This window comes from Lactuca serriola, chromosome 1 (assembly GCF_051521515.1).
Source record: "Lactuca serriola cultivar US96UC23 chromosome 1, Lser_US96UC23_V15, whole genome shotgun sequence".
Lineage (NCBI taxonomy): Eukaryota > Viridiplantae > Streptophyta > Magnoliopsida > Asterales > Asteraceae > Lactuca > Lactuca serriola.
The window spans coordinates 22,456,838-22,528,926 of record NC_136408.1 but is presented as its reverse complement, the minus strand read 5'-3'; the positions used below and the strand labels follow the sequence as shown (position 1 = coordinate 22,528,926).

Genomic DNA, 72,089 nt, shown 5'->3' with positions numbered 1-72,089 from the left:
GGTTCTTTAGTCTTGGGCAGTTTCTCTCAAAATGCTCATTTTCACCATTTTCATAACAAACTTTTCTTCCACCAATGCTTGTTCTAATTTATGTATTTCACCTCTTGGTAGCATACTCCTATGATTATCACCTATAGTGCTTCTCAAGTCATGGCATAAGTAGAGTTGATGCCCACGATCTACGTATAATAGTTCTACCCGGTAAAATTTGTGTCCTAAAAAGTGTAGGTGTAACATCCTAATAATCAAGGATATAAAGTTTATTTTTATTATAATCAAAGCATATATGTAACTTGATCCAAACATTTAAAAAAACATTTCTAATTAACACAATTATCAGAGTTGAATCCCAAAATCACATATTACGGAAAACACGGGTGTATGCGTCGCGATCAAGCCGAGCCCTTCACTTCTGAACTGGAAGTACCTGAAACCAAAACCACAAACTATAAGCACGCAACTTAGTGAGTTCCCAAAATACCATACATAATGCAAACATATTGTCAGACAAATTTGGGTGCCCGACCTACCCTACCGAGCATATCTGGGTGCTCGACCTACCCTTTTTAGGCATATATGGGTGCTCGACCTACCATTGTCAGGCATATCTGGGTGCCCGACCTACCATTTCGGTCTTAATCCAACTGATTACAGGGTTTATCCCACTCCTACCACTACCATATAAAATCATGCATATCTCACATAATCATCAAACAATACATACCACCTTAATTGTAACGTCCTGTTTAAAATAAATAAATAAATAAATATTAAGCCCTAAAATCCAGAGTTGTAGTTTATATTTTATTTTATTTTAGCCCTAAACCCTTAGTAATTTATTAATGTTGGCGATAAGGAGCTAGATGATATAAATTTTAGAATTTGGGGTTTATATTGTAACTTTAAGGCCTTAAATGTAAAGGATTTTGGGAAGCAGGGGTTGCATGGTAAATTATGGGCTTAATTCGAAAAATAAAAGGGGATGGAGGGACTGAAAGTGTTGAAAACACATTAAGTTTGATAGGTGGAGGTGGGACTAAGACCCGTCATCTCCACCCTTGACCCTCGTTTAAAAACATTAGCACCATACCCTCATTAACCCTGACCCTAATGTGACATCCCCATTTTCACGGCCAGAAAAGACCGATTTTGTTTATGCTTTGTTTGAAAATCAGAGTAACATTTTAAATAAAAGTGTTGCGGAATTTGTCCCACAACAAAATATGATAAAGATTTATCAAAAGCATTTCCATAGAAATGTATTTCATTAAAAGACTTGGGATGTCATGTTCGTACAGATCAAAAGCATAAATAGTACAATATAAGCCTTACTACATTATTTCATATCTACAGGCCTATATCCGTAATCCCTCGTCCAAACATCATATCTATGCTCAAGCGCCATTACCTGTAATACATAAAACTAAGTGGGTCAGGCTTGGGAGCCTGGTGAGCACATAGGGTTTTCAACCCACAATAAATAAGTTTATTAATTTCATCAATCAACAATAACCCGATTACCCGTTCCCGTTATCCTCACTTTACGTCCCTAAACACCTATCATAAGGGACCTAGTCTAAGGATCATCATCGGGATGGACACTACTGCTAAGGGGATTCCTTAACAATAAATGTCCTAAAGGCAACCATGTGGGGGATGGAGTACACCGGTGAACACATCGTTCACAAACACCTACAGGTTGCGAGCCTGCTAGTGTTCCACTGGACTGTCTAGAAGAGTCCGTGGTCGTCATCCATACTCCGCTAGATGACAGAATCAACAACATCAACATTGAGGCCTCTCACCATTTTATCACACATCACCTATTACATCTACCCATGTTTTACCCCAACATTTTCGTAGATATAAAATACATATACAGTTTAAATCATTGAAAACATGTATAACAACGTTCATCTAGCATAGATAGCAAGTATTCAGATAATATGCACACATAACACGTAATTTATATAAAATACTTCATATCTATGTGTAAGTTGAAAGTAACTATGCACTCACCTGGTAAGGTGGTGACTCGGCACTCGGACAGCTCTTCGTTACTTCTTAAAACAATTTTTTCCTTGACCAAAACCTAGTATTAATACCACTAGAGTTTAGTTTTAACGTTAATCGCGACTAATTAATAGTCTAGCTATTATTACTATTATATAATCGTTAAATAACGCTCAATATAACTCATAATAATAGCCCGAATAATTATTTTAAGGTCCTAATAATGTTACTATAATTAAATAAAAGCTATATTAAATATAGTATAAGCGTAACTCACTTACAGCGGGTTTTTATTAAAAACCGGGCTTCGCTGGAGCAGCGTTTCCGAGCCGAAAGCTTTTCTTCTCGGAGCCGTCGGGGTGCTCCGGGGCTTTCTTCTCGTGATAAGGAGGTTCCCTAGACTTGGGAGGGGTTTAGGGAGGTTAGAGAGAGAAAGAAAGGTTTGAAGGTGTGAGGAAATAATGAAGAGTTCATCTCTAATTTATAGGAAGTGTATAGTAAAGTAGTCTCCAAGCTTCGTCCGTAACTTTTGCATACGAGCTCCGTTTTTGTCTGTCTTTTTACCGTTGAGTTCCTATTAATGAGATCTTCAACTTTCATTTAGACCTCGTTAGCTAATTCTCATTCTATCTCGGATTTACAAAACTGTATCGAATTCGCCGCGCTCGAAAAGTAGAGACTAAGCTTCGTCCATAACTTTCGCATACGAGCTCCGTTTTTGTCTGTCTTTTTACCATTGAGTTCCTATTAATGAGAACTTCAACTCTCATTTAGACCTCGTTGGCTAATTCTCATTCTATCTCGGATTTACAAAACTGTATCGAATTCGTCGCGCTCGAAAAGTAGGGACTAAGCTTCGTCCATAACTTTCGCATACGAGCTCTATTATCGATGTTCTTTATATCCACGCGTTGGTATTTATGAGTACTACAACTTTCATTTAGATCCTGTCGGCTAAAAATCGACCGATCTAAAATTCAGATTTCGGGTTGTGCACTGCTATGCCAAATCTTAGAAAAATCATAACTTCCTCATACGAAGTCAGATTTGGGCGTTCTTTTTATCGATGCTCTTAGTTTAACATATTCTATGACTTTTGTTTAGAGCGCTAAGGCTAAATCTCGCTCTATCGTAAATTCACTATTTACGCTTCCCGGTATCGTGCCGGTTCTATCGCGAAACTTCGACGGGTCATAACTTCTTCGTTATAACTCGGATTTCGGCGTTCCTTATATGCACGGAAACCTTGAGACATATTCTACAACTTTATGTAGAGATATCGGGATTATATCACACTTTAATTTTGACTCTCATTTTTATTCTTTATTAATTATACATTTATAATTAAATAATAAACACATAAACACACATAATTCACATAATATTCAAATATTTCATCTTTATTACTTCAAAAAGAGTTACAAGAGTTGACCTAGACTATTACATTGACAAAAATTCTTAGCCCTGAAACCCGGGCGTTACACCTAATATCTATTCATCCGCCACATTATCTTCTCCACCCTCCCAGCCGCCATCTCATTGCCACCACCAAAGAATCACTGAAGCAGCCACCTCGTTCCGTCGCAGGCGAAGACGAAAAGTCACGAAGAGATCGGGAAAAGCACGGTTCGTGGGCGCTGTTGCTGTTCGCGGTTGGGTCGTACACACTCGCTTCCTGTTTCTTCTGTTGCTGCCTCAACCCACGTCCACCGTTGTCGCGTTGCTGCCGTCTCCTACTACTGTTCTACCACCACCAAGCCGCCACCTTGGGTGTTTTGTGTGTACCATATTTTCCTTGATCATGTTTTGGGTTAAAGATTATTGGCATTCACCACTAAAATGGGGGCTGCCGCCTCCTGCTGCCATGGACCGCCGTCGACCACCACTGCCCAAGGTGGCAGCGGGGGGTGTTTGATTTATACACACACACACACACACACATATATATATATATATATATATATATATAATTAACTAAATTAACTAACTTGTGAGTTGTAAACCATAATTAGGGTTTAGAAAACCCTAATGTCATGAAACCCTAATTTGGAAGTTAACGAGACCCGCATTAAAGCTATCTACTAGACTTAAAATATTAATTAATAATCCTTGCAGTTAACTTAAGGCAATTTTGGAATTAAGGGATTAAGTCCTTACACTACTAGAAAAACAGCCTTTTACGACGCTCATTGCGCGTCGTAAAGGGCTCAGACGACGCGCAAATGCGCGTCAAGGAAGGCCCTGTCATAAAGAGAGACGACGCGCATTTACGACGCTCATTTACGACGCGCAATTACGACGCACGTTTATGACACGCAATGCGTATCAAGAAAGGCCCTGTCATAAAGGAAGACGACACGCATTTGCGTATCGTAACCTTACGACGCGCGTGTTAATGACACGCAATGCGTATCAAGAAAGCCCCTGTCAGGAAAGGCCATGTCATAAATGCAAATGACACACATTTTTGCGTATCATAATTTTAACTGTTTAAAAAAAATTATTTATAGATTTACTAATTTTCAAATTAAATTTCCATTTCATGTCTCATAATAGAAAATAAAATACCATATACAAAAAATATAATACATTGCACAAAAGTTGATGTGATACAAATAATCATTCCAATAGTAGGCAAATGGATAAATCTCAAAGGGATCAAAAATATGTTTGTATTCTAATAGAACTTATACACAAGAAAGTAATGAATTTGCTATTGAACTTATACACAAGAAGAAGGTGTTTGAATTCAGAAAATGTCACAGCAACTGAATTGGCCCCGGAAGCTTGTGATTTGACTGCAACTGAGATAAGGATACCATGTTTACTCTTCTTAAGCTTACTAAACAAACTTGACAACAAGATAATATAAAACTGAATTATTATTAAGATTAAGCCATAGATGCACTCAAGCTATACAATAAGATAATTGGGTAGATTTTTCGAAGTACAGTGTTCTAATAAGAAAATATGAAATTAGGATGTTATAAACTTGTAATAAATAAATAAATCAATGAAAGTGCATTGTTACTTTATGAATCAAACCCTAAAAAAAGCTATAGAACTGAGGAGGCGAATATTACCACAACTTTATTTTGCAGCATGAATGTCCCCGTTATGATGGATACCTATTAATGACAAGAAACCAAATTATCAAGATAAAAATAATTATAACATTTCTTGCATTTTGCAGAAATATGTGCAAATATTATCTTATATTAAGTAATAAACTAATAGTAGCATGCAATTAATGAAGTAGACAGATTTAGTCCCTGAAAAACTTACATATAAAACATATTTAATAATGGATGCACAATTTAAAGTCAACGAGAGAGCAAATCCAGTCAACATGGCTATGAATGGATAACTTGTGAGTAGTGGTATAGACACAACCTACACAAAACATATTCAAGACCTCACTTATCAAACAAACATCCCATTTTTCAAGATTCATATATAAAACTTTTTTTCTCTCATGCAAAATCAATAATTACATAAAAAATGAATAATTAAATTAAACAAATGGTAAAAGAAAAACTAAATTAAAGAAAAATTGCTTACTCCTGCAAACGAGCTACTACTATGGGGCCAAATATCCTCTCCATAATTGGATACATTGTGAACTGGAAGTGTAAATCATATTCAAACCTGTTTATAACCAGGGAGCACCTATGAAACATCATTATGTAGCTCCTCGCTTCTAATTTCCTGCAAGTGTAAATCAAAATAATAAGCTAAATAGTAAATATGCATCAAGCCAAGGGCAAAAGGTGCAATTTTTAATACCTGACTTAGGAGCTTTGGTATGTCTATTGTTGGAAATGTGATCTCATGCATAGGCCTGCACTATCCCAGTTTAAAAGGTACATTTAGTTAGACGATTGTGTACAAAAGCTAATAACTGTCCTGATGTCTAGTGGCTTGGGATTAAAAGTAATAATGTCAAAAAATAAAGCATCCAAATTTATAATCCTCAGTGAACAAAAAGTAATAATAATGTCAAAAAATAAAAAAGGGTAACCAACTAACCTGGTTTTTTTTTTCTAGTAGAGGATGTAATCATCTGAGAGGCTTTGTTCTCTTGGTTGTTGACATCTTCAGGCACCTTCTTCTGAGTTTTTGAAACTTTTGGACTAGCAAGTGCTTTAGAAGAATTTCTTCCCATTGCTACTTTCTTGGCTTGCATCTCAAACTTGGGAAAGAACCAGATTCAGATGCTTAACAACTTCAATTTTTTGGTAGATATGTTTATAAGTTGTGATCTTCCACAGATTGTCTGACTGGCATAAAGTTACCTAATAGATTGGGAAATTTTATTTTAAGTTTGAACAACAACATGAATAATAACTAGATGCGTTCCCCCGCGTTGCGGGGGTTGGAAGTTGTTGCTTTTGCATTAAATGTGTCGATTGGATTTTTTATTGCTTGACATGAGGATACGTTCATATATTAATATACGTTCCTTAAAGGCAGTCGAGCCATTTGCACGGGGTTGAACGGTCACGATTTTTTGGATCCACTGAATAAAAGCTAGTACATTAGGAAAAATAAAATAGAACAAAATTATTAAAAGGATTATAAATGCAGTAAACAGCAACGTACATTCATGTATTTGTTCTAGCTACAGTGTCCTAATAGGACACAATTCAAAGTGTAATGCGAAAGATGGGTAATTGAAAGTGCAATGCGAAAATTGACTTGTTTTAGTTACATGGGTGAAAATTGGTACCCTCGAAAATGACAAAAATGACACTACTGTTACAGTCTTATTGGAGTTTGAAAATTGAAATTTGAAAGACATAATACCTCCATAAATCTGTAAAATATAATAGAAACCCCATCTTCATTTTTCTTTAAAAGCTCATGCATGCTATAAATGAAAGTCTCTTAATAACATTAACAAATTTAAAACTTTATCAGGTGGGTTGTGATGTGATCTTCTGTAAGTGAAAAAACATGATTGGACCATACCTATTTAGATCTTCCTAGATCTGTTAAAAATTATAGTAAACCATTTTCTAAATTTTTTTAATCCATTTAACTTCATTAGAGACAAAATGGTTAAGTACATAGCTATTTGTTGCGTATAACAAAAGTACATTGCTATTTCTCGGGTGTTTGTTGGGAAACAGATAAAAAAAGTATTAAAATTAGTAATTGTAAGATTAGAACTACAAAGGAAACCAAAAGTGGTTTCTCAAATATTCTATTTTTTTAACATATGTAAGTTAATCAAAAACCAACATATCACTCCTGTAGGTTTTTTAGTGGATAACTATCTTTATTTTGGTCCATGCATTTGATAATCTATATATGTGATTAGAGATTCAAAAATTTTAAATTACAGAATTGTAAAATAGTATGATACCCTTGTTGGATTTTGTTGTTTATAAGTGAACTTTAATTATAAAAAAATAATAATCGTTAATTGTATGTCTTTTTATCATCAGTGACATCATCTTAGAAGAACTTACTTTATCAAAACCTGACGTTCTCAAGTAACAGTGTCAGGAGTTTTTATTGTTTCAAAGTAATAATAGTATATAATAATTATTTAAATGTTACATTAGAGATTCGATAACAAACTTTAAGTAAATAAAAAAAATAGATAAGGGTAATATTGTCATATTACATGGAACATAGACGAAAATAGTTACAAAAATCTCAAGGACCAAGCATTGAACAGACGGTTTAGGACCGAAGTTGGCAAAAATCATCTAAATTGAAGGACCTAAAATGAAATTTTCTCAATAATTTTGAAGTTAGTTATACCTCTATCAAAAGCTTCTGCTCTTCATAAGTAAGTTTGAGAGTTCTGGCATAAAGTGGCCACAACCTGATCAAGCTTTTGCCTGCTCTCCCGTTGACATTCACCATACCAGGTACTTGTAAATTCCTTCCCTGTGTTTTCATATCTCTCTAAACACAGAACTGAAACAAAATATAATTTTTTCAAAAAACATTTTCAAATTAATCAAATTCCCAGAAAGTAAATAAATAAATAAAAAAACCTAAATTGACCCTATTTTCAGCTGTAGTGGCTGTAGCTCCATGTCTGAATAACTGCATGACTGGGGAAAATATAAAATGAGATGCTAAGTGTATTTTAGTTGTAGAATAAAGCAGACAATAGCTTTCATGGCCTTCAAAAATATATACACATGATTTTTGTTTCACCTCATAGAAATAAGAAACACATATAAAATGGTCTTATGATTGCTTTCAAGGGAAGATAATTCCTAGTTGTAATAAAACCGATACAACACAAAATTGTTATGTCGCTAGTTGATTTCTTCAACACTTAGAATATTTACAACACCAATGAATCTATCAAATAAACTAATATAAAATAAAAGTAAACCGATGATAACAATAGGGAAAAAGAGACCCGGGCATTTCATCGAATACCTGATGGGCAGCAGCCAAAACTTTATCCACAATAGTAAACATCTCATTATAATTTCCAAACCCTGCTGGATTTTCAACCAGGTCATGAAATGGAATACAAAAATACAGAACCTGAATTTAATATATAAAGCAACTATAAAAGCATATGTTTAACAACTTCTAATAAAAATTTTTGGTAGATATGTTTATAAGTTGTGATCTTCAATTTTTTGCATCTCAAACCCCAAGTCTCTACGAGAGTTCGCTGCACAGCATTCACCTGTTACGAAATCAAATTTTACCAAACCCATATAAGCAATAGATCGAACACCTTATCTGCACGACCCAAACAAACTACTAAAAAAGATGATCGAACTGAACACCTACCTCATGAGTATGAGAACCTGGGAATGCTATTGTCAAGGACTCGGCAAGAGTTGGCGAATCTAAATAAACAGAGACTGCAGCAGCGAGCCCGATCAAACAAGATGAAGCCTGAGGTTGTGTTGGTACTTTACACTTGCTATGGTAACCATTGAAATTGGAAGAAGATAATCGGTACTTACAGGAAAAAGTTGAAGAGGTTGGTGTTTGAGGGGTTTTGGTGTAAATTGATGAAATGGGTGAAGAATTACTAAGATCGAGATTAGGTCGGCGTACATCATCCATGGTAGATACTCTAACTGGGGGATTTAGGGGGTTTGTAGATCGTAATCAAGATGAAGGGATTTATGGGGAATGAATGAGTAATGGTTGGATTTAGGGGGATTTATGGTAATCCCTAAAAATTGGACCCAAAAATCTCTATATCGGGTTTACAAATACACAAACCACGCTTTTTCCTTTTCGTTAGAACCAAGTGAAGGTCAGATGACGGCGACGATAGTGGTAACTGATACACAAGGAAAACCTTTTCAACCACCATGAAACAATTAAGACAAAGTTACAATGTTTTCGTTGCTTCAGCCTTCGCTGTGTGATTCGCGGCGACGACGTGATTAGGGCAAGAGGGAAACAACCATCGAAATAGAGAAACAAAAGGGGAGATTCGATTGTGAAGATGAAGAAAAGAAGGTAGAAAAGAAAGGCGGGTTTTCAAAATTTTAGGGTTTCGTTTCCCCCCGTTATCTTCTCAAGGCGCGTTTCCTTAAAATTATAAAGCGACACCTAGAGAAGACGCACGCTTAAGATAAAGCGCCCTCCGTGTTTTTAATTTTTTTTCTTGAAACACTAATTTAAGGGCACGCAAAAATGCGCGTCCACTATCCTTCAAATTTTGGAAGTCTGACAATATTTTTAAGGACGCCCAAAAATGCGTAACGTGAATCAGCGAGTGTCATTGTTTGCGCGTCATTAAAGGCTATTTTTCTTGTAGTGTTAATGGGTTAAGTAGGAACACTTAACCCTAATCGTCATTTTATGTGAAAACCCTAATTATGTTTGGGCTTCAAGTTGGGCCTTCTTTTGGACTTTGGTGATTGGCTTATTGATGAACCAAATGAGAACATGTTGATGGACTAAGGAAATTATTGGGCTTAAGGATAAGGCCCACTGGGAAGGCTTGGGCTCAATTTGGAAAATTGGGCCATAAGTTGGCCATAATTAGGCCTTAATGTTTTTGAGATATTGGACCATCGAAATGCTAAGTGTATGGACTAGGATTTTAAATGGGCTTTAGGGTAAGGCCCATGTAAGGGGGTTTGGGCCCAATGTGGAAAATTGGGCCATAAATGGGCCTTGGTTGATTATTTGGCTTTTGGGCTCTCAAGTGTGAGTTTGGGCCTTGGTCTTGGACCAAGCTAGGTTAGGGGTAAAATGGTCCAAACCTAATTGTTAATTGGGTGTTGTTTTGATGATTGACAATTTGGGGATCTATCGGCCAGCAGCCAGGGATTTTGTCGCGGGACTTCAACAGTACGAGGTGAGTCTCCCCACTGTTTGTATGGGTCGAAGGCACCAATGCCGGTCCATTTATTTGATGCATGGTAGGAAGACCCGACGGTTAGCCCTAGGCAACATGTATGAAAGACCAGGAGGCGGCTCTTGGTACACTCTATGTTATTATGTATGGTAGGAAGACCCGGGGTTTAGCCCTAGGCATTATGTATGAAATACCAGGAGGCGACTCATGGCACAATCTATGTTATTATGTATGGTAGGAAGACTCGGGGGTTAGCTCTAGGCATTATGTATGAAAGACCAAGAGGTGGATCTTGGCACACTATATGCTAATTGGCTAAGTAGAGTAGTATGTATGCTAATTGTCTTTGTGATGCTTGCATGGAAGACCAGGAGGTGGCTCTTGACACTTGTCTGTGACACCGATGGGTGGCCCCCGGCTTGGCAAGAAAGACCACCTGACAGCCTGTGGCATAATGTCAAGACTATGTTTGACACATAGCATCTTTATTGATTATGATATATGTATGGCTCATGGTTATGTCTGACAGTATGTGATTTATGTGCTTATATGATAGACAATATTCAGTTGAAAGAGACCGAATGGGTAGGCCAACACCCAGATAGGCAGTATGTTGATATGTATGGTATGTGGTATTTGGGGAACTCTCTAAGCTTTGTGCTTACGATTTTCACTATTGGTTTCAGGTACTATGTTTTCAAAGGAAAGGAGTCGGCTCGATCGCAGTGCATCACACTATGTTTTCCGCACATGAGATCTTTGGGATTACACTCTGATATTATTTCATGAGAACATGTTTGACTATTGACACTTTGGTTTTGACATGAGATGTTATTATGGATGTTTTTATACTTATGGTTTTATAATAACTTATTTAAAAATGAAATTTTTGGCCTTGAATTTTGGGGTGTTACATTAATAATTATCACAAAGACAATCATTAAGCTATATCAATACTAGTGGGCCGGCCTTGGTGCCTTTGACCCACAAATTCTATGAAGAGAGACTCACCTCGGATGCAGAAGCTCACAGAAAGAAATCCTTAGCTACTGCCTTGACGACTTCCGAAGCTATCAATACCAAAATATCACCCAATTAGCAATTGAGTTCTAAACCATGATCCATAATCCAAACTTGGGGTAAATTGACCATTTTACCCTGATCCAACAAGAATCACAACCAAGGCCCAAGCCCCAAAACCAATCAAGCCTAAAACCCCAAGATCCACAAAAGCCCTTTAATGGCCTAATTTTCCAAATTGGGCTTAACCCCATGTGGGCCTTACCCAAAAGCCCAACATTTCATGGTCTAATAATTATTCTCTAATGGCCCAAAGGTCTTAGCCCATAGGGCCCCTAAAGTCTAAAGCTATTGGGCCCACCAAGGCCCAATAGAAAATCTTGGCCCAACTAGACATGTCCAAAAGTCCCAAAACTCTTAAATTCTTCTGACCAAAAACCCAACAAAAAAACCTAACCTAAAACTTAAGCCCAAACATGAAACAAGCCCAAAGGCCCATAGAACCACGAACGCGGGGCGTACGCTCAGTCTACGCTGGGCGTACTCGAGGAACCTGTTGTTGGGTTTTAAGCATTCTAACACTCCTAAGTGTACATGCAACCCTAAATACCTTGGATCTATGTTTTCTCTATTATACATGCAAATAAGAACTTCCAAGGTATTATCCTAATCTAGCATACAAAACAATAACTATAGCAAGATAGAATACATACCTCTTTGGTGTAGAATGTCTTCATGAAGCTTGAGTGCCTAGTGCCCCAAGTGTGACACCTCAAATGGAATCACACAACACCAAATACACTTGGAATAACTTGAGAGAAATCTACACTTCATGAAATTGGCTAGCCCTCTCTAGAATGATACTAGTTGCCAATTTTGTCAAGAATAAGATCTTTATATAGTGTTACAATTAGGGCAAACCCTAATTGTCATGACTTTCCATTTCCTTGGATCCATGGGTTCAAATACACCATGGAGCATCCATGGACCATCCTATGGGTTTTAGCCCAACTTGATTATCCATGGAGCATTAGCCCACTATACAAGTATGGATGATTTACACAATCAACCCATATATTTAATTAGTCTTCTTTTGATCACTTAATTAATCCTAGATTAATTCTTGATCAATACTAATTAAATAATCTCATTATTCTTATTATTAATATACTAGAACTTATAATATATTAATAACCATAAGTGTCTTATTTCTCTCATTATAGTCTATCCAAGTGCATGATGCCATGCAACCCAAATGGACCATGTCGGGTCGGGTCAAGTCTTACCAATTATAGTTATGGACTTAGACATTAATCCAACAGTCTCCCACTTGGATAAGTCTAAAACTATTATTGCGTATGACTTCAGGAACCAACCGGCAATCGTAGCTCTCAAAAGCTTCCGTCGAACTCTGACCTTGTCGATGAACTCTGACCTTTGTCAGTGACTTGTCCATTAGATAAGGGATCATATATTCCTCCATTCTAGATATCATATGGACTGATACATGGATTATAATCATTCTCTCTGTCCATTTGTTGTTTCCCGATTTCCGATTTATGACGACTGACTAATTGAACAAATCAAATCAGTCTTGGCCCGACCGAGCACTTCCATTTGTCATCATCAAATCATCGAGGGGCCCACAGATATCACTTTTATCCCGAAGGTAAAAGGAATGGATAAACTTCGACTCATATGGCTTGTTCTACTACTTGTTGAATCATACACAAAGGCACGTTTTATAGCACCGAGTTACCAAATGCATTTTCATGCAATCAATGTACTATCAACTCATAGTAACAACTCATATCTCTAGGTTTGAAGAATATAAGATATTATCGTCTCATGACCACTCGTGATAAAATCCATGAAGTGATTCCAATGAGCGCGGGTTGAATCCAATACTCAGAACTTATGAGCACTCATGATTGCTGTAGCCTTGTCCAACACCTTAGACCTCTACAACCCATCATGACAGTCTTAATTCATATCTACTTCCAAAATATGACCGACTGTGGATGGTTTGAATAACTTAGTCATTCCGGAAGAATAACCTAGTTTATTCGGGAAGTCAAAACATGCAAAGTGAAACACAATAATAATTGAATCCAATATGGTCTCAGAACTTATGAATATAAATAAAACACCTTTTATTTATCACCATATGATTACACATTATTCATTGTATACTATTTCAGCTATCAACTTTAATCTTGAATTTAAAACAATAGTTGTCCCATGCTCCAAGCATGTACACTATGTTTTTCTCACACACTAGTCATGCCATACACCAAGTATGCATACTATGTTTGTCTATGATCTTTACTTTGTGAACTAGATCAATTGAACATAACTTCAATGATTCTCTTTTCACACTCCCAAATCCTTACTACAAATGCAAGAATTCCAAATTCATGCCATTTACTGAAATCTGTCAGATTCTAAACTTATATGCATTGATCCTCTTGTAATGATTATGCACAAAGTCATAAAGACTTGGCAACAATCATTACAGAGTATTCCAAAGGAGATCAACTCCTTGGAAATATCCTTCCTGCATTAAGTTTCCTTAATCTTACACAGATTGAAAATTCTAACTTTGAAACATTTCCAGATTCCATTTTGACTATCACTTCTGAACAAGAGTTGCCTCCTTACAGATTATGTCAATATGGTTCTTCCAGAATTATCACTATACTTCCAACTGTCCTTGAGCAACCAATCTTTGGTAAACCTTAGATTGTCCTCGACAATTGTTTAATCTTTTTAGTCATATCAAGTTCTAAACCTTTTCCCTTCTTAATGCCCCAGGCATTTGGAAAATTTTAGAACGGATGATTATAGCACATGTAATCGATCCTATATCCGAAGCATATGGGACACGATTCATGATGTCTCACATAAAGACTAAACTAGTCTTTTGCTATAATATGTCCATTTCAATTTGCCAAGTTCTCATAATTCAGATTATGAAAAGGGATGCCGTAATCATAATCGAATTTTAGAACGCAAATAATGGACCCATATACAGAATTTCCTTATGTTGAGCCATTCCAACATGAAATTCATATATATTTCCTTGACTAAATGATTAAAACCTCACGATCTAAGCTTATAGATTTGAGATGAAGTATAATTCCTCTCCCTTAATTATAGCAAAACAACTCTTTCCCAATTGAAACTTTTGTTTTCTATAATTAACATTGCTAACTTGCAATACTTATCATAATTATCATGCTCCCACTAACATGATGATTATTAGCATAACACTTATGCTCCCACTAGCTTTGACATGCACTTAGAAAGCTCGACTTCTAGAAATCAATACTTTATTGACTTTCTTACCAAAGTTCAGATTTCTGATACTAGATTGTTTTGATAAGACTTTATCAAAATCATACACCTTCCCTTAGATAGCACACTTGTGTATCTAAACAATTATGAAGAGGGATGCCGTAATCATAATGTTTAGACATTTTTGCCGCTTCTCACAAGTCCATATTAGTGTGCCGGTTAACCACACGCGCTCCACTAACGACTTTGAGAAAGCAAATATCACAATTGCTATCTAGCTAAAATCTACTTAGTGAAAGTGTTTCCTCACCATCATTTTCATGAATCGGAGAGAAACCTTATGACACTTAGATTTACTGGTGTATGAGTTCCTACCCATATGAATTTGTCAAAACCATAATCATAAGACAAAGATAATGACAACTCCAAAACCATATGGATTGAACTCAATCTTAACTTCTTGCCACTTGGCAGCTCAAGGGCCTGCCATTGCTTCCAAGTTGTTATGCAACACATTGAGAACTCTAAGAACTCATATGCAAAGCCAACTTCAACTGGAATGGGCACAGAATATGTCAACACGATAGGTTATAAACCTCAAGTCGTGTGCTAGTGAAGAACTTCAGGTTTATTCTTGATTAGTTCTTGAGACTTTCAAGACCTTTAAGACTCCCACTATCCTCTTGACCTATAAGACTCCCTTGTCAAATATCCAAGAGATAGTGTGGATTCTAATCAAGACAAACACTTCACACAATTGGCCTTACTTGGTCTTTGTTTTATCCAAAACATCACAACTTACCAATTTCAAATGTACAAGAGTAGAAAACTTTTACTCTTACATTTGACAAGTGTTTTAAACCTTCTTTTGAGACATGTCACTCAAGTTACAATCTTGGAGTATGACTCTAAGACTTGTATTGGAACGAAGTATGACTCATCTTCTTGATTTAACCATTTCAACAATTCAAGTTCCTCTTCTTAGTCATCAGAATGCACTAAGATTTCCTTAGAGAACTAATTTTGATATGGTTTCTTAATCATTAAGATGATCACAAAACTGATACTAAAGTACTCTCCTATCTTTTCAGATTTGAGAAACTTTTTATCCTTCTGCCTAATTTGATTCTTCTTATTCGCTCTGTCATACAATGGAACCTTTTTCCAATGTCTCAGAATTACACTTAAGCATGTAAGTATAATCATATTTACTGAGCTTTAGTAAACTATGACGAATAGTCTTATCAACCTTTTGTGGTGGACTTAATCAGTGCACAAGAGTGTGTACTCGATTCCTTAGTCCTTTACTTGACTCACACATCCATGTGAACAAGTAATTAGTCTTAAATTTCCAAAACTTGAAAGTTCTCATTCATCATGCTATATAACTTGCATGATTCCAAGTTCCGGTCCAATTGAAACTTGGGTGATGAGAATCTTTCCTTATTTGGTAAATCTAGACATTACCACAAATGAAAGAATCAATTTCATATTTCCACTCTTGCTCTTAATGGAATCATATAAGCAACAATTTTTCCTCAAATGCCATTGTAAGGATATTTTAAAATAAATAAAATCAAAAATTTTCTTTTATTTTAAAACTTTGCGGAAAAAAACTTATCCTTACAATCCATATGAAAACTTGTTGTTATCTATTCCTAAGCAATATCTCATAACTCCTGAGAAGTAGCTCAAGAATCCGATCTTCAAACTATGCGATAGAAATCCATCTACGCCATCAGATTCAACATATTCTTTCTTTAAGTTTCTTCACTTTTCTTTCATTCTTAAAACATCACCATGTGACCTAGTCACATCATGTATCAAGAATCTCAGAATAGAAACTTAACAGAGTTAGATAGTGGAATTTACCTGAAGTAGAGTCAAACTTATTGACTTTAACATCCTTAGGTAAATTTTGGCAGTTTCGCAACCAATGCCCCTTTCTTTGGCAATACAAACATATGGACCCTTTGATAATGGTACACAGGACTATCACATACTTAGCTTTTCTCTTTACCATTTGGTCAACCGAGTTGACTATGGCCGATCCCTTTCCATTGGGAAGAGAATGCTTTTCTGGATTTCCTGTGTCACTATTGTCAATGTCCATAAAGTTTTTAGGAAGTTGATCTTAGCAAACAGATAAGATCATTAAGGGTCTTGTCATAGTCTGTTTCATAGGTGTCCTAAAGAAACTCACTATGTGACTTAGAAAGTGATTGAACCACCAACTTTCTCAAGACTTTGACACCCAACTCTCCCGACTTGTCAATATGTGACTACATCTCCAAGATGTGACCACACCTTGACCTTGCCTTGCCAATAGGGCTTGAGTGACCTTAAACTTTTCAAGAACTTATGGGTTAGGGAGAATAATTGGAGGAGGAGAAAGAAGTATGATATCCCTGGGACATCATCTTCATTAGGAAACCTTGTTTCAAGAGATTCGGAAGATCATAGGTGTCTAAACCAGACATCTTTTGGGAGATATTCAAGATAGTTGATTTTAAGTCCTTAATATGACACCCAATATGAAATATTAAGGCTAGGACCCAACAAACTATTTTATAACTTAGAAGAGGTATGCCGTAATCCAAGCTATAAAATATTTGAAGGTAGGTGAATGACGATTCACCAGTTTCCACCAAGATAAACGAAATGTATTATTAGGTTTTTAATTGGTTTTGAAACTCCTAGATCTTTGAGATTCATTGAACTGTTCAATGGCATGTTTCAATCTCGAGTGTGCCCTTCAGGTTTTGTGACTGGGATGCCGAGGATCACAAAACAAGGTGTGAAGTAACCATGCAAATCACTTGGTACCCTTAATAAATTACCCCTCAATCGATGTGCCAGTTAACCACACACGCTCCATCGATACTATGATAAATATTAAGTCACCCTTTACCTACCTTGTTAAGTCCAAGTTAGTGTGCCGGTTAACCACACACGCTCCACTAACGACTTAGACAAAGTGTAAAGTGTAATTTCATGGATTAGCACCTGATTCACATTTTTCCTAAGTAACTAAGATTGGGTATTATTAAGAGTTTAGTTACTTAGTATTTTCATTAATACTTTTAATGAAGGGAGAATTCTAGTCCTGTCAAACCCGTTCGGATAACGACCCTCCACCAGTCAAGCAAGCGGTGGGTGAGAGTGGACACCCATTAAGTTGCCATTTTATAGGCAACAACCTTATACCCACCTTATAGACCGGCTTCGTGAATGAGGCGTACTAGCGGTAAGACTGACTTTACTCTTATACATATATATATTATTTAACTTATAATATTATAAAGTATAAGGGTTGAATTTTAACTTTTAAAATTCTAAGGGCTAACTTGGAATTAAAGTATTCATACTTGAAAACTTTTTCAAATTCCAAAACTTGAGGGCAAGTTTTGAAACTATTCAAAACTAATTAATTCCATAACTTATGTGTTTAAAGTAGTTTTAATCCAAAAACTCTTCAAGTTCCATAACTTGAGGACAAGTTATGGAAGACTTTAAACTAATAAAAGAACTAACTTTTTCTTTATTTTATAACTTATGGATTTAATTATGGTTACATATTTTCCTTTAATGAAGTGACTCTTGAACTTCCATAACTTGAGGACAAGTTATGGAGTCATAAAAATTATTCAATGACACAAGACTCTTCATTTTGTAACCATTGCCAACTATTATGAGTTTTATGAGTCTTTAATGTGACTCTTCATGTAACTTGAGGACAAGTTACACAAACACATTTTATACTCAACTCTTAGATTAAAATGGATTGAAAACAACTATTTCACTCAACATTTCTATTAATCTAAGCAACTCATAAGAACAAGATAATTCAAATCAAACTTTTTCATGTAATTAGTCTAAACCTTAAACTAATACAAAACATGAATCTATTGACAATTATCTTTGAAAATAGATTAGCATGAACATTACCACATCAAAAACAAGTTTATAAGATCAAAAACAACTTAGGGTAATGTTCCTAGTCCATTTCTAGCCAAAAAACTCGAAAATATGCTGTCTGGGGGTCCAACTCGTCGAGTGCATGAACCAACTCGACGAGTTGGATCGAATTCATCACTTTTTAGGCATGGACTAGCCGAGTCTCCTGATGGACTCGCCGAGTCTGATGGCCAGACAGCACCAGATTCGTTTTTTCAGCTTCTATTGCAGGTATAACAAGAAAACAAGCCTAGGCTCTGATACCACTGTTGGGTTTTAAGCATTCTAACACTCCTAAGTGTACATGCAACCCTAAATACCTTGGATCTATGTTTTCTCTATTATACATGCAAATAAGAACTTCCAAGGTATTATCCTAATCTAGCATACAAAACAATAACTATAGCAAGATAGAATACATACCTCTTTGGTGTAGAATGTCTTCATGAAGCTTGAGTGCCTAGTGCCCCAAGTGTGACACCTCAAATGGAATCACACAACACCAAATACACTTGGAATAACTTGAGAGAAATCTACACTTCATGAAATTGGCTAGCCCTCTCTAGAATGATACTAGTTGCCAATTTTGTCAAGAATAAGATCTTTATATAGTGTTACAATTAGGGCAAACCCTAATTGTCATGACTTTCCATTTCCTTGGATCCATGGGTTCAAATACACCATGGAGCATCCATGGACCATCCTATGGGTTTTAGCCCAACTTGATTATCCATGGAGCATTAGCCCACTATACAAGTATGGATGATTTACACAATCAACCCATATATTTAATTAGTCTTCTTTTGATCACTTAATTAATCCTAGATTAATTCTTGATCAATACTAATTAAATAATCTCATTATTCTTATTATTAATATACTAGAACTTATAATATATTAATAACCATAAGTGTCTTATTTCTCTCATTATAGTCTATCCAAGTGCATGATGCCATGCAACCCAAATGGACCATGTCGGGTCGGGTCAAGTCTTACCAATTATAGTTATGGACTTAGACATTAATCCAACACCTGTATCGCGGCCAAAGAGGAGGTAAGCTGGGCATATCTCCAGTTACGCGGGGCGTAACTGCAAATCCTCCAAACTCAGTTTATGACTTAACCGATTAAGCACTTTGCGTCTAAACTTCAGGGAACCTCCAACTAAAGCTCTTAATGCATAACGTTGGCACCTTTATGCATTTGCGTGACCCAAAGGGACCCAATAACCATTTTAATCCATTATAACCCAATCGTGATCATGCATGGATCTTATCTAAGCATCAAGCAAGCATTTTATAAACTTACAACCTCAGATCTGCTAAGAGCGGCCACTCAAAACTTCTGGATTGGTCTCTAACTACTAGATCTTACTCATCTGGTCAAAAATGGAACCAAAACCCACATAATCTTATATCTCAACTTTTAATGATCAAGCTAAGAACTTTTTACCTTCACTGAGCTGAAAATATAGCAAAGAGTCCAGATCCACAAGCCTTTCCTTGAACCACCACCTTGTACCAAGCCACCACTTCTTGAAATACACTAGAATCCACTAGAAATACACATACAAGGCTCACCATGCTCTTGGATGAAGCTATAGCTTGAGATTTAGGGTTTAAGACAATGGAGAATGAAAGGGAGGCACACACCTAAAACTTAAGGTGCTTAAATAGTGAGCCAACCCTAAAAATTATGGTTTTAGAACTCAGCACACTCCGCTGGGCGTAGTTTTTGTACACTAGGCGTATGTATCTAAGTCCCGTGTTTCACTTATCCATCAGTATGCTGGGTGTACCCCCAGCTTACGCTGGGCATACCCAACCAAACACACGCATGCATCCTTGCATGCAGGGGACTGCCTTGCCAATTATTTCCATTAGGGACCAAAACTGCTAATATCTTCAAAATACCATAACTCCTTCATCCTAGGTCCGTTTCCAACAGACCTTATATCCACGAAAAGGCGGCGAGAAGCCCTATGCTCCTAATAACACACCCAAGCCTTAAAACCCCCAAATAAAACCCTAAATCCACAAAAGACAGAGATATTAAATTATGATTATACCCTTGGCTTCCGAAGACACAATCAAATACTTGGATCACTTATACCATGACAACTACACCCGAAATGGGCCAAATCCTTCCTTCCCCAAAGCCCTAAGCCTCATGACAGCTAATGATTGGGCCATAGCCCCAAGCAACGAAGCAAACCTGAAACCGAGTGTTACAGTAGGTGACCTTCTTTTGAACTTGGATGGTTCAAACATAAGTCAGACGGTTTACAACAGAAAGAAACAAATTGATTGGATACCTAATCCGAATTCGAAACGATTCATGAATGTACGTATTTTTGAAAGGTATTCATGAGATGTCTAACGGAAGTATTCGTAAAATATCATAGCCGAGAAATTAGCATTTCGAGATAAACTTCAGAGATGATTTATGTTTATGATACTTTCAATTTCATGAGCATTTGAGGTAACTATTTGCCAAATATTCGTAAGGTTTTTATTAAACTTTTGAGGGTTCTTAAGCGTTTCGAACTGTGATTTTCTTTAAATATTATGGTTTCCAAACGTTTTAGTCTATCAACAATAATCAAAGCTTGATTGTTCATCGGTCTAACCATAATTAAACATAGGTGACCAGTCTACGTCTAGTTGAGGTTTGGCCCATGTACAATCTGATGGGTTTCGAGCAATACATCAATCCTATGGTGTACATGCAAACCCTAATAGCTTTTGGATCTAGTTTTTCTAATGAACATGCAATTGAATATCCAAAGTTATAAACCCTAGATCTAGCATACAATTAATCATATTAACATAAAATAAGGTTTAGATCTAACCTTTGATTGTTATATAGCAATAACAATCAATCCTTGGCTTCAGAAAGCTTAGTGCCTTAAGTGCTGCACCTCTAATGGAGTCACAAACACCACTAAGCAACTTGGATGAAGAGGGAGGAGATAGGAGGCACCAAAAACGGCTGGCAACCCTAAGGGAACACTTAGCCACGTTTTTGGGGGCATAGGGGTCCTTTATATTAGGGTTTGCAACTAGGAAACCCTAATATGACTGGTTAGGCCCTAAGCAACCCATGGACTCCTTTAACATATCCCTTGGACGAATTCCTTATGGGCTTCCCATAGAATTCGTCCAACCTATATATTATTAGGTGATCCAAAGCCCAATTGTAATTATCTTATAATTACAACTCCAGTCCCCTAAGTTTAATTAATCTCTTTTAGCCATAAAATTAATTCTTAATTAATTCTTGACTAATATTAATTAAACAATATGATTTCTCCTTTAATATATTATTCTTATAATATATTAATAAATCATAATTAAACCTTTCTCTCCTTAATTCATCCTACATATTGCTATGGTGAAGGCAACCCAAAAGGACCATGCTCATAATTGGGTCAAGTACACACCAAAATAGTTACGGACTTAGACACAAATCCAACACAATCAACTTAACTAAAGTGTTTGACCTAAAACCTTGCATTGTATTAGTATTCGAGGGTTAGAGTTTATATATGTATATATGTGTAACCCTATATTTGTAGGTTAAGAGTAAGCCCTATGCTATAGTCGTGCTTAAGTGCTTTCCTAATAAGGTACTAGTTTGCTATAACCAATAGCTCTGATACCAATCTTCCAAATTTGATCGGAGGACCATCCACCTCCGGTGGGTGTGTAATTGAAGAAGAAAGAGAGATGGGAAGTTTTTTTTTAGAATGGATGGGGGATCGGTTGTAGCTTTTACTTGAAGCTTTTGCTGAATTATTGAGGTTTAAAAGTACCCAAAAGATGTATATATATATATATATATATATATATATATATATATATATATATATATATATATATATATATATAATAGACATGTGTATAATATTTTCAAACTTTAGTGAACAAATCATAAATCTTGATTCTCGATTCTTGTGCCATCGATCCCGACTCCGTAATAATTTTATGAAATTGCCTATTGATTGTCTTGGTCGTGGTGATTTCAAAAATGCATACGTATTTAAATTATGATATAGCAAACTCCGTGAATTAACGTTTAAAGTTTTGCGATTAATTGAGTCAGATTTGACAGATTTTACAAATCTGATTTTGGTTAAGATTAAAAATATTATAAAAATATAATAAAATAATATACCATAATCTGCATTCAAAAACATGCTCAAAAACAGTTTACGAGATTCGTAGCCATTCCAAACGAAGCAGTGCACAATTCGTTTTAGGAAAAATCAGATAAATACTGATTTTTATAATTTTAAAGAGGCATAACTTTCTCATACAATATCCGTTTTGGACGTTCTTTATATTTACGAAACCCGGAGAACGTAATTTATTCAATTTTCTTATCCATAACTCTCAAATAAACTTAATGCAAAATTTTATTTTAACGTCACAAATAAATTTAATTTTTGGTGATATTCGTTTCGATCTTCAACAGTAGATGGTTTGAGCAGTTTGAGATGTTCTAAAAGTAATTATAAATAATATATCTTTAATATACATTATAAACATAAAATTACACACAATTGGTCCTTAACACATAGCGGTTCGCAGTGGTTTGACCGCCGAAGCTTGACCAATTTTTACCGGTTGTTACACCAAAGCACAAACATAATCATAATCCATACTACATATGCCACTATCTCGTAAGATGTGGTCTTGTAACACTCACGACTGAGCTCGTAAGGCCATAAAAACATAGAAGGAAGCCTCTAGCATTGTGTACAACCCCAAGCCACCAAGCCTAATTAGTAATGAAGCAGGTCGCCATTGAATGTCTCCAAAGAAGGGACCCCCACAAACCACAATGTCCTTAATTGACCTACATAACCCTTTATCAAAACACAAGGCTGCCTCCTCCATGAGAACGAGTTGGCAAGTCCTCAGGCCAAAAAAAAATAATTTGGCGATGCCCATGCAAGATCGAAGCAAAATGAACTCACTCTGGGGGTCATGTGGCTGTGGATGAAGGCGCATCAAATCAACAACCTTGATAACCCTCTTCTTGGCTAACCCGCTAATAAAACTCGCATCTCTACAGGGAATAAACCACACGAAGCTTCCTACCATCACATGAATACCAAAATAACTCAGCTTTCTTGATATTCAGTTCAAGACCCAATCATAAGTTGCCACCCTTATGATGTCCAATATTCTAACCACCTCACCTCCTTTGAATTTTCAACGACGGTCCTATCATCAAGATACCAAACATAAAGAAGAAGCTTCCAATTGTCTGTAATCCGATGTACAAGTGAAGAACAAAAAGAGGCAGTCCTAAATGATCAATTTAAAAAAAAAAGTTAAATAAAAACTTACACCTAATTAAATATGTCACATTCGCAAATTAAATTAGAATTCTTTTTTAAATAAATCTAACAATCGTTTAAGTTTGAAAAATTACAACATCAAACGCAATTCATATGTTCGAATAAATATAAATATACTTTTAAATATATTGACGGATTGAAATCATGTTAAAAATCTTCCAATTCTCAACCCGTTTAAAGTAAACCCGTTGAAAACTTCAAATAAACCTACTAATTTGTAATTATCAGGTTGGTTAGTGTTAAATCGTTTTTTGTCATATGTGGACGGACAAAATGTTAATTTATTTGGATAAATAGGGTTATTTTGTATTTTTGTCTTCTAAGTCATGGGGATGTAAATCTGTAATCGTTTTGGAGAAAGGCGGGAACAAAACTGGTTTGGTGGGACTGTGTGCCTAAAGATTGCATATTAGGTGTTCGAAACCAACAAGACTGTAACCAACAAAATCCGATTTTACAACTCCTTCCTTCCTTTCACAAACATTACTACTACTGTGTGTGAGAGAGATAGATAATTCATAATTCAATGGAGAGCAACGCAGAGTCGCCACTTCTTACCTCAAAAGATGGCCAACAGAACGCTCACTTCACCGGAGACGTCGAAGATATTCCTCCGATCAACGGAATCAACGATTTCTTTGTCCAATTTGGCGTCGAATCAAAGAAGCTCTGGTACCTTGCTGCCCCTGCAATTTTCACCACCGTCTGTCAATACTCACTCGGTGCAGTTACACAAACCTTCGCCGGTCATGTAGGAACACTCGATCTCGCAGCTGTCTCAATCGAGAACTCAGTTATTGCAGGTTTCTCTTTGGGAATCATGGTTAGTTTTGTCAAGTTTTTTCCTCACCGAATTGGTTTCAGATATCGTTTATGAAATCAAATTAACGATTTGAAATCGAAGTTTACCCCAATTAACTGAAACTCGATCAATTGATCTGTTAAATCTACAGGTTGGAATGGGGAGCGCATTGGAGACTTTGTGTGGGCAAGCATTTGGAGCAGGGCGAGTGGATATGTTAGGAATATATATGCAAAGATCGTGGGTTATCCTCTTCGTAACTGGTCTCATTATGATGTTCCTCTACATCTTTGCAACTCCGTTGCTCCTATTGATCGGACAAACAGAAGATATATCTCACGCAGCAGGGAAGATGGCGCTATGGATGATTCCACAGCTATTTGCGTACGCCTTCAACTACCCAATCGCTAAGTTTCTTCAAGCTCAGAGTAAGATAATGGTGATGGCTTACATATCTGCGGTGGCGTTGGTGCTGCATACGTTTTTTAGCTGGTTGTTGATGTTGAAGTTGGGATGGGGGTTATGGGGAGGAGCTATAGTGCTCAACCTTTCATGGTGGTTCATGGTGATTGCTCAGATGATCTATATTTTCAGTGGGACTTGTGGTCGAGCATGGTCAGGGTTCAGTTGGGACGCTTTTAGTAATCTATGGGCCTTCGTTAAACTTTCCTTTGCATCAGCTATCATGCTTTGGTGAGTAAATCACCCCAATTACCCCTTTCTAGTTTCCAACAAAAAAACAAACAATGAAAACGCAACAAACTTCTACCTAACTTAAGCATACCATGTTTATTTATTTTTAAATATTTGGTGTAGCTTGGAAACATGGTATTTTATGGCGTTGGTGCTTTTTGCTGGATACTTGAAGAATGCCGAAATTGCGGTGGATGCACTCTCCATATGGTTACTAATTTAGTATTATTTTTCGTTATAATATCATTCTTTTATTAATCGGTAATTACTATAAACTATTCGTAAGTTAACTTTTTAATCCGTCATAAAACCACCACAATTTCTTAAACTTCCATTAAGTTTAGGCGCATTCATAAACGAACTGATTATCTAAAAGACGTTATTGATTTGATAGTAGATGATAGGTACTAGATAGTAGTAGGTAGTGAGTTGGTAGCTTCGATTTGTAAATGGACTAAATGGACGTTTGTCAAAAATATGTGAAAGTTTTTAATTACACAAAAGAAATTATCTAAAACAAATCAAAGAAATTATCTAAAACACGTTATTGATTTAAAAGAAGTAATTAACTCAATTTGTAAAATTATATATATAAATATCTTTTGAATTTTTTTTTTTTATTTTAGCTAAAAGCTAGATGTTCCTACCGCCGAACAAAATTTTATTTTATTATTTAAGTTTTTTTCTTAAAATTTAAAAGCTTCCAAAAACTACGTGCCGAACATGTCTTAAAATTTTTTACATAAAACTCTAAAAAAGTTTAAATGTATATATATTTTTTTCAAATTCTATTTTATAGAACTCTAAAACCCTTTAAAAGCTTTAAAAAACTACGTGGCGAACACGTCCTAGAAATTTCTCCATACAGAACTCTAAAAATTTAAATGTATACTTATATCAAGTGCTATTTTACAAATTCAAAATTGTTCTTGAAATTTCAAAATTGTTCTTATAAAGTTAGAAGTTGTTAATACAATTTCCAAGTAAATTTCATTAAGTTTTTATTTATTTATTTATTGTTGCGGTTGTGGGGAAAAAATTTCACAATTTGACCGTGATTTTCATGATCATTTTTGTGATTGGGAAAATGATCATTTTGTTAAATGTCCGATTACAAAGGTGGATAAATGTATATCATTTTTATAAATTTTCATATATTCATGTATAATTTATGATAGAGCGTATTGTCCGATATCAGCCGTATAAATACTTGTACAATGATGTATGAAGGGCCATGTAAACAAATACACGATGATCCTAATCTTTGAACCAAATTTTGCAGCACAAACATTGTTGGTTGGGCAGTTATGGTAGCACTTGGATTCAATGCAGCTATCAGGTTACTTAATAACCATTTTCCCTTAAAAAAACATCACCAAATAACTAATTAAATTCACATAATACTAAACATAGTTGTCAAAATCGCGATCCTGATCGTAGGATCGTACGATCCTAGGTATGAAAAACGATCCGGATCGTAAAAGGATCGTATTTCGGGTAGAATCGCAGGTAAGATCGTAAGATCGTAGGTAGGATCGTAGGATCGAGATCCGATCCGATCCTACCTTCCTTTGATTTTTTATTTTTTTTGCAAGTGAAATTTTTTTTACCACTTTATGCCTTTTATCCTTTACCAATTTACCATTTATCATTTTTTATTGTGACTTATGACTAATATTTTGAAGTTTTTATAACTTTTGAATGAAAAACTAAATGTTTGAAATAGTTTTCATGATTAAATATTATAAATTAAAATTATATTCTATTTTGTGGGATCTTAGGATCTCGATCCCGATCTTGCAAACCCAAAATCGATCCTAGGTAGGATCCCGATCTTGACAACCTTGATACTAAATCCATTTTTTTTTTATTAATTTTTTATTTTGCAGTGTAAGGGTGTCGAATGAGTTAGGTGCGGCCCATCCAAGAGCTGCAAAGTTGTCAGTTGTGGTGGTTGTTTTTTCTGCTTTTTTCATCGGCGTTTTATTGGCCATAATTCTGGCCATTTTCCGGCATCAATATCCAGCCTTATTTTCTGATAATTTACAAGTTCAAGAAGCTGTTTATGCTCTTACTCCATTGCTAGGGGCTTGCCTTATTATTAACAATATTCAACCCGCACTTTCCGGTATGTGATTTTTGTTTCACATAATTTTAATTTTGCAAGTTTAATTACATCTCTTAAAACTTTCATAATCGTTAAATCAGACCATAACCTTGATGGAGATGATAGTGAGTTTTATGGGTAGATTATAGCTATTCACGGATGGAATTGGAGTTGGAGATTCCATTTCATTGCGTATTTGGTTGACAAATCTACAAAATCTAATTCCGTTGGTGAAGGAATCAGATGGAATTTGAATTAGGGATTTCATTCCATAGCATGTTTGGTAGCCGGATGCAGAGAATTCAATTCCACCAGAATCCCTCAAGACGTGTTTGTGTCGTGGAATAGAAATTTAAAATTCCATTCAATAGCTTCTTTAACTGCCAGAGGTGTTTAAAAGACTAAAATACCCCCCCATATTATTGACTGAATGATTGAAATATATGTATATTTGAAAACGTAGGGGTGGCAATTGGGGCAGGATGGCAAGCTGTGATTGCTTATATAAATATAGCATGCTACTACATATTCGGCGTACCTTTGGGGCTCTCTCTGGGATTTGTTGCCAATTGGGGTGTAAAGGTTGATACACAATTACTCACCTTTGTAGTAGTACATCATGCATTCATGCAAAAACATGAAATTTATGACTCAAAAATCAAACTTGATATGTACACTAATTTTGCGGAAATTGCAGGGTATATGGGTAGGCATGTTGACTGGAACCGTGGTACAGACTTTGATTTTAATTTGGATTTGCTACAGAACCAACTGGGAAAAAGAGGTACTTAATTTTCAGTTTTCACCTTGTATATTTTTTTCTTCATTCAATAAATTTTCAATCATCTAATTAGTATTATATATCTATTGAAACGACAAAATACTCCTACTTCTAAATATCATTTATGTCTCTCAGTGACATTTGAACCATGATGACTCTTTACTATTAGGCCAAAAGTCTTTTGCTTATTGTATATTATGTATGTTGTGAGATTCAAACTTATCCGAGTCATGCACGTATGGATATTGTAGGCATTTTTGGCTGAAAGGAGAATAAAAAAATGGTCAGGTCAAAAAGAGGTGGAGGGAGAGCAATAAAGTTCTTTTGTTTGATGTTGGTTAGGATTTGAATATTGTGCAATTCCTCATTGTCTTAAAACCATTTCACCAAAATTGAATCAAACTTGATGACGGGTTTTATCGATCTTTTGTAAAATTGTGTTTGGTTGGTGACCGATGTTTAGGATGTTATTAGGAATTTAATAAATACTTAATAAACACGACTCATGTGATGTAGATTTATACAAAATATGTCTATTTTAGGTTTTTGTCAAAGCTTGATAAATTACTGACATCTGTTTGATATAATGGAAATTATATTTGATTGTCATGTTTGCTGGTTTGAATTGAAAAAATCATTTCATATATGTTGTTTGTTATTGTTTGTTATGTATAAATAAAACACTAAATAAAATTAATTTGATTAACAGAAAATAAAAATATTATTTTATGAAATTAAAGTTTAATTATTTTAAAGTGTATTGTTAAAGAAATTACACATAAAGATAGTTCATTTTTTACTAGAAAACAAACTTTAGCGACCGAAAGTACCATCTATAACCTCTCTCTAATTTTTGTTGTTGAAAATAAGCAGCACATTTAGCGTCAAAACATTCATAGTCATCAACAAATTACTATACAATTACAACAAATTTTTCATTGTTAACTTATTTTGAAATGACCAAATTTTTACTGACTAATAACTGTTTTAGGAACAAAATTTTCATTGATATTAGAGACATTTCGTCCATTTATAGGTATTTTCAATTGGTGTTTTGATTTGATAGAAGACTAGGTGTGAGACTCATGTATACTATGAGTTTATTTAAAAAAAATAAAATATGAAATTTTAACAATTTGAAAAGTTTGTATTTATAAGAAAAATGAGAAAAATTTTGAATTATTAAAATTAATAAGGCTTTAATGTATTTAATACATTACATATATAAACAATTTCTAATAAATACCTTACATATATATTACCTTATATATTAAATATGGAATTTTAATTTAATAAAATGAAAAATACAATAAAATGACAAGTGAAAAATATAAAATTCAAAAATTCTAGAAAATACCATGTGTCCAAATGAAGGAGAAGAGAACATGTGATAAAAAGTTTTTTATTTATTAGGGATGATTAAAAATATTATAATTTTATATGCATTAATATTTTTCTCTACAATATATTTCAGACAAAGTAGATGGATTTCGAATAGTATGTGGTTGGTCATCTTATTTTCTTGAGGGCTTGAGGTATGAAGAAAACCTAAACTTTAGTTTTCACTTAATATATTTTACCACAGTCCACGATTTGTGGTCAATTTTAGTGTAATCTGCAATTGTAAATGTTTGTACACGTTGAATGGTTACCAATTCTTAACTTAATCTGGGGATTTAATGAGGGAAATGTAAACAAATTTTTCTTTGTTTTGTAAACTAATTTAATGTGAGAAAGAGAGAGAGAAAGAAAAGCATAATGATTGCTTTCATTTGATACAACACAAAATGACTATAACACCCTCATTACATAATAATAATGGCTTTAATATGGGTGTTAAATTGTTTGCAGGTAAGAGAAATTAGCAATTACTTTGCCCCTGAAGTCATTTGATGGCAAGCTGAATCTTTACAAGCACTTCAGGAGGTATCATAGATAAATTTCAACAATGGCGAGAACAAAGCAAAACCAACACACATTCTTGAAGGGAGATAAATTTCAACTTGAAGAAGTGATTGAGGGACAATAATTCAATAGAGATACCTTGAGTGCCATACTTGAAGCGGCACGTGAAATTGAAACAATTGAGAAGTAATCATAATGAAAATAAAATGCTATAGTTCACAAATAAATCAATGTATGTTGCTATTTCTTGTGTTTTACCCATTTAGCAATCATAATTTTTTCTTTTTGATCTTTATGTTTTGTTATGCAGGTGGGGACATATGTTGATTCAAGGGATAAACACATCTTGTATCGAGATTAGGAAGTCATCTCATAAGTAGAGTGTTATTTTGGTTTTGGTACTGTTGTTTTGTCAAACTAGATTGTTATTGTGTTAGATTGGTCATTTTTCGACCCTGTTTGTAACTTTCACATCATCATGTTGTTTTTTTATATATAATGCATTTTAGCAATTCATAAAAATCCTAATTGATGGTTCCTGTTGTAGAAGAACAAATCAGAAATTGTCCATGTGGTTGAAAAACATTTGCAGAAATGGTCCATGTGACATAAAATATATTGCAGAAACAGTCCCTATTGCAAAAATACATTACAAAAATAGTCCTTATGGCATAATAGTATTACAAAATGCTCCCTTTTGCAGAAATACATTACAGACATGGTCCTGTTGGCATAAAATACATTGCAGAAATAGTCCCTATTGCTGAAATACGTTACAGAAATAGTCCCTATTGCATAATATCTTTACAAAATGGTCCCTTTAACATAAATTTTTATAGACATTGTCCCTTTGGCACAAAATACATTGCAGAAACAGTCCATATTGCTGAAATACATTACAGAAACAATCCCTATTGCTGAAATACATTACATAAATAGTCCCTGTTGCATAATATCTTTACAAAATGGTCCCTTTAACATAAATTTTTATAGACATTGTCCCTTTGGCGCAAAATACATTGCAGAAATAGTCCATATTGCTGAAATACATTACAGAAACAGTCCCTATTGCTGAAATACATTACATAAATAGTCCCTGTTGCATAATATCTTTACAAAATGCTCCCTTTAAAAGAAATTTTTACAGACATAGTCCCTGCGACAGAAAACACATTGTAGAAACCGTCCCTGTTGCAAAAATACATAACAGAAACAGTCCCCATAGCATTATAATTTCACAAAAAAGTCCATTTGGCATAAAATATTTATAGATTTTGTCCCTGTGGCAGATATATTTGACAGATGCAGTCATGTGGCATAATGTTTTTATAGAAAAGGTAGGAAAAAATAATTACAAAAATGATCTCAAAATAAATACACATATTTGATCAAATTTTTAACAGTTTTTCCCATCACAAATCCTACTAATCATCAAAACTAAAAAAATAAACAATCCATGCAGAAAGCATTAAAGTACTAAAATGTAAACAAAATCATAACAAAAACTCATGATTTTTTGGGTTCTTTCCTATTGCTAGAGGATGCTTCATCAAAACCTTGATGTGCGGGATTTTTGCAAGTCTTTTGATGGTGTCCATACATACCACAACGCGGACATCTGTGTCTTTTCTTGGACTCATCATGTGATACAATTCTATTCTTTTTAGGTCGTCCAGACGGCTGTTTTATAATAGGTGGGTAAATCTTATCGACTGTGTCTATATGCACCCATTGATCTTTTCCGGGCATCGGACCAATTTCTAAAGCATATGCTTCTTTAAATTTGTCAACTGTGAAATATGTATCAACATATTTTTCCCAACTAGGCTCCCTTGTGAAAGCAATAAAAGCAGCTGCATGCACACACGGAAGGCCTGTAACTTGCCATTTTCGACAACTACATTTTTTCTCATCCAATATAACATCCCAACGATTTCCTTTGTAGTTCACTTCCGCTTTATTATCACTGCTTCTACAAACTTGAAATTCACCCAAATTCTACATGAGAAAATAAAACAAGAACAAACTAATATTAGGAAAAATATATATGTTTAATGCAAAATATATATATATATATATATATATATATATATATATATATATATATATATATATATATATATAGTTCCTCAACTTGCCTTAGTGATTTTTTTGAGATAGTTCTTTGCTTTTGGAACTAGTGGTCCTTTCCATTTTTTCACCTTACTCTTTTTCTTGTCAAATCTTTCCATAACCTTTTCTCTTATTGCATCAAGGAGATCAAGCACCGGTTTATAACGTATGTCACCTACCCACGAGTTAAAAGTTTCGGAAATATTATTGGTAATGTAATCACACTTGGCAAGTGTGCCAAACTTGCTTCTACTCCATATCTTTCTATGGTTCTGATTCAAGTATGAAATTGCATCTCTACGTATAGTAGCAATTTCATTTAACAATCTGTCATGTAAAAGTCACCTCGAAAATGTTTCTTGAAGTTGCTACATAAATGTCTTATGCATTCTCGATGCTCAATATTAGGATAAACTTCTGTGATAGCTACTTCCAACCCTTTTTGCATGTCAGAGGAGATAACAAGACCATTAGGTGTACCAATCGCTTTTTCTAGTGACTTGAGAAACCATGTCCATGATTTTATATTCTCTGACTCAAGCACACCATAGGCTACTGGAAACATACCATTGTTACCGTCTATACTTGTGGCAGCGGCTAACACACCATTAAATTTCCCTTTCAAATGACAAGCATCAAGCCCAATGTAAGGACGACAACCAGCAAGAAACCCCTTGGAGCATGCTGTTAATGATATAAAAAAGCGTAGGAAATGTTTCTTTTCACCCACTGTCTGTAAATCAATCTCAACGACACTTCCTGGGTTTCTCTTTTCAAGTTCATTTTTGAAATCATATATATTTACATAAGAGTCATCCCACTTGCCATACATATCGGTATAAGCTTGTTCTCTTCCTCTAAATACTCTCATATATGGTACTTCAACATTGTAAGTATGCATAAGCCACTTCTTTAGGTCGGCAGGAGAGACATCGCCTTCAGATTTCAACTTGTCGGTTACAACATCAGCAATCCATCCTTGAGTGGCATGTTTGTTACCACCCTTGTTGCTTCGAGTACAAGAATGAGTATCTACAAATTTCTTAACCTGTAAAATTGCATAAAAACATATAGTTATTCTAACATAATAACAATGTCAACAAATGTAGTATTTCTCAAATTTCATACTTACTTCAAAAGTAACACCATCTTGTGTAAGAGAAGCATGAATTCTCCACTTGCACTTTTTATCTCCACAACATGCTGTAAGTCTTGTCAAATCACTTTTCTCAATGACATACTCAAATTCATTAGTTAGTGCATAATGATTTAATGCTCTTCTAAAAACAATTACACTTGGGAATTTAGAATTTACTTTTATAAATGGATTTGTCTTACTATATGCATAAGTTTCACCATAATTTAGAAGATCGTATTCATTATCGGAACTATGAAGACTATGATAGCTTTCTTGACTTGGACAAATCGAGTCTGTCTCATTTCCATCATTAGATTCATCAATAACTTGATCTTCACAACCAACCGGTTTTGGGTTATACCTTAATTTTTCGCTTGTCGCATAAATTGTTACTTCTTTTTCCTCATTATACATGCTAAGCATCGCCATGAAGCTCTCATCATTATCAAGTTCAATAAAACATTGCTCTTTTGTATGTTTGTCAACAAATACTATTGACAAAACAATATCACTTTGTGATGGATAATGTTTTTTCACCTCTTCAACTAGATGATTTAAGCCGTACGAACATGTATCTATATGGAGAGATTTTGTAGATCCAAGACAATATACTTGCCTACATGAGTTCCTGGCTAACTGAAAGAAGCCTCCATATTTCAGTTTAAACTTGAATTTCGATATTACTTGACTGACAAACATAATGAAAACAAAATTAATGGAATTGAAGGGCCACACAAAGTATCATTCATCTTGCTTGTAAGAACTTACTCAATTATGGGTGAGTGAACACTTATTTCCCATGTGGGTGCATCAATGTCATCATCTATCAAAATTAATTGAATAAAAAACAGGTTACAGATTACCTGTTACGATTATAAGAGGAGGAGAAGAAAAAACGGGATTATAGTTAATAAAATGCAAAACCTAATCAAGCATACAACCAAAATTAATTAAATCTGTAAAATGATATACCTGTGATGAAACACACGGACTTGATTAGTCCACTACAATGAAGAAAACGTGATGAGGAAGACGCCTATGAAGAAGACGCGATGAAGACTCAGGTCGACGTACGTACGATTAGGTAGTCGACGTATGATTAGGGAATTATCGTTGCAAGCATAATTTATCATGATTTAAATTTAATCTTTTATTTAGAAAGGGTATTTTGGTAACTCTATATGTAATTTCGATTTTTAATTAATTTTTTGATATTAAATTGATTTATACCTCATTAAATTATAGGATTGGATATAAATGAGAGTTTAATAGGTTAAAAAGGATATATAAGTAATTATGAGTTTTGGAAGGATATAGACGTAATATCTAATGTTTGTAAGGATATATATGAAATTTTCCCTAAAATTTAAACATTGTATTTTATTACAAGCATATAGAAGAATGAAATTTAAACATTGTATATACAAAAGTAATCCAACATCCAACTACCTAGTTTACCACTAGAATGGTTCTAACACAAAACTAGTACCGATCACCCTCTTAAACACTAAAAATGATACCGTACATAACAAGTACACAAGGTATATGTAAGCAAAACATTACTTGGTAAATATTTTCAAAAACACTACCATTTAGTAGGCTTGAGTGTGACATGGTTTTTGGTTAAAATCGCACTGAAAACCATATAGATCATTTTTTTAGTTTGTTAAAACCGCAACGTTCGGTTTTGTGTTTAATGCGGTTTACGGTTTTAGGTGCGTTTTGGTTTTTATGTGGTTCGGTTCGGTTTATAAACCATAATAGTTTTTACATCTGGGAGGTTTTAAAATCCCCAAAACTTATGGATTATAGCCATATTTTCTTGGATCAATAATAAGTCACGTACAAATATAAAACAACGAGTTAGTGATTAAAATTCTAGAAAATTTCCAAAGAAATATATATTGAAACTATGGCCGCTTGAGACAACTTAATATACTATTTTTATAGCTAAATATTCACTTTGCAAGTCTTCAAACTAAATTTTAAAAATTAATGAAATTTCATGTTTTTCTTTTTATTCAATTTTAGTTAAAAACATACCAATAATAATACATCTTGTAGATATTAAATAGGTGATTTATATTAGGGGAAATGATTTATTAAGGTAATTAACTATTGTCCTTGTATTCAATCGGTCATTTATTTATTTATTTTTGTATCTCATTTACCATTGAATGTTGTAGGTGTTCACAGAAACCATTGAAACCGGCTATTGAAGGTTTCCGACAATTTCTTATCTCCGACGACTCTCCGGTCGTCTTCTCCGGCGAGCCTCCGACAAAAATGAGTTTTTCCGGCGGACTTTTGTCGACTGCCATCCAAGCAGCATCCACCGCCGGTGTTTGCTGCTTAGCTTTCTCCACCCTCCCCTCTCTCCCTCCTGTCGACTTGTTGCCAGAAAAAGGAAGAAGGGACGCAGGCAGCAAGCCACCTGCCACCTCCTCCTGCTATCACCGGAACCCACCTGCAACCTCTCTTTTGCCGCCGGTAAACCATCATTACCCCCTCCTGCTGCTTGTTGCTGCTATAAGTCATCAAACCGAGACCCGAGGATCTATCGAAAATCTCATTTTTGCCGGAGAAGACGACCGGAGATAAGAAATTGTCGGAAACCTTCAATAACCGGTTTCAATGGTTTCTGTGAACACCTACAACAAGTTCAATGGTAAATGAGATACAAAAAAAAGGAAAATGACTAATTGAGTACAAAATCAACAGTTAATTACCCTAATAAGTCATTTCCCCTATATATTATTTATTTAAATGGTGCGGTTTGTCTAAACGCATTTACGAATGGTGCGTCGTGATATTTTTGGTGCAACATATATAAATGTAAAACCATAGCGCTCCGCGAATACCCGTTATTTACAAAATTTAAAACCACAACATTAGTGTTTTTTTTTTTTTTTTTTTTTTTTTTTTTTTTTTTTTTTAATTTGTATGTGTGTGTGTTTGGTTAGGTTTTTGTCCACCCCTACCCTTTACTAGAAAACTCAGGATTACACACCGATGTCAAAACATTAATAAGTCTTCTGAACTTTTAGTCATCCCTCGCTAAGTTTAAAAATTAACTTTTGGAGAAGTTAACCTTAGCGACAAATTATCCTCGGACCAATTAATTTAAGAATTATTCTCCTTTTAGTACAGAATAGTGACAAGACATGAAGATAATATTGACTTTCCTACTAATTAGACCATAATAAGTCACTGATATATTTAGAAATTAGACATAATAAGTCACTAATATATTTAGAAATCCAAAATAATTTTTTGTGCAAGATCAGTCGCTAGATGGATTGTTTGGTAGCTAGATCACATGTGTGAAAGTCTGTTTTTTGTAGCGACGAAATATTTAATTTGTGTATAGAAATACAACAAACGTCACAAAGGTGGTGTTCGTTAATTAGGTACTTAATTAGATAAGGAATATCATCATGGTGTCAAATTTTATTTCTGCTGAAAATTTTCTCCTTTCTGGATAGTTATATTAGAGAATTCTACCGAAGTTACATGCTTTCGAAATTAAAACAAGGATAAAATTTAATAACTGAAATCTAAAGCAAACAAAAGACAACACACGCACCCACAACAAGAATCAACTTAAAACAATCATTTGCATAAAACAAAAAACACTCGCCTTAATTAGCTTTACTGAACCAATTATTGCTCGACATCCACCTCTTTTTGACCCGACCATTTTCTAATTCTCTTTTCAGCCATGGCTGCCTAAAATTTCAGAAAAAGAAAAAGAAACAAGTCAAATTTGAAAAGCTGATTAAGGATTGAAATTCTTTTAGGACATGAGAAGAGGACACAATTGGTAATGTGGTGAAAAGTACCTCTTTTTCCCAGTTGGTTTTGTAGCAAATCCAAACCAAGATCAAAGTTTGTACCACTGTTCCAGTCAACATCCCTATCCATATACCCTGCAATACTTGATAACATTAGCCTACATATTAATTTTGACTAGTGTAATCGAAACTAGAGTAAGGTTTTCCCTATACAATTCTTTTGAATGTCATTTCATGGTTGAAAAATCCATATCTTTTGTATCAATAGTTGGGACAAAATGGGAAAAAAGAACTACATGTATGCGATGTTTTATAAAATTTGTATTGGTTGACAATGGTTATATGATGGAATGCAGGAATAATAAAATTAGCTTGCAGACCTTTACACCCCAATCGGCAACAAATCCCAGAGTGAGTCCCAAAGGAACGCCAAAGATGTAGTAGCATGCTATATTTATATAAGCAATCACAGCTTGCCATCCTGCCCCAATTGCAACCCCTACATTTTTCAAATGAAATTAAGATGCAATTAACAAGACCAGAAAAATTACAAATACCAAGTCACATGCAATAAATTCGGGCAACATGAACTAGCCTAGTCGTAAAACATATATGAGTAGTTTAGAAGTAATATTTAGTGGGTGGGTGTTAGCGGTTCAAAAAAAAAAATCTAGCTATATATCTAATAATTTAACACAATAATTAATTTGTGTTAGGTTATCTATATATTAATAAATTAAAAGGAATTATTTAAATAATTTTACTATGTCTATATCTATAAAGATAAAATATCTCTAGACAACCTTATATCCCCAGATGAAGTCAAGCGTGCTCTTCCTTGCTACTACAAATTCTTCCCATATCCAAACAATTTTACATTTGAGTTTATTAAGAAAATTTGGCACATTCTATGGTAATGTGATTGATGTCGTTGTGGAGTTTGAGAGCTTGGATTTGATTCCGAAGGGTTGTAATTAATGCCTCTTTCATCACCCTTATAATCAAAGTACCATAAAAAATGAACTAGTATCGGGTGCCTTCTTAGTTGGTTCGAGATTATCTAACAAGATATATTGAGATTCCTTGTGACCTGCTGAAAAACAGGCCATCAGCTTTGTCGTTAGTGATATTGTTCAGACGGACGTCGTCAAATCTTGGATGAGTCTCTAATGATAAATGATAAATGAGCAAATAATGTGGTGTAAGAGCCAAAAAAAATAAGATGATTATCTTTAACGTGATATTGAGAAGGCATACAATTCCTTAAGTTAGGGGTATCTTGAATCAGCAATGCAAGTCTATGATGGGTTTTAGGTCCAAGTGGATGCAGTGGCTTTTAGGTTTGTTATTCTCGACATTTGTGTTGATGTTGGTTAATGGGTATCTTAACGATGACTATGACAAGACGTATTACAGAGGTGATGCATTGTCACTATTAAACGTGTTGTGAGAATCGAAGACCCGAAATAATCTAGATACCAATTTTCAATGGGATAAATATTTGGAATAAGCGGATGGCTATGCATGTAGATGGGTCCAACCCAATTCTAATTATTAAAAGTTTCGTACTTTCCATATATAATAGCTAATAGCTAAGGTTTTAATTGTACTTTCCATATATAATAGCTAATAGCTAAGGTTTTAATTGTACTCTAATATCGTGTTCAAGCTAATGAATAAAAATATTCACTTCAAACCCATGGGCGTAGGTCCGATCGAACCACATTTTATTTTGTGTCTTTATGTGTGTATGTTTGTGATTTTCTCGATAGTCACCCTTCCTTTATTTTAGCTATTGAAGGTCTTCACATCTATTTTGTAGATGACACACGTGAGGGAATGGTCAGAGACGACTAACGTTTGAAAATTGATTTTTTTTTTTTTTTTGGATTCGAGTCTTAAGATAAATATATCCCACATATAGCAATCCATTAGGGTTAATATTTTGTTCAATCAAATCAATACACTGAATTTAGAGTTGGAATTTCAATCTTGCAATCTCTATTTTTTATTATGATTTCATTTATTCTAGCATGTTTATAGCATGTACAATCATATACATGATGGGTAAAGAAAAATAGGGTTAATATTATAAAATGTTTAATAACCAATAGAAAGTGCAAAATGTCTTAACGAGGAGAGAAATAGAAATTATTGTGAAACAAAATATGTTAAGTTCTTGTGAAAAACAATGAATGTTATGAGTAGTGGGTAATAGTTATTAAGTAACAAAAATATTAATATTAATGGATTTGTAAAATATTAGAAAATTTTGGATCCCTTTAAAGCATTCACAATGAAGAATGTCAATCTAATTATCATTCAATTAATTAAACTCTATCATTGTGAAATGTCATCTTAACATTCAATGAATTTAAAGTTTAATGAGCATTGAACCCTTCAGTAAAAAAAAATTAATTTTTCCTAACTCTTACATAAATATTTAAATATGTTTTATTGAACTTTATAGAGTTCAACGTATTTAAGAAAAATTGATAGAGTTGTATGAAATATATAGTAATAATATGTCGTTCTGTTAAACTATAAAATTCAAATGCATTATGAATGCCCTTAATTAATAATCTAAAATAGAAAGTTTTCAATATTTACGAGTTGTGACTAGCCTATGACCTTACCTCATAGATAAATCCAAGTCAAGAAGGAAGGTTACATACTTAGTGGTGCCCGGGCCACTGCTCCGATTTTTCTATTAGGTGCATCGACTTAAAATACGAGTGCCACTACTAATTTAGATTTTTTTGAAATTTTTTTTAATGACACCCCTATTAAAACGTTCTGTGTCCGTCACTGGTTACATATACTAGTCATGTTGAACCTTAGTCTAAGGCTTGTGCATGAATAAAACTCCAATGCACACTCTAAGAAATAATCATCTCCCTCAAGATTTAGTCTCAATTTTTACTTACATAAATTTCCAAAAAAAAAAAAAAAAAAAAAAAAAAAAAATCATGATCACATACCGGATAGTGCAGGTTGAACTTCATTGATGATAAGGCAAGCTGCTAGCAAGGGAGTAAGATCATAAACGATTTGTTGAACTTCAAGACTATCAGAAAACAGGGCTGGATACTGATTTCGGAAAATGCTAATGAGGGCAGCCAACAAAACACCCACCAAAAAGGATGTAATCACCACCACAACAACTGAGAATTTCGCAGTTTGGGGATGGGCTGCTCCTAACTCATTTGACACCCGCACACTGCACATGCATGCATCCAAAATTAAGTTAATTTTGGATTTATTTATTTATTATGTTAATAATTTTACTATAAATCTAAAACAAAATCTTGGATCCAGAGGAATTTGTACGCATATAAACTAACCTGATGGCTGCATTGAATCCCAGAGCTATCGTTATTGCCACCCCTAAAATGTTTGTGCTACAAAATTTGTTACAAGTAAAACATTTAGCTGCATAAAATTGTAAAAAGAATATATAATATTGCTGTATAAAATTGGAATAAGAAGTCTATTTGTAAAAAAATACAATATATATATTGCTGTTTGAAATTGGAAAAAGAAGTCTATTTTATGTGATGAATTGATTAAAAATTTTATTAACAGATTACAAATAAAATATTTTTAATTAGTATCTTATAATTATTAATAACAAATAACAAATAGTAATAATAATAAAATGAAAATAGTAGAGAGTAACCATATGGAGAGTGCATCCACTGAAGTTTCGGCATTCTTTAAATATCCAGCAAAAAGTACCAACGCCATAAAATACCATGTCTCCAAACTGCATCAAACATTCGAAACACGTTATATTCATTCAAGTTAATAAGCTTCCACACCAATATAAAATAAAAACATGCTTTTCTGAAGGCATAAGTATTGTCGTCTTTGATTAATACTTTAAAGTAATTATTTTGGATAAAAAGGTGGTTTGTAAGGAAAGAAAAGGGTAATATGGTAATTACAGAACATACCAAAGCATGACGGCTGATGCAAGGGAAAGTTTAACGAAGGCCCATAGATTACTGAAGGCGCCCCAACTAAACCCTGACCATGCTTCACCACAAGTCCCACTGAGAATATAAATCATCTGAGCAATCACCATGAACCACCATGACGAGTTGAGCACTATAGCTCCACCCCATAACCCCCATCCCAACTGCAACATCAAAAACCAGCTAAAAAAGGCATGAAGCACCAGCGCCACCCCTGATATGTAAGCCATCACCATGATCTTACTCTGCGACTGAAGAAACTTGATTATTGGAAAGTTGAAGGCGTAAGCAAACAGCTGTGGAATCATCCATACAGCCAGCTTCCCAGCCGCGTGAGATATATCATCAGTTTGTCCAATGAAGAGGAGTATTGGAGTCGCGAAGATGTAAAGGAACATCATAAAGAGAGAAGTGACAAAGAGAATAACCCACGATCTCTGCATATATTCTCCCAACATATTCACCTGACCTGCTCCAAATGCTTGTCCACACAAAGTCTCCAATGCGCTGCCCATTCCAAGCTGTGGCATTTCATGCACACATCGATCATAGACAATATCAATCTTTTATAGATATATATTTCATATTCATATACATGTAGAGAGAGAGAGACCTTAATTATGATCAATCGACAACCAGTAAATTAATAAAGATATATACTAACCAAGATTCCCAAAGAGAAACCAGCGATGACTGAGTTTTCAATGGAGAAAGCTGCGAGTTCGAGAGTTCCAACATGACCTAAGATGGTTTGTGTGATGGCACCGAGTAAGTATTGACTTACAGTAGTGAAAATGGCAGGGGCAGCAAGGTACCAAAGTTTTTTTGATTCAACTTTAAATTGGACAAAGAAATCTTTTATTCCGTTTATTGGAGAGATATCTTCCACGTCGCCATTGAAGTGAGCGTTCTTTGTAACGGTAAGAAGGGGCGTTTCTGAGCTACTACTCTCCATTGAATATTCACACCCACACACACGCACACAAAGAGTAGTGTGTGAGGGAAGAAAAGGGTTGAACAATCAAATTTTTGGTGGTTTACATCCACTTATTTATATTGCATTTTTAAGAAAACAAACCTACCAACCTACAATGTTGTATTATATTTGGTGGGGGCAAAAAAACAAAAAAAATACGGCTGCATTAGTACTCTTCGATAACAATATAAGTTCAAGAAAATATCGATGGAAAAAGTCGGTCGTATGCTTACCTGGGGCCCAAAAACAAAAGCTGGTAAAATAGTGATGGTGATTTTAGTGTCACAATGTCATTTTAAGTAACTGGAACCAACATGTGAGCTAAGGGGCTTCATGGTTTGTACTCTAATATATATACGGGGTTGTGCGGAGTGCACGCATGTATAAGATCGAGTCAGAAGCCGGTTCGACGACTAGTCGGGGGTCCGGGGTTTCCAAAGGGGCAACGCCCCTTTGGCAGGGTCTAGGGGCAGCGCCCCTAGCGGGGTCCAAGGGGCAGACCCCCTGGCTGGGGTCCCGCTAATGAAAATTCAATTCCTTGAGGGTGATTATGATAAAACTAACGAAACCCTAATCGTGTTTAATATATAAACAACTCTTCCTTTCCAGAAGGGGGTTACGATCTTAAGCTCTCGTTTTTCATTATACATTTACAAAATCCTCTAGCATATTGGCTTATGTTTTTCGTGCCTAGAAACGTAAGTGTCCACTTGGATTATCCTAGGCTGAATTTCTTGTAACCCATGCATAGGGTAGAAATATCAGTTCAGAAAGTGATAGCACGATCTAAGTTGGTATCCAGATCTCCACCACATACCCTAAATTTTCCTACAATAGCTACATCTTATTCATAAGCAAAATTAATTGGAAGATTGTTGTAGTTTTTACATACGACTAATATCACTAAATCCCATGATTTTGGCACTAAATTGAAAAACCCTGAATTTAATTTTCCGTTCACCAGTTTCAGCAGGTTACAAAGCAAAGACGAACGTTGGAGGTCAATTGTTAGCTAGGTTTTGTTCCATTCTTCTCTCTAACGTCAATCCTGTAAGATGGTAAGCTCATCCAACACGCACACACAAGGGTACACATAATAACTTTAAGGAATCGTTGGTCTTAAGATTTGAGATGCGAGTGTGATGAACCTACGACATTCTTGATCTCCAAAACTGTCAATAATACATGGAAGAAATTCAGGGGGTGTCCAAACTATCAGGTAATATCAAGATTCCTGCTTCTTTTTGTGGTATTGTTGAACCAGTATGAAGAAGTGGTGGTTGTGCAGGACTCTAAAAAATGCGAATTTTTTTGTGGCTTGATCCACCACTGCCAAATACTTACTACAAGGAAACTATGTGGAAGTTCCATATGGATTTGGAGGAGGGTAAGAACAATAGAACATTTGGAATGAAGATTTTGAAGCTTTCGGAGGAGGCCAAGAACAACAAAGCAATTTAAGTGGATATTTTAAACCTGTTGAAGGTGGAACTACTTATGATGATCATGCTTTTGGTGGTGGTGATTGTGATGGGGTTTATGGTTCACAATGTTATGGTTAAAGAACTGTAAACTTGTGGGCATTAGTTAGGTTCAGGTGGAATGGTAGTAGTAGTTTAGGTGTATGGGTATTCTGGTCAAGTTAGACAATAAGTTGATGCATGTATTATGTACTAGTTGTGAGACCCGTATCTTATACGGGTTGGATAAAACAAAAAAATTATTAAATATAAAAGTTTAAATAAAAATTTATTTAAATTTGAAATTTGAAATTTAAAATTTGAATTTAAAAGGAAACATATTTAATAGTATATGAGTTGTAATATTGTAATTTAATGGCTATTTTCAACTAAGGCAATTATTAATTGAGGTGTAAATATGATGTGTTAATTAAAAAAAGATAAACAATGAGAAAATGACACATGGAAAAAACATTTATTTAAAAATACCAAAAAATGACATGTGTCCAAGTTAATAAGAGAATGACATGTGGCAAAATTAGTTTTATTTATTAGGGAGGATGGTAATATTTTGGTGTTGTAAGTGATAACAATGATAATAACTTATTATGTCTTAATGATAACAATGTATTATGTCTTAATAATGGCAAATACCTGTAACACATAGATATGTATAAAAATGACCAAATCTTAAAAATTTAATAGCAACCTACTGTAACAACCCGAAATTTCCATTCGGTCAAACCCTAAAAGTCAACCACTTCGTATCATAAGTTAATGTCATTATTTCTTATTTTTAAGAAATATAAAGTTCGTTTGATTATTTTAATATTATTTTTAAACGAACGGGTGAAAGAAAGTGCCGTCTCGGGTTTTGAATTTTAAAAACCGCAAACACCTCGCATCTTAGAAGTTCCCGGTCAAACTATTATGTTTGGGTTGAAAATCATCCCAAAAATCCATAAACTCATGCTTATCCATGAGTTTACTCCCTAAGTCTAGCCATTTGTGTTTACTCCCCAAATACCCAAAAGAGTAAACTCCAAAAAAGGCTTTCAAGTATCATCCTAGATTTTGTTCTAGATCTTTAAACTTGTAAGTGTTCTAACCATTTCAAGTTAGTAAAACACTTAATCTAGTGTTTGTGCATCTATTCATCCATTCATTTAAGTATTTTGTCTAGATTTCCAAAACACCAAGAACACACACTAAGTGTTCTTGGACTTTTAGCTCAAATCAAGCCTCCTAATAGTAAGTACTTCCATCCTTGAGTGTTATTAAGCTAGTATTACATTTAAACATCAAGAAATTATTCCAAGAACACAAGGTTAGGGGTGTTCACGGTCCAAGAATGTTCTTGGGCCGTAAACACCAAAAATGGCACCAAAGTGTGCCTAAGTCCCTAATCTAAGTCCTAGTTTGATGTTTAAGCCATCCTTGACATGTTTAAACCTTCCCTTATTGTGTTTAAGCCTTGAAAAAACACCAAAGACCAACATTTTTAGGTGTTTACGGTTTGGGGATCTCCCAAAACCGTAAACACCCTAAAGTGTGTTTAAATGGGTCATTTTCCTTCCTTAGGCCTAAAAACTAACTTAGACAATTACCTAGTTGTGTTAAGGACTTGAAAACATGGCAATACCCTTCTCCATAAGGGTTTACAGTAGTAAACCCAAAGGGAAATGACCATGAGGCCGTAAACTCCTCTAAGGAGTGTTTTTGTTGCCCTAGTCCCTTCCAAAGGCCAAACCACCTAGTAGAAATGCTTCAAAAGGCTTGTTAAATCACAAAACAACACATGGTCAATAGGAGTAGAGTTTACGACCGTAAACCCTAGAGTTTACTGCTGTAAACTCCTTGGGTTATGACCATCAAAACCGTAAACTCCAAGGGAGTTTACCCTTGAACTCCAAACACCCTAGCTTTGCCCTACCAACACTTGGATGCAATCCTTGTGATCTTTAACACTTGAAACAAAGTGTTTTCATGTTCTAGAATGTCCCGAATTAATTTATAAGTTATATTTTGGCTAATTAGTTATATATATGTTCATTATATGATAACTAGGCTCGTGCATGTGTACAAGTCTTCATTTGTCACCTAGCACCGTGTCCGACACTTCAATCCAATCCACTCACCACAAGTGAGTTCATACCCCTTTAACTAACCTTTGAAATACTTTTAAATGTTTTAAATGCTTTAATGGGGGGGGGGATACAAGTTGAATACTTATAGTTATTACATCAATCACATGTGATTAATAACTACAAAACCAATGATTTTATTACTGTTCAAACTGTTTATCAAACTGTTTTACTTCAAACTACTTTACAAACTCTTTTACTTAAACTCTTTTGTACTTACTATAAATTGCGTGCCCGTATATGTATAGTTATATAAGAAATATTTAAAAGTCTTAGGAAGGCCGTCCGCCCTATTTCCTTTTCGCGCTTGAGATGTGGCCTGGTGGGGTATCGGGTATCCGTCCGAAGGTCGTTTATATATTAATTATATATCATGTGTACATATATAGTCATAAAAGTTCTTCCATATTCATGTGTACTAGTTACATCATTAGTAAGTTACCATCGGGGTAGCACAGGATAATACTTATACTATTGCTAGATCAATGAGTCAGTTCATTCATGAGTCAGTACTTATTACTATGAGAACATATACATTACATTACTATAAGAACATATACAACTATACTAGAAGGAGAACATATACAACTATACTAGAAGGAGAACATATACAACTATACTAGAAGGAGAACATATACAACCATACTAGGAAGAGAACATATACAACTATACTAGGAAGAGAACATATACAACGATACTAGAACGAGTAACAATACATTACATATACATGAATACGTTAACATAATTGTGATCCACTGTATCGGAGCATGCCTTCAATGTCATGGCCCGAGTTGTAGCCAGAGTCTCTTGGAGGGAGAGCGTGGGTTTGCGTATAAATCTATACTGGATTGACTATCCTACACCTTACTGCTAGCTACAGCCGGACCTGCAGGTCTGCGGGTGCCAAACGTCATACCTTTTTACGACCTACATTTGTCGTGTTACTTAGTCGATAGTATGGTACAATTAATCACATGATACCTTAATATAAATCCGATTTAAGGTAGTTAGTGCAGCAGTAGTTCCTATAATACAACACTACAGTACTACAATAATTTACCCTTTACATACATTAAGTGGTCATTTCACTTAAACATTAATGTACAAACTATATTTTGTTAATGATAGTTACACCTGGGAAAATTACACACTTTTACGATAAACGAACATACAAAATAGTTACGCCTTGGTAGAAGGCTACTTTTAATAGAAAATATAGGTTTTTCTGATAGATTCAAACTTTTACAAACACTTACAAACATTCACATACGTTTATCACCAATGTTTACAAACTCATACTTGAAACCACGTTCAAACGTCTTGATACAAACACCGACACTAAAATACTTATGAACTCACCAGCTTAAGGCTGATAAACTCTTTCAAAATAACTTGTATTCTCAGGTCATCAGTAGACAGGTACGGAGGCCAGCTTTTGAGAAGATGGAGCGCATCCAAGACTCATCTTATTATTTTGATTTACTTTTTGGTGTCTATAACTGTACGGAACACACTTGTATTAAAATTATATATTTAATGCAATGGATGATGTTGTTTTCTTATTTACTGTTATACTGTGTTGTGATACTTTACATGATGTCCTCCGCCCCAGAACGTTTCCACCGTTCTTGGTTTTGGGGTGTGACACCTACTTAACAAACTAACCAAAACATGAAAGGTAACAACAATTATAGTGATCAAGGCACATATACTGATAACTTAACAATCATACCATGTAGTTTACAAAGCTTCCAAAATGTCAATGTCAGTTAACAACCCAAAAAGGGGAATGTACTTTACAAAGCTTCACACAAACCACTACCATACCATGTAACCTAATTAGAACCAAACTTCCAATTCTACCAAACATTATTGATAGGAATTGGAAGCTTGTTACAAAAAGACAAGTGTACTAAAAGTAGATGTTTACAAAGAGGGTAACCTATTTACTAATGCCCATTCTACCCATTCAACCCTTAAACACAACTTCTTAATCTAAAACCCAAGGGCTTTTGGTAGAATCACCACCATCAACATCTTGGATCCTTTTCCTGAGCTTTAGTTTCCTAATTCTTTCAGAGTGAGTCCTCCTTTTCTCCCAATGGATATTGTAAGAACTAGGATCCAAGGGTACCACTCTTGCTCCAACCTCTCTCTCTCTCTCTTCAACTTCTTATTCCTTAACCTCTCTTTATTCAACTTCTCCTTCCTCAGCCTCTCCTTCTTTAAATTCTCCTTCCTCAGCCTCTCCTTCTTTAACTTCTCCTTCCTCAGCCTTTCTTTCTTCAATCTCTCTTTCCCCAACCTATCTTTCTTTAATCTCTCTTTCTTGAACATCTCTTTCATCAACATCTGTTTCCTGAACTTCTCCATAAACCTACAATATGGTAGTCTACTTAGTAAATATACAATAGGAAAGCCAGAAAATAATGTAACAACACATACCTCTTTCAAAGCAACCACTACATCAGCATGTGTATATCCAGACTGTAGCAACTCCTTTAAAGTTAGTATTTCATTTACCTTCACCTCATTTCCATTCTCTTGTTCTTGAACATCCTCCTTTTCTTGAATCATAGGTTGCTAACCATTAGGTGTATGCATGAAAAGATCATCAAAATCCTCATCACAGGTTAGGGACACATCCTCATTTTCTTGAATCATACGTTTCTTACCATTAGGTGTTTTCTTTGGTGTTTTTTTACTTGATCTAGAAACCTTTGTTTTCCCTCCTCTCCTTGCCATCATCTTAGTCCTTTTCATAGGAGTAATAGCAGGACCACCATCTTGATCACCAGATTCAGAAACTGAAGGAGCATCATCTTGATCACCAGATTCCAAAACAGGAGGAGCACCATTCCTTCTTAGTATAGCAGGCCCAACTGGAGGGAATTGGTCAAAGATCGGTTGGCCTCACCCATCTTTCCTAGGTCTTCCAATATTCCTTTTTGGGACAGGGGCTTAGGTACCTCATCATTTGTGCATGAAATCTTATTATGCCCAAGTTGTTGGCACTTTCCACACCTTACAGTCCTAGGAACCTTTAACCTTTGTGAGGGGTATTTGACATCTTGTGATTCAGATGCATGCTTCACTCTCTTTAGTTTGGGTCTTCCATGCATCCTTCTAACTGGGGGTGGTAATGGTTTAAAAAACTTAGTCCTTGGCCATAGTTGCTTCCACCTACAGGTTGTATGTTCTGCATATATGTTGCAACATATTTGTCCTTATGCAACCAAGAAGAAAGGAACTGGATTGAATCTTTGTGGATATATTTGATTGTAGCTTGACTATGAACACATGGTATGCCAGACAATTTCCGCAAGTTGCAGGTGCAAGTGTGAGTAGCTAAATCAAACATGTATCTATTGTAGCAATACCATGTCTCAAACACATCACCACCACTTGGCACCGCTGTCCACAAACTACACACAAAACAAAAAAACTACACACATAAACAATAAATACATAATACATTTGGATACATGCTCATAAAAACTAACATTACCTCATATCTTTCCCAAATTCATCAATCTTCAGTTGTATGTTAGTCCCATAATTACCCCTCCATTTGGATACCTCTTGACCTTGATGATAAAACCTTTTCATAAGGATAATCCTTATTTCCTCAAGCATTGTAAGTAGAGGCTACTTCCTTATTTCTTTGATCATGCCATTGAAACATTCTGAGACCCCATTCTCTACTGCTTCACAAGCATACCTATGAGAAAAGAAGGCTCTGCACTAGGTTTCAGGTTTCCTTGCTATAAGATAGGTGTATCCTGTTTTTGTTATCTTTTTTTTATCTCTTCATTGTAGGAAGAAAGTCCCCTTCCACTGTACTCATATCAGCTTCCCAAAACAAAGTCTTTAGCTCCAATCCTATGAATTTATTCCTAGCTAAAGTTTGCAAAGATGTGTCTAGCACATTGTTTCTGCTCAACATGGGGGAGTAGGTATGCCACAGACTGTAGAAGTCCTTATAAGTAACAAACAAACACAATATACGTAAAAATTAATGAGTGTTACACATGTTGTTGGTACCTTGTGTTGGTTTAAGATAACAACCAATCCATTGCCAGCACCAAGATCTAAATCAGCAACCAAATTCTCAATGAACCAGGTCTATTTGTCCTTATTCTCAACATTCACAACTGCTCATGCTCTTGGGTAGACATGGTTGTCTACATCCCTCCTAATAGTAGTTAAAATCCCCCCCTTTACCTGTCCCTTCAAGAAACTACCATCTAGTCCTATTACCCTTCTACATCATTTGTTCCATCTATATTTGAAAGCCTTGAAGCCAACATAAAACCTCTTGAAATAGTTACACCCCTGATTACTTTCTACCCTCACCAAGTAAGTTGTACCCGAATTAGTCAACCTAATTGCAGCTGCATAGTCCCAAACCCTTGCATAGTGGTCTTCTTGATGGGTATTATGCAAAACATAATAAAATCTATGTGTGCATGCAACCCTAATAATTGATCTATGCTTTCTTTAATTGAACATACAAATTGAACAATAAAATACAAAACCCTAGCATACTAGTATATAATCGAAATACACAATTATGGTTAGAAGATTCATACCTTGATTGTTATATAGCAATAACAATGCTAATCCTTGTGTTGATGAAACCTTGAGAGCAAGCGTCACAAATGTCACGCCTCTAGTGGTTCACACCCAAAACTAGCAATGGAAGATGATTGAGAAGGAGAAGAGAGGCTCAAATTTTCGACCAAGTCTTCCAAAGAACAAGTGGCCGAAAATTGTAGGGTTTAGGTTGTTTATATAGGGCAATCAGGAAATCCTAGATAAGCCCTAATCCAAGATTATCTTAAACCGGGTAATTATCCACTTTCCTTTTTATCCACCAAAGACTATTCTAGAAACTCTAAGGCATATGAAAACTGTCCACAACCTATGGGGGGTTCTATATTTCCTTTTTCTCAACTATTGAACAATTACACTTCTGTCCCCGCACTTTTAATTAATTCTTTATTCCCAAAATTAATTCTAATTAATTTCTGATTAAATATCACTATTTCTAATTAATATATTATCTTCATAATATATTAATAAATTATTTATTTCAATTTATCAATCAATTAATAAATCAACCTCTTTCTCCAAAATCATTTTGTCTAGTTGCTAGTCTTGAGGACAACCCAAAAGGATTGTGCTACTATCAATTTAAGTATATACCAATTATATTTATGGACTTCGATGCCAAATCCAACAGTTTCCCACCTGGATAAGTATAATAACTATAGTTGCTAGTATAACTTCAAAAACTGATTAGCAAATTGTAGCTCTTAAAGCTATTGTTGAACTCTGACCTATTCAATCACGTTTCCTAAGATAAGTGATCATATAATCCTCCATTCTGCAACATATCATGCGGATATGAGGCATGGAACATAATCAATGTCATGTCCAATACTTTGTTTCCCAATTTTGGATTTGTAATAACAAAGAACTACTAATCGAACACGTCAACTTAGTCCTATAAGTCAACACCAAATCATCGAGGGGCCCGAAGATATCGCTTTTTCTACCCAAGGATAAAAAGGAACATATAACCTTTGACTTATATGCTTGTACTATTTACTCATCAAATCATGTGCAACAATACATTTTATAACATCAAGTTACTAATCCGTTTACGTATCATCAATGCACAACCAACTTGTAAACAACAACTCATATATCTCCATTTAAAGATTATAAGATATTATCATCTCAGAATTACTCGTGATAAATTCCATGAAGTAACTCTCTGAGCGTGGGTTAATCCAATACTTAAATTCTCTATTTCAAAGTACTCACGAATATTGCAGCAATACCTTTCCTATGTCTAAAACCCTTTAGACAATCTACAATTCAATTCATAATAGTCTTGATTCACTACTTACTTCCAAAAGTATGATAAAATGTAGACGTTTGAACAATCTAATTATTCGGGAAGTAAAACATACAAAATGAAACACAAAATAAATATGTTGAGAGCTGATATCAGGGATCATGTCAGTTACTCAGTGTGCCCGACCCTGAAGTCCATGATTTCCAGGGAAAGGGAGAGGGAGATCGATATAGAGCACCTCCGGCAGAGGATGATGGAGACTGAGCAGGGTACTGGGGTTTCGGGGAAGAAACCCAAGGGATTCGACGCTAATTCGAAGGGCCTTCAGGGCCGGAGCCGCTGTGGGAAGTGCGACAAGCCACATGAGGGGGCATGTAGACTAGGTTCATCGGGATGCTATAAATGCGAAAAGATGGGGAACTTTAGCAGGGATTGTACCGCCCCCACGCCCGCTATTCAGACATCAGAGTTGCTATGTTTCCACTGCAACCAGCGAGGCCATAAAAAGGTCAATTGCACGAGATTGATAGCAGCAGCAGCACCAGACACCGGTGGTGGTGCCAACTTTAGTGACCCTACGGATCACTGATGGCCGGCAGGGCAAGACCGAGGCTCCAGTGGCAAGGAGTTGAGCCTTCCAGTTGACTACCAAGGAGGCACGCGTCGCACTTGATGTGGTGACGGGTATGATTTCTTCTCCCTATCTTTTATTTTATGTTGCTTATGATATTGAAGTGCCATGTTATATGTTTTGTTTAGGATCGTTCCATGTGAACGATATCCCAGTTTAGGTGTTGTTTGAATCGAGTGCTACCTGATCATTTGTCTCTCTTGCGCTTAGCAGGAGGTTCCCTGAAGCTTCGGGAAAGTTGGATTGCCCCCTAGAGGTCGAGATTACGGATGATCGATCAGTACGAGCATCAGAGGTTTTCGAGGATTGTGTTTTGAGGTTGTTCGAGGAGCGTTATTTGGTAGACTTGGTTCCCATCCCGTTGCGGGGGAACAAGGTGATTATAGGCATGGATTGGCTGAGCCCCAATGGGGCAGTGATAGACTGCGCACAACAATTAGTGAGAGTCGGGACCTTAGGTGGGGGAGAGCTGGTGATCTAGGGCGAGAGGCCACAGCATGGACCGGCATTATGCTCAACAGTGAGGTCTAGGCACTACCTTCAGCAGGGTTGCGTAGGGTATGTCGCCTATGTTTTGGATACCCGAGAGGCGGTTCAGGCGACGGTGAGTGATGTACCAGTGGTACGAGAGTACGCGGATGTGTTTCCAGAGGAGCTGCATGGGATACCTCCAGAGGCAAGTGGAGTTTAGGATCAACCTAGTCCCTAGTGCGGCTCCAATAGCTAAGGCACCGTATCGATTGGCTCTTCCTGAGATGCAGGAGTTGTCTACATAGCTGCAGGAGCTATTAGACAAGGGATTCATCAGACCGAGCAGTTCTCCCTGGGGAGCCCCAACACTATTCGTGAAAAAGAAGGATGGGTCGCATCAGATGTGTATAGACTACCGGGAGAAGAATAAGGTAACGATGAAGAATCGTTACCCACTTCTAAGGATAAATGACTTATTTGATCAACTTCAGGGAGCATCTTGGTTCTCCAAGATCGATCTGCGTTCGGGCTACCATTAGATGAGAGTCCGAGAGGAGGATGTGCAGAAGACTGAGTTTCAAACGCGATATGGTCATTATGAGTTTGTGGTGATGCCTTTTGGGCTCACTAATGCTCCCGCTGCGTTCATGGACCTCATGAACTGCATGTGTAGACTGATGCTGGATCGGTCTATGATAGTTTTCATTGAAGACATCTTGGTTTATTTCAAAACACAGGAGCAGCATGAGGAGCACTTACGAGAGGTGTTGGATACCCTAAGGAGGGAGAGCTTGTATGCCAAGTTCTCCAAGTGCGAGTTCTAGTTGCGCGAGGTACAGTTTCTTAGGCACCTTGTCAACCAGAATGGGATTTTGGTTGACCCGGCCAAGGTGGAGGTCGTGATGAGATGGGAGGTTCCGAAGTCTCCATCTGAGATTTGGAGTTTCCTGGGATTAGCCGGCTACTATCGGAGATTCATCCAGGATTTCTCCAAAATAGCCGTACCCTCGACCTGGCTGACGAAGAAAGCCGTTGTATTTTGCTGGGGGCCTGAGCAGCAGGTCGCATTCGAGACGTTGAGACAGAGATTGTGCGAGGCGCCATTCTTAGCCCTGCCAGAGGGCGTGGAGGATTTTGTTCTGTATTGCGATGTGTCCATCTCAGGTTTGGGTGCGGTATTGATGCAGAGGGGGCATGTTATCGCCTACGCTTCGAGGTAGCTGAAGCCTCATGAAGCAAACTATCCGACGCATGACTTGGAGTTGGGGGCAGTTGTTTTTGCACTCAAGATTTGGCGTTATTACCTCCTTGGGGTCCGTTGTACTATCTACACGGACCATAAGAGTTTGAGGTACCTTATGGATCAGCCGAATCTGAATATGAGGCAGCGTCGGTGGCTTCATGTGGTGAAGGATTACGACTGTGAGATCCTCTACCACCCGGGGAAGGCCAACGTCGTGGCCGATGCACTTAGCCGCAAGGCAGCACCAATTAGAGATATTTGCTTGAGGATGACGGTGGTGACTCCGCTGTTGGAGCGGATTTGAGAGGCCCAACAGGAGGCTATGAAGGAGGAACATCGTAAGAGTGAGCACATTGTGGTCCAGGTTTCCTCCTTCGATTATGATAGTCGTGGATTGTTGACGCTACACCGTAGAGTGTGGGTACCATATCATGGAGGTGTGTGCCAGGTATTGATGGAGGAGGTGCACAAATCTAGGTTTTCTATTCAGCCTAGGGCGACGAAGATGTATAGGGATCTTCGTCTTGATTATTGGTGGCCCTGCACGAAGAGGGATGTTGCTTGGTTCGTTGAGAGATGCCTGGCCTACAGGAAGGTTAAGGCTAAACTCAGCCAGATTCACAGTACTTTTCACGTCTCCCACTTGCGGAAGTTTTTGGTAGACGATTCAACAATGGTGCCTTTGGAGGATATTCTGGTGTATGACAACCTGAACTACATTGAGCGGCCAGTAGCTATCCTCAACAGGAAGTCGAAGGATATGAGAAACAAGAGGGTGGAACTAGTGAAGGTGCAATGGTAGCACCCCAAGGGCTCGGAATGGACCTGGGAGCCGTAGGATGAGATGAGAGAGCACCACCCCGAGCTTTTTTCGGATCCAGCAGCAGACTTCGAGGACGAAGTCTAAAATAAGTGGGGGAGATTTGTAACTGTAACGCCCGCGTTTCCAGGCTAGGCATTTTCGTTGATGTAATAGTCTAGGTTAACCCTTGTAACTCTTTTGAAGTATTAATGATGAAATATTTGAGTATTATGTGAATTATGTGTATTTGTGTGCTTATTACTTAATTATAAAGATATAATTAATAAAGGATAAAAATAAGCGTCAAAATTAAAGTGTGATATAAGCCCGATATCTTTGCATAAAGTTGTAGCGGCCGAAACGAGGTTTCCGAATAAATATAGAACGCCCAATCTAACTTCGTATGAGGAAGTTATGAATTTCTAAAGTTTCGACTTAGCGGTATGCATCCCGAAATCCTCGATTTGAGATCGAGCGGTTTATAGCCGAAATAATCTAAACGAGAATCGAAGATCTCGTTGTTAGTAGCGAAACGATGAAAAGTTAGGCGAGAACGGACGTCGGACGAAGAAATTATGAATTTATAACGAAGTTTTCCTGTCCGGGACTACTAAAAATAAATAATAAATATAAAGTCAAAATTAGCCGACGGAGTCTAAACGAAAGTTGTAGAGCATAGTCTCACCTACACGTGGATATAAAGAACGTCGAAAACAGAGTTCGTATGATGAAGATATGAATTTTCAAAGTTTATTAAATAATTAATATTTAAATTTATTTATTATATCCGATATTATCCGCAGAGGAGTCACCAGACTTATCCGAAGTACGCCCAGCGTACAGCGAAGCATGACACGCCTCGCACTCGAGTTCTTCGGATGACACATGCAGTGACGATTTCGGAGGCGTACGCCCCGCGTAAGGCTGTACGCCCAGCGTACTACGACGCCTCAACCTCCTATAAATAGGATGCGAGGGTTCCGGGCATTCTTTCTCATTTCTTCTCTTTTTCGTGTCGAAGCTCTGCGTGTAAACCCCCGAAGCCATCCCGACACCCTGGATGTCATATCCAAGTTAAGAAGGAAGTTTTACGCTCCCGAGATCCCGAGAAGTGCGATTCCTGAGCCAAAGCTCCGCCCGCGAGGAGTTCGATTTTTGTGGAGATCTTCCAAATCTGCCGAAGAATACTAATTCTGTAAGCTGTAGTGTTGTCCGATCATCTTCTGATCAAGTGAGTGTGTAGTTACTTTCTTCTAACGCATAATTATGAAGTATTTTATACGAAATACATGTTATGTGTATATTTTGTTGTTATATGTGTGAATGTATATTCACTTTCTTCTATCTCATATATCTGATTTATTTCCTATGAAATACGTGTTATGTGTATGTGTCTCATCTGTTGTTTGGAATATGTATTGAATGAGAATGCTATATAGGTTTTAAACTATGTATAAAAATATATATTTTTATCTACTAATATGTCAGGTAGAACATGGGTAGATAGTTGTGTAATAAACAGATGAGAGGCCTCGATGTTGTTTTGATTTAGTCATCTAGCGGAGTTTAGATGATGACCACAGACTTTTCTAGACAATCCTGTGGAACGCTAGCAGGTTCGCCACTTGTAGGTGTTAATGAACTCGGGTGTTCATTCGCTGTACTCCATCCCTATCATGGTTGCCTTATTTGACTTATATTGCTGAGGAACCCCCGAAACATGTGTTGTCGCCCCGATGAAATATTCTAAGACTAGGTCCCTTGTGTTAGTTGTTTTAGGGACGTAAAGTGAGAATAACGGGAATGGGTAATTGGGTTATTGTTGGTTGGTGGAATTAAATATAATTATTTATTGTGGGTTGAAAACCCTATATGCTCACCAGGCTCCCAAGCCTGACCCACTCAGTTTTATTTGAATTACAGGAAGTGGCGCAAGGGCATAAGATGGACGAACCATCAAGTTATTTTGTTTACAAGTCTGTATATGTATATATTTATTGAATGACTTGTAATGTTATCGTTTATGCTTTATGGTCTGTATCGGAACATGACATCCCGAGTTTTGATTATATAATGAAAATACATTTCTAGATGAAATGCTTTGGTAAATATTATTTTATCATATGATGTGTGCAAACTCACTTAGTTTTAAACCTACTTTTAATTATAAAATAAACACACAAAGGCAGTGGACCTATCTGCAATTGTGGTATAGTTAAATAAGTAGGGTATCGAACACAGGGAACGGTAAATTAAAACTAAAAACTAATTCTATCTAAATTAATTAATAAGTAGGGGTTTTCTCTAGTTTTACAAGACTAGAAACTTGCTAACTATTACTTAATCTAAAACTTAGAAAAACAAAGAATTAACTAGATTCAATAATGGGAAGGAACTTCTGTTTAGTTCAACACAATTGATCCTATGGTTGATTTCAAGGTAATGGTGCAATGGATTAATTCTTTTGTTGGTTACCTATTCAAGTGACTAGATTCGCATTCACTACACTAATCCTTAGCAAATAAACTAATTTAAACAGTGGACAGTTGTCTAATTTAATTGAATTCACTAGATTAACTATTCGGGTTAATTTAGACTTGCAATAGTTAACTAATTTGGTATTTTAATTAACTTCTTGTTGATGGTCATCACACAAGCTTGCTCATGAATTTACTCAATTTTCTTATTAACTCTAGTTTCATGTTCATTAATCCTAGACATATGACAAAGTGATCACAGAGCATATGAGGTTGATAATCAAAAGATGTTCATGCTAATCAATTATCTTCCTATTAACAGAAAATTAATTATTATTCACACACAAGGTTCTTTAGCAAGCTAAAATAACAAAAATCACCAACTTAGAATTAATCCTACCAACAATCAAACCATAGTATCAATTTTGTATCCCCAAACAGAAGTTTAAAGGTTTTAGCTCATAATTGAAGTAAATAACAGCAAACAAACAGAGTCTAATTGTTTAACCATAATGACAAAACAAGAGATTAAGTAGAATGATGAAATTTGCCTTAAATCTCCTTCGGAATTGAAATCTAGCTTCTATCTTCGTCTTCTAGGGTTTTTCTGACTTCTTAATCGCAGCTAAACTCTTCTGAATCGTTTCAGAATTTTTTTTCTCCATCATTCTGAGGAGTTATCTTTATATATACGAATCGACTCGTCGAGTCAGGTGTCGACTCGTCGAGTCCATCTCTCAGTCCCCATATTGTGATAAGTCTCTGGGTTTCTAAGTCGTTATCTTCTCGAATCTTCGCTTGGACTCGCCGAGTAGTCGACCCTACTCGCCGAGTAGGTGTTATTTTTAGTGTTTTTCTTCTTTGTTCCATTCTCGAACTCTCAACCGCTTCTCCTTCTTCCTTCTGCTTCCGAGCTTCATTTTTGGGCTGAAAATATAATTCAAACACTTTTAAGTACCTATTGTCCACAAAATGCAATAATTTAGCTAATAAATGAATAAAAATCAATACTTAATATGAACTAAATATGCACATATCATCATACTTTGTTTTTGGGAACAAATTCTGCAACTCTTTCAAATCAAAAGGATTTACTCTGAAATTATTTTAAAAGCATAAATGAAAATTGGTCTTTTCTGGCTGAGATTTTGCGGATGTCACAAATGGTATCAGAGCATTAGTTTAAGCGAACTAGGAATTTGTAGGATTTCTAGACTTAAACTTAAAATGTTAAGTGAAATTTTGAGATGTGTGTCTGTTATGTTTTAGACACGAGCACTAGTTTATTTTAGGAAAATTGCCTAAAATGCTTTTATTTTAGGAAAGTTGCCTCAAATTTTGTTTGATTCTAGAGCCAACTACTCGTTTATTTCGCATGATTTTGGTAGAAAACTAGCCTTCCCTGTTGATAGACTAGATAATGCTTTATTAGTCGAAGTAGCTAGTTGCAAGTTTGTACCTGTTAGCCATCGTATGAAAAACATCTTAATCGACCTTAATGGGAATAAGTTTCAGGAGGGATTATTGCCTATCAAACTTAATGGTTTCGACATCGTGTTGGGAATGGATTGGCTTAGCGCCAATGATGCCGAAATTTTATGCAAGAAGATAGTAAAAGTAAACCCGCCTGGGAAAGATTCGTTTATGGTGTATGGGGACAAATGCAGAGTAAATTCTGGAATCATTTCTCTAATGAAATCCAGAAAGTGTTTGACCAAGGGATGTACATCATATTTACTATTCGTGATTGATGCTAAGAAGGAAAAGAAGGTGATGCAGAGTATTCCAGTGGTGTGTGATTATCCGGAGGTATTTCCCAAAGATCTTCCTGGATTACCACCTGATAGACAAGTGGAGTTCAGAATAGACTTGTTACCAGGGACCACGCCAATAGCAAAAGCACCTTATCGATTAGCACCGACGGAGATGAAGGAGCTGATGATGCAACTTCAGGAGTTATTGGACAAAGGTTTCATTAGACCTAGTTCATCACCCTGGGGAGCTCCGGTGTTATTCGTGAAGAAGAAAGATGGAAGTATGAGAATGTGCATCGATTACAGGGAGCTGAACAAGGCAACAATAAAGAATAGATATCCGTTGCCAAGGATTGATGACCTGTTTGATCAATTGCAAGGTTCGAGCTATTTCTCGAAGATCGATCTTAGGTCAGGATATCATCAGCTAAAAGTAAGAGAGAAAGATATAGAGAAGACTACATTCTGAACACGATATGGACACTAAGAGTTCTTGGTTATGTCGTTTGGACTAACCAATGCTCCAGCAGCATTCATGGATTTAATGAATAGGGTTTGTAATCCGTTCCTTGATAAATCTGTGATAGTGTTCATAGACGTCATTCTGATTTACTCGAAAAGCCAAGAGGAGCATGGCAGACACTTGCGAGAAGTGTTAGAAGTCTTGAAGAAGGAGAAGCTGTATGCAAAGTTCTCCAAATGTGATTTTTGGATTCGAGAAGTCCAATTCTTGGGTCACGTGGTCAACCAAGAAGGGATAATGGTTGATCTAGCAAAGATTGAATCTGTGATGAAGTGGGAACAACCGAAAAGTCCCACGGAGATCTGAAGCTTTTTAGGATTAGCCGGATATTACCGAAGGTTTATCCAAGGCTTTTCTTCGATCGCTAGTCCATTGATAGCGTTGACCCACAAAGGAGCTACTTATGCTTGGTGTGATAAGCATAAAGAAGCATTTAAGAAGCTAAAGAAGAAACTATGTGAGGCACCGATACTTTCTCTACCCGATGGAGTTGAAGACTTCGCTGTTTATAGCGATGCGTCTGCGGTTGGATTGGGTTGTGTTTTGACCCAAAGAGATAAGGTGATCGCATATGCGTCTCGACAATTGAAAGAGCATGAAAAGAACTACCCGACTCATGATTTGGAGTTGGCAGCGGTAGTTTTCGCTCTGAAGATATAGAGGCATTACCTCTATGGCACGAAGTGCAAACTTTTCACTGATCATAAGAGTCTCCAATATCTCTTTAATCAGAAAGAATTGAATATGAGGCAACGATGCTGGCTAGAGTTACTTAAGGACTACGATTGTGAGATACTTTACAACCCCGGTAAAGCTAATGTTGTTGCTGATGCTCTCAGTCGGAAAGTCAATGTTGAGAGAAAAAGGCCAAGAGCGTTGAGAATAGAAGTTGTCTTGACAATTGTGGAGAGTATAAAGAAAGCTCAAGAAGAAGCTTCTGAAAAGAATGACCGGAAGGAGGAACGTTTGGGCAAAACGTTAGTGTTTGGTACAAACGGTCATGGACTGAAGGTATTCCAAGATCGTATTTGGGTACCTAAGTCAGGAGGAATAAGAGATCTTATGATGGAAGAAGCTCACAAAACCATGTACTCAATTCATCCTGGCAGCACTAAAATGTATAGGGACCTGAAACCCTACTACTGGTGGCCAACGATGAAGCTTGATGTTGCAAAGTATGTGGCCGAGTGTGTGACTTGTGCGAGAGTCAAGACACAACATCAGAAACCATACGGGAGATTAGAACCTTTACCTGTACCTATGGGTAAATGGGAAGACATTGCAATGGATTTTGTTACTAAACTGCCCCGAACGAAAAGTGGTCACGACATGATTTGGGTGGTCGTTGATCGATTCACTAAGAGTGCGCATTTCATAGCAGCCAATGAGAAATGGTCTATGGAAAAGCTTGCGAATTCTTACATGAAGGAAATTGTGAGGCTTCACGGTGTTCCGTTAACGATTGTATCAGATCGTGATAGCCGTTTCACCTCAACGTTTGGGAAAAGTCTACAAGAGGAAATGGGTACCAAGTTGTGTTTAAGTACAGCTTACCATCCATAGACTGATGGTCAGAGTGAAAGAATAATACAAACACTTGAAGATATGTTGAGAGCATGTACCCTGGAATTCCTAGGTAACTGGGATGAACATTTACCTTTGGTAGAATTTTCCTACAATAATAGTTTCCACTCGAGCATAAACATGGCACCTTATCAAGCTTTGTATGGACAAAAGTGTCGTACACTGTCTTGTTGGCTTGAGGCTGGAGAAAAGCAGTTTATGGGACCCGAGATGGTCCATCAGACTGCTGAGAAGTTGAAAGTGATCAAAGAAAAAATGTTAGCAGCTCAGGATCGTCAAAAGAGCTATGCTGACAAGAAACGAAGACCGATGACTTTTGAGGTTGGAGATTCGCTTTTGCTTAAAGTCTTGTCGTGGAAGGGACATAAGATTTGGTAAAAGGGGAAAGTTAAGTCCAAGGTTTATTGTACCGTTTAAAGTTCTTCAGAGGGTTGGGAACCAAGCTTACAAGCTCGAATTACCCAAAGAACTGAATGGAATTCACATCACTTTTCATGTGTGTTATTTGAGGAAGTTCACGGGAGAAGTTCCTGTTATAATTCCAATTTCTGAATTGAGAATTGATGAAAACAAGAGGTTAATTGAAGAACCAGAGGCAATTGTTGACCGAAAGACTAAGAAGCTTCGACACAGGATGGTCGAATTAGTGCTTGTCCGTTGGAAACATACAAATGGGTCAAATCTCACCTGGGAAACGGAGAGTGACATGTTGAGTCTCTATCCGCATTTGTTTGTTGATGTGTGATTCCGGGGACGGAATCATCCTAAGGGGGAGAGAATTGTAACGCCCGCGTTTCCAGGATAGGCATTTTCGTTGATGTAATAGTCTAGGTTAACCCTTGTAACTCTTTTGAAGTATTAATGATGAAATATTTGAGTATTATGTGAATTATGTGTATTTGTGTGCTTATTACTTAATTATAAAGATATAATTAATAAAGGATAAAAATAAGCGTCAAAATTAAAGTGTGATATAAGCCCGATATCTTTGCATAAAGTTGTAGCGGCCGAAACGAGGTTTCCGAATAAATATAGAACGCCCAATCTAACTTCGTATGAGGAAGTTATGAATTTCTAAAGTTTCGACTTAGCGGTATGCATCCCGAAATCCTCGATTTGAGATCGAGCGGTTTATAGCCGAAATAATCTAAACGAGAATCGAAGATCTCGTTGTTAGTAGCGAAACGATGAAAAGTTAGGCGAGAACGGACGTCGGACGAAGAAATTATGAATTTATAACGAAGTTTTCCTGTCCGGGACTACTAAAAATAAATAATAAATATAAAGTCAAAATTAGCCGACGGAGTCTAAACGAAAGTCGTAGAGCGTAGTCTCACCTACGCGTGGATATAAAGAACGTCGAAAACTGAGTTCGTATGACGAAGATATGAATTTTCATTGTTTATTAAATAATTAATATTTAAATTTATTTATTATATCCGATATTATCCGAAGAGGAGTCACCAGACTTATCCGAAGTACGCTCAGCGTACTGGCGTACGCCCAGCGTACAGCGAAACATGACATGCCTCGCACTCGAGTTCTTCGGATGACGCATGCAGTGACGATTTCGGAGGCGTACGCCCCGCGTAAGGCCGTACTGTTGGATTAGTGTCTAAGTCCATAATTATTTTGGTATGTACTTGACCCAATGGTGCATGGTCCTTTTGGGTTGCCTTCACCAAAGCAACTTGATAGGATGAATTATGGAGAGAAATGATTAATTATGATTTATTAATATATTATGAGAATAATATATTAAAGAAAAAATTATATTGTTTAATTAATATTAGTCAAGAATTAATAAGAATTAAGTTTGTGGCTAAAAGAGATTAATTAAACTTAAGGGACTGGAATTGTAATTATAAGATAATTGTAATTGGGCTATGGATTACCTTATAATATAAGGTTGGACGAATTCTATGGAGAAATCCATTAGAAATCGTCCAAGGCTTATTAAAAAGGGGTTCATGGGTTGCTTAGGGCCTAAGCATCCAAATTAGGGTTTCCTTGTTAGATAACCCTAATAGCCTCACTATTTAAAGAACCCATATGGCTTAAAAACGTGATGAACTAATTGGTTAGGGTTTCCACACGTTTTGGGGAGCCTCCTTCTCTTCTCCTCTTCATCCTTTTGCTCTTGGTGTTTGTGAACCATTAGAGGAGTGACATTTGTGACTTTAAGCTTTCTAAAGTCAATACAAGAAGGATTTGAGATTGTTATTGCTACATAACAATCAAGGTATGATCTAAACCCTAATTCATATGTTATATTGATTATCATATATTAGATCTAGGGTTTATAGTCTTGGATGAACTGCATGTACAATAGAGAAACCTAGATCTAAGCATTAGGGTTTGTATGAGCACATAGGATGTTCTTATGGCTAAAACCCATCATGTACGCCCAGCGTACTGCGAGGCCTTAGCCTCCTATAAATAGGATGCGAGGGTTCTGGGCATTCTTGCTCATTTCTTCTCTTTTTCGTGTCGAAGCTCTGCGTGTAAACCCCCGAAGCCATCCCGACATCTCGGATCTCATATCCAAGTTAAGAAGGAAGTTTTACGCTCCCGAGATCCCGAGAAGTGCGATTCCCGAGCCGAAGCTCCGCCCGCGAGGAGTTTGATTTTTGTGGAGATCTTCCAGATCTGCCAAAGAATACTACTTCTGTAAGCCGTAATGCTGTCCGATCATCTTTTGATCAAGTGAGTGTGTAGTTACTTTCTTCTAACGCATAATTATGAAGTATTTTATACGAAATACGTGTTATGTGTATATTTTGTTGTTATATGTGTGAATGTATATTCACTTTCTTCTATTTCATATATCTGATTTATTTCCTATGAAATACGTGTTATGTGTATGTGTCTCATCTGTTGTTTGGAATATGTATTGAATGAGAATGCTATACAGGTTTTAAACTATGTATAAAAATATATATTTTTATCTACTAATATGTCGGGTAGAACATGGGTAGATAGTTGTGTAATAAACAGATGAGAGGCCTCGATGTTGTTTTGATTTAGTCATCTAGCGGAGTTTAGATGATGACCACAGACTTTTCTAGACAGTCCTATGGAACGCTAGCAGGTTCGCCACCTGTAGGTGTTAATGAACTCCGGTGTTCATTCGCTGTACTCCATCCCCCTCATGGTTGCCTTATTTGACTTATATTGCTGAGGAACCCCCGAAGCATGTGTTGTCGCCCCGATGAAATATTCTAAGACTAGGTCCCTTGTGTTAGTTGTTTTAGGGACATAAAGTGAGAATAACGGGAATGGGTAATTGGGTTATTGTTGGTTGGTGGAATTAAATATAATTATTTATTGTGGGTTGAAAACCCTATATGCTCACCAGGCTCCCAAGCCTGACCCACTCAGTTTTATTTGTATTACAGGAAGTGGTGCAAGGGCATAAGATGGATGAACCATCAAGTTATTTTGTTTACAAGTCTGTATATGTATATATTTGTTGAATGACTTGTAATGTTATCGTTTATGCTTTATGGTCTGTATCAGAACATGACATCCCGAGTTTTGATTATATAATGAAAATACATTTCTTGATGAAATGCTTTGGTAAATATTATTTTATCATACTTTGTTTTTGGGAACAAATTCCGCAACTCTTTCAAATCAAAAGGATTTACTCTGAAATTATTTTAAAAGCATAAATGAAAATTGGTCTTTTCTGGACGATATTTTAGGGATGTCACAGTAACACCCGGTTCCTAGTACGTATTTAATTCCAAGTATTATTGTATTTTTCTCTGGGACTCGGCGAGTTGAAGGCCCGACTCATCAAGTAGACTCGACAATATGCGCGGATTAAAAGTGACCTAGTCGACGAGTCGGGAGAGCGACTCGACGAGTAGGAGCTATCTGGACAAAACCCTAATATTTAGGGTTTGCATCCTATTTAAATGCCTTAAGTGGTTCCCTTTGCAGCCTCCAACACCCTCAGACCACCCCCATGAAATCCTAACCGTTTTTTAGTGATTTTGAGCTCTTTGTGCCATTTTGTGCAAGTTAGAAGGTTGAAGAAAAGAAGAAGGATCTTGGGATTTCAGAAGGAGGAAGGAGATCTAAAGATTTTTCTTCATTTCCTGTTTGTTGGAGGTAAAAAGTCATGACCTTGCTTCTCCTTTCATTAGATACTCTTTTTGGAGTAAGTTAGGGTTCTTGGATGCCATTTTGGAGCCATTCTTGGATGCAACCACGATTTTGGGATAAGGACTTCAGATTTGGAACCATTGAGGGTTCCCATGGCATAAAGGTGCCAACTTTATGGCCAAGGGAAACCCATGCTTTATATAAACCCCTTTTATGGATTTTTGAGCCAAAAGCCCCATACATGGACATCAAGTTTGTAGCTTTACGTGAAAAAGGGACCCTAGGAGGCCAGATCTATAGTTTTGATGCATTAAGACCCATTATACTCGACTGTATAGTTTTGGACAAAGAGGGACTCTACGAGTCACTTGGGTGACTCGGCGAGTCAGGACGCTTTTTCCCCTGAATCGTCTTTTGGAAATAGTTTTGGTTGAGTAGAAGGAACACTCAGCCTGCTAGGGGTTTGTTTTGGACATGGAAATCATAGGACTCAGCGAGTGTATGAGCAGACTCGACGAGTCCAAGGCAATGTCCCAACCTCATGAAGACAGACTCGACGAGTTCATGGAGAACTCGGTGAGTCAAAGGCTAGACTCATTCATTCGGATAATGATGATGAACTCAGCGAGTTCAAGAACGAACTCGGTGAGTCATTTGAAGATAGTCAAAAGGTGTTGTTGAAGGTGAACTCGTCGAGCTCTTGCTAGACTCGACGAGTAAGGACGAGATTATGGCAGTAAGGGGACGATGGGACTCGGCGAGTTGGTGGACCAACTCGACGAGTCGATTCAATCAAAAGTTGACTTTGACCAGGTTGACCTTGATTGTGACTTGGATTTTGGTTGACCCTTGTAAGGTTTAGGTCGGCCACCCAGATATGCCTGAAAGGGTAGGCCGGGAACCTAGATATTCCTGTCAGTATGTGATTTGTATAGTATGTGGTATTATTGGGGAACTTACTAAGCTTCGTGCTTACAGTTTTCAATTTTAATTTCAGGTACCTCTTTAGCGAAGGGGAAGAAGCCGGTGCGGTAGCTGCACATCACATGCACATTAGATTCCCGCATTATGTGATTCATGCGATTGTACTATGATTTTATTATTGTTCTATGTTTTGATTTTGGTACATGTTCATGATGGTTTATGGATTGATATGATATCGACAAAGTTTTTAGTAAAAGATTTTGTAAACTACTTAATTAAAAACAAAATTTTTGGACTCGAAATTTGGGATGTTACAATAACGAATGAATATTTGATCACTTATCTTAGGACACGTAACTGACTGGGTCAGAGTTTGACAACGACTTTTAGAAGCTACAATTTGTTGATCGGTTCAGAAGTTTACTGGCAATTATAGTTATAGACTTATCCAAGTGGGAGACTGTTGGATTAGGTATATAAGTCCATTACTATAATTGGCATATACTTGAATTGATGGTATCACGGTCCTTTTGGGTTGCCCTTAAACCAGGTAATTGAATAGGATAACTTTTAGTGAGAGAGAGAAACTGATTTATTCATTTAGTATATGATTAAAAAATTAATTAGAAATCAAAATAAATGATTTGTTAATATATTATGAGAATAATATATTAATTAGAAATATTTTTATTTAATTAAGAATTGATCGGAAATTAATTGGAATTAATTTTTGGATTAGTTGTATTAGTTAAAAGTAGAAGTACTAAAGGTGACAATGTTCAAAAGTTGAACATTGACCAATTCTAGAACCTTCCATAGAGGGGGGCGAATTCTAGAAGAGGTTCTAGGGTTTTCCTTGGGCCTTAAGGAGCCTTGGATGCCTTAGGGAGGAAGTTAAGGGATTAGGGTTATCTTGGAGATACCTACCTTACCCAATACCTTCCTTGTAACATCCCGACTCTCAGGTATAATATTTAATTAATTTGCATTCATGATATTAGAGCAACTCGACGAGTTGGATGGCCCAACTCGCCGAGTAGAGGAGTTAATGGATATGTGATTTTTAGAGTCTACTCGACGAGTTGGAGGACCCCAACTCGACGAGTAGGAGTTGAGTGAGAAAAACCTAATTTTCAGGGTTTATGTCCTATTTAAAGGACCTTAAGTCTTCATCTCCGCCTCCCTTATCATCTTAACACTCTGAGAGAAACCCTATGTAACACCCATAAAATTTAAGCCAAATTAAAACATTTTGATACATTTTAACACCATCAAGTTATTATAGTTTGTTTTCAAAATAGTTTAGACATCAAAGTATCCCCATAATCAATTCATAAGACCATAAAATATGAGGAGCTGTACGATCACGCCTTTGCTTTCCTGCGATCATCTGATGTACCTCAAACAATAAACTAAAACTGTAAGCCCGAGAGCTTAGTTAGTCACCCCAAAATACCAACACCATACAACATAACCATATCATATAACCAATACAGAACATCATGCATAATAAGTTGTCAGCCTGACTAGACCGCCTCATAAGCCTTTGGTCTATATGGACTGCTCTCCGAGCCTTCGGCACGTTTGGACCGCCTCGCAGGGCCTACAGCCTATCCGGGCCGCTCGTCGGACCTTCGGTCTGACTGAATCCCTTTGCAAGGCCTTCAGGTTATCCGGACTGCCCTGGGTATATTGGCCTCCAGCACAAAGCACGACCGCCTCAACCCAACCCCAATTCAGACAAGCATCATAAATATCATACACTTGCAGATATATAACAGTCATACCGATCTAACAGACCACCAATCATAGCAACATCCTATAACCAGGATGCCGACCTAACCAGGTCACTAACATAGCATCATCCTATATACCAGGATACCGATATAACAATCATAATAGCATAACAATATCCTATCTACCACGATACCGATCTACAGATCATAACAGCATACAAGCATACTATAACCAGGATACTGATCTATCCGAAATCTAACATAGCAACCATCCTAAACCAGGATGAAATCTGGCATATCAATAACATAGCAACCATCCTAGACCAGGATGTAATCTAGCATATCAATAACATAGCAACCATCCTAAACCGGGATGTAATCTAGCATATTAATAACATAGCAACCATCCTAAACTAGGATGTAGTCTAGCATATCAATAACATAGCAACCATCCTAAACCAGGATGTAATCTAGCATATCCATGACATAGCAACCATCCTAAACCAGGATGTAATCTAGCATATCAATAACATAGCAACCATCCTAAACCAGGATGTAAATCATAAAGGGTCGGCCTTGGTGCCGTAGACCCTGTTGATATAGTGAGGATAACTCACCTGGCACTGCTGAAGTCCCGTAGATAAAACTCTAGCTGCTGGTTGACAGCCTCCCGAACTGTAAACATCAAACAATACCCAATTAATAATTGGTTCCAAGTCCAAGGTCCAAATCACACTCTAAAGACCCAAAAGTCAAGTAATGGGCCAAAGTACAACATATGGCCCAATTTTCCAAATTAGGCCCAGACCTCTACACGGTCTTTCCTTAAGGCTCATCCAATTATTCCAATCCAATTCCTATGGCCTAATATCACATACTCATAAAGGCCTAATTATGGCCCAATTTTCTAAATTGGGCCCATGGACCTTATCCTTAAGCCCATACAATTATTTAGTCCATTTACTTATTCTTGGAAAGCCCATTATTAGTCCAATCACCAAAGCCCAATAGTAAGGCCCAACTCAAGGCCCGAGTAAGATTAGGGCTTTTACATGAAATGATGATTAGGGTTAAATGTTTCTTAGTTAACCCAATAAGGACTTAATATATTAAGTTCATTGTTGTCTTACATTAATTTGCCAATGACTATTATTTAATATTTCAAGTTATTAAATTATTCTCGTGTGCGTGCCGATCAATTCCCAACACAATACTAGCCCATTAGTCCATTGATTGGGGCCTTATTGGGCCTAATAGGATTTTATTAGGTCAAATAGGGATTTATTGGGCCCCATTAAGCCCATTAGGGTTTCAAGCATCCCAACAATCAATACCACAAAGCAAAACACACCGCCACCCGACATGGCGGCCGGTGGCGGCAGCCACCACCCAATGGTGGTGGTTTGGGTTCTTCTTTTCATTATTCCTCTTTTGTTACAATTACAATACTAAACCCCAATTAACCAACACACACAAACACACTAATAAACACATACACGCTCACTAATAACGCACACACACCCAAGGTGGTTTATGGCGGCAGCCGCCACCTCACGGTGGCGGTGGTGGCTGTTCTTGATTTCCCAACCAACTACTACACACTCTACAGTAGAAAAAAACACCCACCTGCTTCCTTTCTTGCGAACAGCACCATAAGTGGCATAACAACGACACAACGGCGGCTACCATGGCTGGCGGCCATGGTGGGTCTTTTCTTCAATCCCCGGCAGCAGTAACCCGCACCAAACCCGATCACGAGCAACACAACCCACACACCATCCTATTTACTCAGGAGAATAATCCAACACCCACCCGCGGTGGGTGGCGACGACACAACCCAAGAAAACGGCAGCATCAACGACCATTGGTGGCAGAACTTCCCCCATGTTGGTGGTCGCTTCGAATAGTCAGCAACAACGGCAACGAAACGGAGAAGCTAAAGGAGAAGAAGACGGTAGGGAGATGGCGGCGGTTGGCAACTTCGTCTTCCACAGCAACGTCGCGGCGGCGACTGGAGGAGGATTGTTCGCTAGCCCTCCCAATGGTCTGCAGTTTCTCCGGTCATTAGGATATCATCGCTAGTCTTGGTTTCTCAGAACATGCGACATGAGGTGATCGGACACAACTAGGCAGCAGTCGAAGGTGGTTCACGATGAGGGTTGCGGCTGGAGGGTGAAGAGGAGGCATAAGGAGAAGTGACGGCTGCATCATTTAGGTTTAGGGTTTGAGGGTGACGGAAATGAAGGGTTAAATACCCGAACCCTTAAACTAATTCTCATAATGTCATAAATGGTCCCTCCTTGTCCTTCATCCTTCAAATTCAGTCCAGAAATTACCATTCTTACCCTGCCTTCTAAAATCCTTACAAAACAAATCCGATATTTACCTTTTTAACCCTCGCTTCCATAATTTCTTTTTATTAGGTCCAAATGATTCCAAACAGCCCCTCCTCCTACCAAAACCTTTTCAAAATAAGTCTCTTAATTGCACTTTAACCCCAACGCTAACATCCCAGGAATTATTATTTGTTTTGGGATATAATAATCTAAAATAATAATATAATTACTTCTCGGGGTCCCAAGTTTATTATTTTAATTATTCTATTTAAAACGGGATGTTACACCCTAATCGAGCTATATCCTTGTGTGAGAGAAAGAGAGGCTAACATTGCATATTTTAGTGCATTTTTGGAGGACAATTGTGGATCAAAAGGCTTGGGAGGAGAGGGAGCTTTTGGATCCGGTGTTCATTCATTCCTAGCTTGTGTTTGAAGGTAAAAAGTTACCACCTTGATCATTATTTGGTTAGATTTTTTTTCTTGGGGATTTAGGGCTTTTTTCCATCCTTCTTTGAATTCTAGAGTTGTTTGAGCTTGCCATGGAGTTGAGACTTCGGATCTGGACAATATGAGGTCCCTCTAGCCCAAAGATCCAAGATTTATCAAGCTAGTGGCAAGATTTTATGCATTAAACCCCATATAGAGTTTGTTTTGGCATTTCGAGCCCTAGATGCCATGCATGGACGTAAAGCTTGCAGCTTTACGTGGTATTTCAGCCTTGGGAGGCTAGATCTAGAGTTTGGGACATTATTTCTGCTTAGAATCCTCTGAATGAAAATTGGTCTAGAGGGACTCGACGAGTGCATAAGCCAACTCGAGGAGTCAGCTAGGTTTTTCCCTGATAGACTGGATGCGCTACAACTCGATGAGTTGAGTGGATTTTCCCGATACTTCAGAGGAAATAAAGGAACTCGACGAGTCGCATAGATGCACTCGACGAGTTTAGTCAACATGGACTGTTGACTTAGGCGTTGACTTACATTGACTTTTAGTGTTTGGTCAACTGTGGACCTTGGAGACCATGGAATGGTAAAATGGTCTTTTCACCCTTTTTGAGATTTAGTGGAGGAGTTAGCTTAACATCTCGGAGTGGTTATTACAAATTGATTATTAGAGATAATTCTATTATATAGGCGGAGTCTAGAGTGTTCGTGGGGTACTAGATCTACTTGCTTACTTACGGGGTGAGTCTTCTCACTATACTTACCTGATGTTGGTGATTTTATATCACTAATATTAGTTAAGTGTAATGGGGTTAATTTGTTGATCAATGTCACTTTGACAATTATCGAACAAATTAGTATGGTGCGGAGTGCACATTTGTTTGATTTTGTCATTATTGAAAGTATACTGCTATTTAGAGGTGAAGCCCCTGAACTGATGGAGATCCGGGGGCAGTGCCCCTGGGAGCGGGGTCCAAGGGGCAGAGGTAATATGGCCCGTTTTGGACAGGAAGTTATTTATATATAACTACCATATAGCAGTTTTAAGACAGAAAGTTAGTTTTCTGTTATATATGATCAATTTCGGATTCTCTTTTGGGTATAAATTCATAACATCTTCTTCATTCTATATTCTAGAAAAATATTGAGTTTCATCCAATTAGAGATTTTGAGTGTACCCTCGAAATGCTTTAATCTGAAAGTGTTTCACAACTCTCACTGATCCAAGTATATCCATACCTCGAATTTCTAACACCTGAGCGGTAATATTGTGAGACCGAAGGGTCTTATTTGAGTTATCGACCGTAGGGTCCTATGTTCTTATACTGAGTT

General features: G+C 36.6%; 4 protein-coding genes and 1 long non-coding RNA gene across 6 annotated transcripts; 2 read left to right on the top strand and 3 right to left on the bottom strand.

The window, feature by feature from the left end:
* Positions 1-24,343: 24,343 nt before the first annotated feature.
* On the top strand, positions 24,344-28,852 carry LOC145070354 (protein DETOXIFICATION 29-like). 2 transcript variants are annotated; one of them, XM_079017320.1, is made up of 8 exons: positions 24,344-24,786; positions 24,917-25,458; positions 25,582-25,680; positions 26,741-26,797; positions 27,348-27,586; positions 28,029-28,147; positions 28,263-28,349; positions 28,598-28,852. In XM_079017320.1, the coding sequence occupies exons 1-8, from the start codon at positions 24,490-24,492 to the stop codon at positions 28,661-28,663; spliced, it is 1,506 nt and encodes a 501-aa protein (XP_078873446.1). In that variant the 5' UTR covers positions 24,344-24,489; the 3' UTR covers positions 28,664-28,852. The 2 variants fall into 2 exon arrangements, with proteins under 2 accessions (XP_078873446.1, XP_078873511.1); XM_079017385.1 differs by having other exon boundaries at positions 24,346-24,786; positions 25,582-25,668.
* Positions 28,853-29,818: 966 nt separating this feature from the next.
* Positions 29,819-30,773, top strand: LOC145067750 (uncharacterized). The gene is made up of 3 exons (XR_013688880.1): positions 29,819-29,881; positions 30,198-30,483; positions 30,562-30,773. It is a non-coding gene; the product is annotated as an uncharacterized LOC145067750 (long non-coding RNA).
* A 984-nt stretch (positions 30,774-31,757) lies between these two features.
* On the bottom strand, positions 31,758-32,482 carry LOC145052371 (uncharacterized). The gene is made up of 2 exons (XM_079000187.1): positions 32,390-32,482; positions 31,758-32,249 (listed from the first exon to the last, which is right to left on the bottom strand). Exons 1-2 carry the CDS (start codon positions 32,480-32,482, stop codon positions 31,758-31,760), a joined length of 585 nt encoding a protein of 194 aa, XP_078856313.1.
* LOC145052362 (uncharacterized) lies at positions 32,397-33,930 on the bottom strand. The gene is made up of 2 exons (XM_079000179.1): positions 33,496-33,930; positions 32,397-33,411 (listed from the first exon to the last, which is right to left on the bottom strand). Exons 1-2 carry the CDS (start codon positions 33,928-33,930, stop codon positions 32,683-32,685), a joined length of 1,164 nt encoding a protein of 387 aa, XP_078856305.1. The 3' UTR covers positions 32,397-32,682.
* A 2,989-nt stretch (positions 33,931-36,919) lies between these two features.
* Positions 36,920-42,307, bottom strand: LOC145070258 (protein DETOXIFICATION 31-like). The gene is made up of 8 exons (XM_079017226.1): positions 41,937-42,307; positions 41,252-41,793; positions 40,975-41,061; positions 40,640-40,696; positions 40,277-40,515; positions 37,676-37,794; positions 37,344-37,430; positions 36,920-37,230 (listed from the first exon to the last, which is right to left on the bottom strand). The coding sequence occupies exons 1-8, from the start codon at positions 42,225-42,227 to the stop codon at positions 37,165-37,167; spliced, it is 1,488 nt and encodes a 495-aa protein (XP_078873352.1). The 5' UTR covers positions 42,228-42,307; the 3' UTR covers positions 36,920-37,164.
* Between the last annotated feature and the right edge of the window lie 29,782 nt (positions 42,308-72,089).

Excerpts from the sequence above, each read along its gene's own strand:
- LOC145070354 (XM_079017320.1), top strand. The coding sequence starts at position 24,490 with ATGGAGAGCAACGCAGAGTCGCCACTTCTTACCTCAAAAGATGGCCAA. Across the intron at positions 25,459-25,581 it reads GCATCAGCTATCATGCTTTG|CTTGGAAACATGGTATTTTA; the intron begins GTGAGTAAATCA and ends TATTTGGTGTAG. Across the intron at positions 27,587-28,028 it reads TATTCAACCCGCACTTTCCG|GGGTGGCAATTGGGGCAGGA; the intron begins GTATGTGATTTT and ends TTGAAAACGTAG.
- LOC145052362 (XM_079000179.1), bottom strand. The coding sequence starts at position 33,930 with ATGGCGATGCTTAGCATGTATAATGAGGAAAAAGAAGTAACAATTTAT. Across the intron at positions 33,412-33,495 it reads AAGATGGTGTTACTTTTGAA|GTTAAGAAATTTGTAGATAC; the intron begins GTAAGTATGAAA and ends GCAATTTTACAG.
- LOC145052371 (XM_079000187.1), bottom strand. The coding sequence starts at position 32,482 with ATGGAAAGATTTGACAAGAAAAAGAGTAAGGTGAAAAAATGGAAAGGA. Across the intron at positions 32,250-32,389 it reads ATCTCAAAAAAATCACTAAG|AATTTGGGTGAATTTCAAGT; the intron begins GCAAGTTGAGGA and ends TTTCTCATGTAG.
- LOC145070258 (XM_079017226.1), bottom strand. The coding sequence starts at position 42,227 with ATGGAGAGTAGTAGCTCAGAAACGCCCCTTCTTACCGTTACAAAGAAC. Across the intron at positions 40,697-40,974 it reads GTGGATGCACTCTCCATATG|CACAAACATTTTAGGGGTGG; the intron begins GTTACTCTCTAC and ends CAAATTTTGTAG. Across the intron at positions 37,231-37,343 it reads AAACCAACTGGGAAAAAGAG|GCAGCCATGGCTGAAAAGAG; the intron begins GTACTTTTCACC and ends CTGAAATTTTAG.